We start from the raw sequence: 72,089 nt of genomic DNA on the forward strand, positions 1-72,089 counted from the left end.
TCTAAATTTAAAAAATATTTCTCCATTATCATATTAAGAAACCCATTAAGCATACCATTAAATCTTGCCTATGAAAACCGACCACAAATTTTTCACTCTAAATATATTTAATAAGATTAAATAATGACCAGAACAGTAAAAAAAAAACAAAAACAAAACTACCTAGCCAGAAATCAATTACAGACATGGTTCATTATGTACACCTTGATTATTATGAAAGTGTTATAAGAGACAAATAGAACACAAAGAGGGATATGAAAACGAGAATTTAATTATTTTGACTTTATTTTACTACTGCATTATAAATACAAAGTGTTTGTAAAGGGCTATCTGATCATTAGCATGAAGGTGATATATATTTTCTCCAGAGCTGATAAATTCTAGTTAATAATTAATAAAATAACTGAAAATAATGAAGGAGCTGGAAATCTCAGAAACCATTGACACTTTGAAAATCTTGTTTACCAGAAATAGCACTAGATCTAATGAAAACAATTTGTTATTTACATAATCCAGAAGTGACGTATAACAACATGCAATTGTGAGTCAAGTAAGAAAAATTGTTACTTTAATCCAAAACATTCCACAAATCAATCAACACAACAAATTATCAGTGTGATAATATATTCAACACATTTGACATTTACATTAATTGGAGGTAATGAAGAAAATATTTTTTGTTGTTTGTTGGATGAAGTTAAATGGGCTGGAAATACATATGAATAAAACATCATTATTACTCTCACTGTACACCTGTTCAAATTTCTATTGACAATTTGATATTTTTATTAGAACCCACACGGAAAGGCGACAAGTACAAACAACAATTTTTTACACTCACAGGATAAAAGTAAACAAGCAGTGTTTTGTGCCCAGCTCTCTTAAACCACGGCACTATGACAAGTGCTTAACTAGCCCCCGAACACTGCCACTTAGTCATGACTTCTGGTTTTATAAATTATTTACAGTTTGCTAGGTATGAGGCTGGTGGAAAATGCCTTTCTTAGCTGCTTGATTGACAGTATAATTATACTGTGTTTTTGTTTTAAGCACTGTTATGCAGAATCATAATGCCATAAAAAGTAAATAGGAATTTTATGAGCTTTTAACTTTGACAAGGTCATGCTGAAGCGTACCAAAGAGATGTCATGAAAAGCCATAGCCGTTATTAGCTGTGTCCTGTAAGTGCCACTGCACCTCAAAGCTCCGTTTGGGTTATAACATGTATTCGCTATTCTCTACCTCAGCACAGGAAGTAAGGGGATGATGGAAACCACACAAGCAGTGGGCACATTTAGTCTTTTAAAGTTTCCTTCACTTTTCTTCTTAAGTGCAGCCTGGTTAACGAGCTGAATTTTTAAAGATAATAAAATGATATACAAAGCTATATGAATAGTTTTGTGTTTGATCTTAATTTCGGTCATGTCTTATAATATATAGGAGGGCTTATTCTCTTTTTCTCCTACCTCTTGCCTTTGATATTTTTCTCCTTTTAATATTTACGCATGCTAACCAAGACAGAGGTGGTGATGGCGGTAATGGTGAATGGTATTAATCATTGTTATAAAGCGAGTGTCGCTGGGGCTATGGCTATCAGCCTTGAGTTCTCATGTGGTACCCCAATTTTGCCTCAGAATAAATGCCTCCTTTTAAAAACTGCACTGGGATCTTTAGAATAAATAGAACAGATTGGGTTTTAAGGTCTTTCCCAAAAGGCCTGTGTTCCATGCCAAACTCAATTTATCTAACTTGGCAGAAAGAGAGTGCAGCACCAACCCATTTGGGATTTGAACCCTTGGTTCTAGCTGATTGCTGATCCAAAAGTTGTTCTTCATGTAGAATGGGGACTGAAGTTTAGCTTGGAGGAGGTCTTTTATAAAATTATCTACTTTTTCTCAGCAATTTTGGCTTTGATCTTGTTGTCTTTAACCTCCTAATATTGTGACATGTCCCAAGTCTTCAGAATCAGTTCCTTTTTTCATTGCTCTAACAGAATAAATACATTAGTATTTGTCTTGTGCATCCTGTTCCAGCTTTGGTGCTCCGACAACATATTTTTTTTTTCATTTCTCTCAAGTCATTTATTCTTTGTGCTCAGTCTTCATGACTGCTATAAGAAAATGAGAAAGGAGCACCGCATGATGATGGTGGCATTGGCAGGGCACAAATGTCACTTCAGACTTTCTTGTCAACCCTTATTCCAAATGCTGCCCATCTTGGCTGAGAATGAGTGATTGCTCAGCAGTGATTCCTTTGATCCATCATATAGGAGTAAATTGTTCTGAATAATGACCTATTCCATCTTTCCTACTTGGAATATATAAGATGCCTAGAAAAATACTATTTCAACTCAGCTGTTTACCATAAATGCAAGGTGGAAGTCTTAGCGTCTTGGGCCCCTTAAATGTGAAACATGCTTATGATTCAGATTTAAGCTTCTGACAATTATCTGGGTCCATTTGCTTTCAAAATTCTGCTGGAAAGTGAAGTTGTAGAGTAATTGCTATGGAAATTGCATGAGCAATCATTATATATATGTTTGTGTTGTGTAGGGACAGAGTAGGTAAGGGGAGAATTTCCATTTTGCCATATTTCAGTTTGAAAACAGAAACAGAATTTTTTTTTGTGGTGCAGCAGCTTAAGACACAGTATAATAATCTGATTGCTTTAGTTGTAAAACTGAATTTTCCCCTCCTCATATGCTTGAGTGGACTGATTTAAGTTCCTTATCTCTGCAGCAGAAAGAAGAGGAGACAAATTGCTATCTTCTCTCATGTGGTACTACCAGGAGCATTCAAGTCTCATCTGGTATTACTAACTTATCTGGGAAAATGTTTACAAAGGAATCCCTTGGATACAGTGCCAAACTCCTACAGAAAGATAAAAGGTTTCTAGCTTTGTGATTTTACCTGTCCCAAGAGCTATGGTGTCAGTTTTTAGACATCTCCCTTGATACCAGGGCAGGTTCAACTCTCTTGCTTTATATAAAATATTATGTACGTACACACACACACACACACACACACATCGTCATATGTCATTATATGTATTGTATGTATCTTGTGGTTGGACATAAGTATATATAATTCACACTTGCTGATGTTGTATTATATAAGATGGATTATTTTTAAAGTTTCTAATGTTATCGTTTCTGAAAAGTTGTCAATTATTCAAAATGTACCTATAGTGTAAAAATATGTTCCAAAATTTCTGATTTTCAAGGAGAGGGACATCTCTAAAATAATAATCTTCATTCCTCTCTTGTATCTAAAGAGAGCATATACATTTATCCTGTAGAATACTACACATTACTTAAATTACTTACTTTTCTCCTAGTGAATAAATGTGAACAGGAAAATTCTGTCAACGAAGTATTATCAAATATTTTAAGTATATATTGAATGTGGGAAATGTAGTATTTAGTTCACACCTGGACAAATCAGTACATTTTTTAGGTCAGGATCATAAATCTGTTTTTTCTACATATTTTTATTATTATTTTTTAAATTATTAAGTTAACTTAAAGCTCTTTAGTCAAAAAAATCAGTCATTTTTTGGTTAACTGATTCAGTCTTCAGTAAATGTAACAAAGATTATAAAGAACAATTCATAAGTCACTTTGACAAGAGTTAAGTACTCACCATCTGCATTTTAGGTTTTATCTCTAAGTTCCCTTGATACATTCCCTTCCCAGCGGGTTTTGACTAATTCAAATTTGTTTTCAAAAAAGAAAATAAAATCACTGACTCTGGATATACTGCAATGTCATCAAACTCTTCCATGTCAAGTATAGTCCATACATTCTATATAAATATATCTTTTGTGTGAAAACCGGAATACCCTCACTTAACAAGATTGTTAATTTAATCAACATATACCTACTGAACACTTACTTTGCCAGATCTCTATATGAATACCATAGAGAAAGATAAGTATGATTCCTCCCTCATGAAGTTTTAATAATGTACCACAAATAACAATGAGCATTTCAAACTTCTAATGAAACATAATTCAATATCTTCCATAAAATTCTGATGTTATATAGTAACAGAGATGCTCAGACTTTTAAAAATACATTTCAAAATCAACTAGTGTTCTCTGAGAGATACAGAAGCCTGGGTCTCTAATCCAGAGCTTCTAATTAGGGTAGTTCTGGGGCAAATCCTGAGCATCTACACTTTTAATAAGCCCTCCAGGTAATCTTTACATAAAACAGAGTTTGCAAATTAGTGGTCCAAAATGCAATTTTTAATCTTATTTTTTTTTGTTTGTTTTGATCCCATGTATGTTAAGAAGGTCAATGTATCATGTAAATATTAAACATAATATGTAAATTAGTAAATTAATAAAGAGGATGATAAAATATTTGACTAAAAGCCTACAGTCTGGGATTGTAGCTAATTTTCTGATTATTATAGTCTCTTATTGGCACTCAATATTTTTTTAACAATTATTATCATTATCTTAGCTTTTAGATGGTATATCAGAGATGTTTTTAGAAAAGAATTTATTAGCTCATATGCTTGAGAAGTTACATGGTAGTAATATTGACTTCAGGTATAGTTCAATCTAGAGGTTTATATTATCTCTTCATGTGCTAACTCTATGTTCAGATTCATTTTCAATTCCATCAGTCATCTCTGTACCAGTTTCACGTTATGTTCTTAAACTATATCACACAGAAAAGGACTTCCTTTTACCTTCCGAATTAACTAAAATTTCTGTTATTTTACTCTAATAAAATTAACGTAGGTAATATGCCCATTTTATTTTATTTTTTAAATTTTTTTAATGTTTATTTATTTTTGACAGAGAGACAGAGCATGAGTGGGGGAGGGGCAGAGAGAGAGGGAGACACAGAATCTGAAACAGGCTCCAGGCTCTGAGCTGTCAGCACAGAGCCCGACGTGGGGCTCGAACTCACGGAGTGTGAGATCATGACCTAAGCTGAAGTCAGATGCTCAACCGACTGAGCCACCTAGGTGTCCCGATAATATGCCCATTTTAAAACCAATGTATGAGAAAGAGAGATGAGGCTGTACTGATCAACTTATACCAATCAGGGTCCATATGGAGCCAGAGTTGTGGCCCAGTACACTACAAACCAAGGCTGTACACAATAGAGCAGTGATACAATGGATTCTGGGAACACATCCTCAAAGTCCAATACTGAAGAATATGGTATGAGATAGAAATTTAAATCATCTCTCTGAAGTATAAGATAGTCTCAACTCTAAATTTGCCAAGATGTGTCTATTCTTTCTCTTGTATAATTTTTCTTCAAATTGTATAAATTAAGCAAAAACTATCACAAAGTTAGGAAGAATAAATAAGGTGTTCCAATTTCTCTCTTATAAGCTGTGAGCCGTGTAGTTTCATTGTGGGATCCTAAAGTGGCAGGGCAAGTGGATAGTAAATGCTATTATATTTACTGGAAAAGAACATGCATAATCATAAGATAAGTCTACTTGTCTTATAACCCAAAATGCAGGTAACAACATTATTAGTTTTTTAAAAGTAAGCATGAGGAACAGAGAAGAGAATTTAACTATTTGCAGTCCACACAGTAGCACAGAATGTGATGCTAATTTAAAGGAAATAATGATGTGGGGCGCCTGGGTGGCTCAGTCGGTTGAGCGTCCGGCTTCGGCTCAGGTCATGATCTCGCGGTTCGTGGGTTCGAGCCCCGCGTCAGGCTCTGTGCTGACGGCTCAGAGCCTGGAGCCTGTTTCAGATTCTGTGTCTCCTTCTCTCTGTGACCCTCCCCCGTTCATGCTCTGTCTCTCTCTGTCTCAAAAATAAATAAACATTAAAAAAAAAAAAAAATAAGGAAATAATGATGAGATCCAAGCTAGAGGCAGTTTGATGATGAGCCATACAGAGGTGATTAGTGTATGTTTAAGAACAATATGTCAGGAACATTCTATGAATTTCACTTTACTGCCTTTGGTTTCTGTAAGAGACAGTGTGAGGTGTGAGAATGCAGGCAAACCCAGGGTTTAATATATTTCTGTCCATACAGTGCTACTCCATGCAGATGCTCAGGGGATTAGAGAGAATATTGTACCTATGTTCTACTTAAGGGAAAGAAAGCAAGAATCCAGAAGAAAGCAATTCCAGTCTGTGTGGATCACTGCAGTGTTTTAGATAAGGTAGAAACTCGTCAGCATGATGGTTCAGGGCTTAGGTTTTAGAGTTGGCTCTCACACCAACAACTGAACTCCTAATCTGTATACTAATAGAATTTACACCCAATTATTGCTACAAGAGACAAGGTAATGCTCATGTTGTAGTTGTTATCAGACCAAATTTTAAAAAGCAATAATTACTTTAAACTAATTTTAATATCGGGACTGCCTCCATCTGGTTAGTGTATCATTTCTACTATCAAAAGTAGGATAGCATCTATAGTGAATGTCACGCTAGGGTGGGCCTGCCAAAAGTTCCTTGTTCACCCCTGACCCCACTCCTCAATCTCAATCAGGTTTTAAACAATTGTTATGGCGCTGAGTGTTATATGAAAGGATTAATGCCCGCCGCCCCTCAGAGGACACAAAAACCCTCAGACCTACTACAACCAGACAGGTACAGTAAATGAATCATCCTGTTTACACTGTGGTAACTGGGAGAATGTGTGCACCATCTAAAGGTAGACAAGCTTTAGCAAGTCCTATCTGCCTTTGCCATTTTGAGAATGTGGGCCCAGCCAGAATTGCTAGATCTTCCAATTTTTCAAGACAAGCTAGAGATTCGTTTTTACATGTGCAATGCCCCCTATTTCAATAAATTAATAAGATAAGAGGCTATATAATTCAAGTAACAAAAGTGTGTCAGCCAGATGTGGGTTGTGGGAATCCAGGTTCCTCTGTCTGACCTTTGGGAACCACACAATAGTAGGATAAGATCTATCTCATCACTTATGATTCTAAAGCTCAACCTGCTCCTCTGGACTTGCAAGTTTTTGGTCATCAGAATAGTCGTGTCTTTCAATAACTTTCCAATTTATAACTCCTAATTGTTGTCTGACAATAAGAGTCACAAACTCAAACACTTCCAGAAGCAAGGTATTTAAAGCTAATATTTCAAGTGGATTGGACATAAAAAGCCAGGGAGAGACTGTGAGGCATGCGGCAGTGTGCAACTCCCCTTAGAAGAGAGTGATAAATTTATCTTTCAGGTCAGAACACTATGAAAATGGAAAAGGGTGCTGTTAATAATTACACTAGATTAATAGGTGCAAAAGGGGACAAAGTAGAATATATGGCCATCTCTAAGAGGTAATGAATGCTCAGATTTCAGCAATGCTCACATTGGATCTTCAAGAACTTGTGATTCGTGAGGAGAAGATACACATGGGCATTTAGTGGTATATCTCCTAATTTTTAAACCTATTGATAATTTAATTTTAATTCTTATTTAAAACAAAAAACAAATCCACCACTGAGCCATATATGTCAACCAGATCCTGCCCTCTGCAGACTTACTATATGGCTTTGTATTAGATCTTCCTCTTTTTCTAAGTATGTATCTCTGGTCAATTGTTTTCTTTGTCTCTTGTCTGTTTTGATGCCATAATTTAACTCTGGTACATATGAACATGACTTATAACCATTCCACTTCTTAAATTCCATCCTTGGAGATGGAAAGCCTTCCACCGTTTCTCAGTTTCACTTTGTGGATCCACTTATGGGCTCCTGCTTAGGGCAAGTCATACTCCTACCCATTCCAAATGAGGCACCCTCAGCCTCTCACCTTTACAATCCTAGACCTAAGGTCTCATTATCAATGACAGGTCCTTAGGAAAGAAGCTGTTCACAACTGGTATTTCTATTCTCTGGCAGAAAGTTACCTTTGTCAAATTTACTAACGATATGACTATTGGCAAAAAGGAATTACAGTCCTATATCAGTAAACATAAAATTGGTAAACAATTTCATCAATAAATATGGCCCTCATAAATCTACCACAGATCTCAAAGCTGCATATAAAATGTACTGGCAATGGTAATATAAGATTAGTGAAATTTTCATAATTGTGCTATTTTGTTAGGAAATTAAGGAATTTTCAAAGTGAAACTCTCTAAATGTTATATTTAATACATGCATACTTAAAAAAAAAAAAAACCCTCAGCAAATGAATAAATGCATCAGGGAAAGCAATACATCTTCCAGAGTTAAATTTGTGCTTCTATGATGTACAGTGATTTCACTTGCATGTACATATTTAATAGGTGTGTAATCTTCTAGTTTGAATGAGAGTCATCATATATGCAGGCACCAAGAATTGGCAAAGAAAATAAACATTAAATTGAGTTTAAATGTTCTTCAAAATTGATTATAGCAAATTACCCAAACTAAAGCTATATTTAGAAATAAACCTAGGAAATCTTGTTTTGGCAGATGATATAGGTCTCCTGACTAAGATGTACAAATTCATCCCAAGGGGTTAGAAGCACTCTTCTAAGCCAAGGGGCAGAGCTATGCAGACTCTTTTTGATTCAATGTCACAGTCAAAGATATACACCAATAAATTTTGCATTTTGATCTAAAAGCTCGGTTTCAAGTAAGTGACATTTTCCACAATTCCAAAGCTAATCAACATATTTTTATGACTATGTACCTGATCATAATTGGACACAATGAAATCTTTCCTTGGTAAGCATAGTTTTAAATATTTGAACTTCAAATAGTTTGATTTCTCTTTATACTTCTTATATCCCCTCACCACACTTCTGTTCTACATATATTCATAGAAAATGTCAGTATTTCCTGAGTCAATTTATTTTGTTTTCTAGATCTAATTGGTCTTCAAGTGGCCTTGAGTTTGCAGTTTTAATATATAGTATGTATTTTAAATATATTTAGAATTAATTTCATTCTTATATTTTATGTCAATATATAAAATTCCTTTCAGAGAGAGAGAAAGAGAGATAGAGACTGTTAAGAGACAGTGTTCTAGATTCTGTGAACAGAAAAGTAAATATAAATAGTTCTATCCCTTAAGTAGTCATGACCTGGCAAGACAAGGTACATGGAATTAATTGTAAGTTAATAACACAATAACCACCACTTCCACCATTATCAGCAAAATTTGTTAGCAAAATTTCTAACAATATCTAATTGCTGCTAACTGACTACTATGTGGCATTATTCTGTTCAACAAATAACCTAAATCATAGATTCATTATTTAGAGATGAGGAAACTGAGTATTAGGATTTCAAAAAGTTATTTATTAGTAAATAAAAGATTAGTAATTTGAGTCCAGAAATATAAGTTTAAATTCTTGGTACTTAGATGCTATGGAACTTAGACAAAGGATAAACTAATTATGAATGCTAGGAGGAAAAAAATATATAGAAAGAATTTTTTTATTTATTTTATAATATTTATTAGATATTTAATATTAGATTAGTAATATGCTAAATGTTAAAAAGTTCACAGTCTGGTAGAGAAGACAGCCTCGAAAAATGATTAATGGGGAGATAAGGGCAGCAATAGACATATGGAATGGGGGCAACAGGGAGCCAGGCACCTGCTTGGGTAGGTGAGGAACGGCTTCACAAGGAAAAGACAAGTCTTACTGAGACCTGAAGAACAAGAAGGAATTGCCAGATGGCCAGAGTGAAGTTCATTTGTGGCTCAGCATGCAAAAAAGCAAGGAGGCTTAAAATATCATTGCATGTATGGGAATGTTGAAGCTGGAGATGCAGTGGAAGTGATGAGAGTCTCGTGAATCTAGTCAGGCCATGGCAACATAGCCTTTGGGTAAGAAGCACAACAACATGTCACCCTTATTATTAGTCTTTTCTACTAAGGACTCTAAAATTTTACCCTATTCAGTATGTGGAGCCATGGAGAAATTAAACCGGGAAGGTAATGTAACTTGGTGTGTGATTTTAAAGTAGGCAGGAGTGCAAAGAATGAGTAGGCTTTTCCTAAGTACTAGAGGAAGGAGAAGGCACAACATAATGACATCATATGGTTGATGTCCTTAAGGGAAAATGATAATGCAAAGTGGGAAAGGCAGGGCTGCAATCAAAAGGTTGATTAGGGTAGATTTTAAAGGGCCTTCAATCCCATGGTGAAGAGCTCTTTTGTTCCACAAAAGAAGGGGGACAAGGAGTAATCTGGATTTTAGAAAGGTAAATCTAGTGGAAATCAAGAAGGATGATCGTCCACAGACAGCCCAGGAAGTAAGTTTTGTGATGGTCTATGTATGAGTGGGGAAAGAAGCTGGAAATGAAGTAGCAAACAGAAAGGAAAAATGGACAGTGAATTTATAAGAATCCTATGTAAGAACAGCATGACTTGGTAAGGAAAAAGATGTACATACTGAGAGGGCAGAATTAAAGATTGTTCTGAGGTTTGCTGATGTGTTCTTGTCATGGATTGTCTTGTGTTATAATGTCTGTAATGTGTAGATGATCTTTCTTCTCAAATAACATATATATGTGTGTGTGTGTGTGTGTGTGTGTGTGTGTGTGTGTAGTACCAGGCAGTTCCATGATCACGAGGAAAAGGAACAAAAAAATTAGTTATTGGTTATAAGGTTAGAATGGAATCAGTAGCATCGTTCACTTGATAGTGAATTGGCAAATCCTTGCCTGTGGCTCCTTGTATTTGTTCCCAAACAAGTTGGGTTCCAGAGTCTGCAGAAAGCTAAATCCAGAAGTATAATTCATATCTCTACAGGTTGAGGGAGATGCAGAATTTTAGGCAAGGCACTGCATGATCAGAAGGTTTTGAAGGGAAGAAAGGTAACTACTATCGACTGAGCTTCTGTTTCTATGTTAGGTACTGTGGCAACAATACTAAGACATAGATGTTATTATTCCCATTTTACACACTTGGGACACTAATATTCTTATGGTGACTTGTCTCAAATCACAGAGCTAATAAGTGGATAAGCTGGGTCTGTCTGTTTAACTGCAAAGCCAAAACAAATTCTTCTGTCTCATACTTGTTCCCTGGAGTAGTCCACAAGGCCCACTTCAAATGCTTAGTGTGTGCTCACACACACAAACACAAGTACCTGGCAGCTGATATTCTAAATGCCTCCTAATTGATAAAGCGGTTCTATTTCTCTGTCCATAGAGACTAAAGAGATATTCTCTCAGCAAAGGATAAAAACAGAAATGCGTTGTTCTGCTAAGCTTCTCTCTACCCTAGTAACCTTTACTCCCTTGGCCCCCTGCCCTCTATGACACAAACAATGTTCTAAATGAAGGAATCACTGTCAGATATGACTTTCACTGCTGATCGAAGGCCACCATACTGTTAACTTCTTCATGTCTTTGCTTGCAGTTGGAGGAGCAATTGTAAAACATGATTGGATTCTTCTAGGCCATGTAAGGAACCAAGGGGCCATTTGAACGACAGCCTGCCAGTCCCATAGCAACTCTGTCTGACCTAATCAATCAATCAATTAGAGGCATTAGGTCAGAATGTGACACCCTTTGTCACCTTACTATTGGAGTTCCAGTCTCTGAAATACTTTTTAGAGCTTCCTTCTGGAAGTCTGATAAAGATGGTACAGGAAATGGTGCAACCAGAATGATAGAAAGTGGGACAGTGAACATCTGCTGAAAAAAGCACAAGGTGGGATTCATTTCTGTTGAGTCTATAATCCTCCTACAAGGACTACCCTTTACCTTAAGACAAATTCATTTGGTTTTGCAATGCTGATGTGTTTCTTACAAAGTCATAACAAAAAGTTAAAACTGGTTTAATACTAAGATTTACAATTAACTTCCTAGTAGCCAGGCCTTGCACATTCACTTAAAAAAGACTATTATTATTATTATTATTATTATTATTATTCCTTTATTACTTTAAACTTGGTAGAAAATTATTTTTTCAAGTTTTTAAGTTTATTTATTTTGAGAAAGAGACAGAGGGAGCGAGCAGGGGAGGGCAGAGACAGAGAGGGAGACAGAGAAAATTCTAAGCAGGCTCCACACTGTCAGCACAGAGCCCACTGCGGGACTCGAACTCACAAACCACAAGTTCATAACCTGAGCCGAAACCAAGAGCCTGTTGCTCAACTGACTGAGCCACCAGGTGCCCCTAAACTTGGCACACAATTAATAAATATTTTCTGATTAATTCATAAGGACTCTGAGTATCATACTAATAATTATATGGTTTTCCTATATTCCTTATGTATTTTATTTTATACAGTTGTGCTTTCTTATCCCTGGGTTGGATGTAGCATGATTTATTAAGCACTTTATTGTAGCTTTTTGATAAACTATAAACTGTCTCACATAAAAGATGAGCTTTATTTTTTAAAGACACAGACTTATTTGTACTTGATTGTGAAGGAATCCTAAGTCACCAAGAGTCATGATGCTGAGAGCCCAGGATGAGGTGGTTTATTTTGCTCTCATTAAAGATTCTCTGGATGGCTTGCTTACAGGGTGAGGCTTTCTTTTCCAACATCAAAAATAACTCTTAGTTTCCACTGTACTATTTCACCCCCAAAAAACACTGAAGAAAAAAGAATGCATACGTTTTTGGAATAGATTTCAGAAGAACATGTGGTTAGGGATCGACTGATATCACAGTTTATACTTTTAATTTTTAATAATAACCTCACATAGTTTGAAGTATAACAAATCCAACCATCCCACAAATGTTTGGTCAAAGTCTACAAAGACACTTTGCTGAATGGTTGAAGATGTAAAGACGCGGAAAATATGTTCTAATTTCAAGGACTAACTAGAATGTAATCCTTTCTCACATTTATCTCAAACATACAGAAAATGAAGAAGAAAGCAGAATATTTCACACACTATTAGAAAAACACCAAATGTGAGTCAATACAACACACACACACACACACACACACACCCCAAATCCAGGTATTTTACCTACATTTCACCATTAACCTTGAATCCCCTGAAACTAATAAATGTTTTAAACTCTTGACACTTCCCGCTGCCCCCATTTATACCTTTGTTTAAAGGTAGAAAGGGAAAAATAGGTATAAAGATGCCTTAGATCTCTGGGCAACAAGAAAGAGAAATATATAAATATTAGATATATAAATATATATATATATAGATAGATATATAGAGAGATAGATATAAATATATAAATACATATTAGAAATATATAAATAAGGACTGAAAAATCAGAATTCAGTCTTAGAAATAACTGGACCCTTAACACATGTCTGTTCAACCACTCAGTTAACACATTAATCCTAAAGTAGATTAATCAAGGCAAAGGTAAGTATGGAGAAAAAAGATAAGGTATAAAGCAGGTATGCATGCATGGTATATGTGTTTAAGTTGAAATAAAATAATGTGGTTTATCTAGCTATACTTTTTTTTAAAGATACACTATTTTTTTTTCCCAAGAAGGTGGAATTTATGGTTATGCTAATAACATGAGTTCATCTCAAATAGTATGGTAGGATCATGCTCATTTCCTACATGGTAGTAGTTGTGGGGATAAGGGCAGGTAAGGCAAAATAGCTAGTAATAAAATATCAATGTTTTGAAGTCCAGCAGATTTGGAACTAAATTCCAACCCTATTACTTTCCAGGCCTCTGACCTTAGAAAGTCATTTGACTTCTCTGAACTTATGTGCTGTCATCTGTAAAATGAGAAAAATGATCTTCTCACAAGATTTATGAGTCAATATGTGTTAAACTTAGGACAGTGTCTGGAAGATAGTAAGAGCTCAGTAAATGATGGAAGCAGGGTAGTAAGACTAGTGGTAATAATATGGGTCATTGGAATTGTGGATTGTTAAACTGATTTGTGATAATGACTAATGACATAAGAATTGATTTCAGTTTCTACAGGACTTTTTATGGATTTACATTAAATTCAGAAAGATGCTGGCAAGTGGGGGAAAACAACCTATTTCAAATCATTCTAGGAAAAAAAATCATTGTTGATATTGTCACTTTGCCCCACATTACCTCCTTCCTTCTACGTCTTTCTGGTCATTGTCCCCACGTACTGACTCAGCTCCATTTCTGGTCTTCCTGAGAATCCCTGCCTTGGAAATCCTATGGATCAAATATGTTTCATTGAACAATGCCTCTTCATAGTTTTGTGGTTCTCAACAATCTGGGGTTAATACCACCCAATTTTAGAATACAATCGAGAGCAGATATCACTGTGGCTGTTAGGCTGTACCTGATTTGAAGATGCCATTTCTTTGTCTGTACATTTATTTTTAAACATAGAAGTAATTCTCAAAACATTAAAATTTGCAGTTTTTATTGGAAAAGGAAACCAAAATATCTTACCCCTGAGTCCCTAAGAATAATAATTGGCTGGGCCTGAGTAAGGGTATAGGAGATACCATGGACCAGCATCCATTCCCTCCTCTCTCTTTCCTGATAGAACTATATTGGTTCAGATGTACAAATGCACATAACTTTTTTTAATGTTTACTTATTTGAGAGAGAGAGAGAGAGAGAGAGAGAGAGAGAGAGAGAGAGAATCCCAAGTAGGCTTCATACTGTCAGCACAGAGCCCGACACATGACTATGAGATCATGACCTGAGCCAAAATCAAGAGTTGGATATTCAACAGACTGAGCTACCCAGACACCCCACAACTGCACATGACTTTTTTAACTCCAGGAAAAGTGACTCTCTCACAATTTCTGAATTTTCCTTTTTTTTTACCCATAAATGTGTTTCTTCAAGGATCTGTGACCAAATATGGACTAATGAGATCTTAGGAGTCATTTTCTGGGACTTCTGGAAAAGTTTATTTCTCCTAAATCTTCTGTGAACTTCCCAAACCATCCCTGTCCTTTCTTTTGGATGCTATGTATTCATGATTATGAGGCTTGGAATGGCTGAAGCTATCTTGTTACCATCTTGAAGATAAAGCCCTACAAAAGGAAAATAAAGCTATGGGTATTGGATGAAGAAAAAGAAAAGAGTCCTGAAAATAAATCAATTCAAAATCCCACATTACCTCTGGACTTCCTGTATGCAAGCCAATAGTTCCTTTACTTCATCCATTCTTTGTTAATTGAAATGTAACTAGCATGTTACATTGGTATCAGGTGTACAACATAATGATTCAACAATTCTTGTACACTACTCGGTGCTTGGGAGGATAAATGCAGATCCCAGCTTTCACCAAACAACACTGTTACAATCTTATTGACTATATTCACTATGCTGTACTTTTCATCCTGATGACTTATTTATTTTATAACTTGAATTTCCGTTTATCTATTTCACCCAACTACTCACCCACCTCCCCTGTGGCAACCACCAGAGTATGGTTTTTGTGTCTTGTTTCTTTGTCTGTTTGTCTCTTTTGTTTCTTAGATCCCAAACACGAGTTAAATCATATGGTATTTAACTTTCTCTGACTTATTTCACCTAACATTATGCCCTCTAGGTCCATCCATGTTGCTGCAAAAGCCAAGATCTCATTTTTTTTTATGGCTAAGTAATATTCACATCACATCTTCTTGAGATGTATCACATCTTCTTTATTCATTCATATATCAATGAACACAAGTTATTTCCGTATCTTTACTACTGTAAATAATGCTGGAACAAATGCAGGGATATATATATCTTTTTGAATTAGTGTTTTTATTTTCTTTGTGTAAATAACCAGTAATGGAATTAGTTGATTACTATGGTATTTCTATTTTTAATTGTTTGAGGAACCTACAGACTGTTTGCCATAGTGGCTGCACTAATTTACATTCCCACCAGCAGTGCACAAGGGTTCTCTTTTCTCTATACCCTTGCTAACACTCGTTATGTCTTGTTTTGGTTTTTTGTTTGTTTTTTGTTTTGTTTTGTTGGGTTTGTGGGGTTTTTTATTCTCCCTATTCTTACAGGTGCAAGGTGCTATCTCATTGTGGTAAAGACTCCACCAAAAACTGCTAGAACTAATAAAGTAATTCAATAAAGTCAAAGGATAAAAAAATAATATACAGAAATATGTTGCATTTCTTTTTTTTTTAATGTTTATTTATCTTTGAGAGACAGAGAATAAGTGGAAGAGGGGAAAAGAGAGAGGGAGACATAGAATCTGGACCAGGATCCAGGCTCTGACCTGTCAGCACAGAGTCTGGTGCAGGGCTTGCACTCATGAACCATGAGATCATGACCTGAGCCAAGGTGGGACGCTTAACTGACTGAGCCACTCAGGAGCCCCAAAATATATTGCATTTCTAGATACAAATAATTAAATATCAAAAAGAGAAATTAAGAAAACAATCTCATTTAAAATGGGACAAAAAATAATAAAATACCTAGTAGTAAATGTAACCAGGGAGATTAAACACCTGAACTATGAAAACTATAAAACACTGATGAAAGAAATTGAAGACAACACAAATGGAAAGACATTCCATGCTCATGGACTGGAAGAAATAATATTATTAAAATGTCCAATGAAATAAAATAAAATGTCCATATTACCCAAAGCAATTTATAGGTTTAATGCACTTTCTATCAAAATACCAACAGCATTTATCACAGGACAGAACAAATAATCCTAAAATTTATATGGAACCACAAAAGACCCAAAGCAATCTTGAGAAAGAACAAAAATCTAGAAGTAACACAACCCCATATTTCAAGATATACTACAAAGCTGTACTAATCAAAACATATTGGTACCGGCACAAAAATAGACACATAAATTAATGGAACAGAAAAGAGAACCCAGAAATAAACCTACACTTACATGTCAGTTAATCTTTAAGAAAGAAGGCAAAAATATACAACAAGGAGAAGACAGTCTCTTCAATAAATGGTGCTGGGAAAGCTAGACAGCTACATGCAAGAATGAAAATGAAGTATTTTCTTATACCATACACAAAAAAATAAGTACCAAATGGATTACAGACCTAAATGTGAGACCTGAAACCATAAAACTCCTGGAAGAAAACATAGGCAGTAATCTCTCTGACATTGGCCATAGATACATTTTTCTAGATACATTTCCTAAGGCAATGGAAACAAAAGCAAAAAAAAATTATTGACACTACATCAAAACAAAACAAAACAAAACAAAACAAAAACTTCTGCACAAAGAAATCATGAACAAAATGAGAAGGCAATCTATTGAACAGGAGAAGATGCTTGTGAATGATATATCTGATAAGGGGTTAATGTCCAAAATGTATAAAGAACTTATACAACTCAACACCAAAAAACAAATAATCTACTTAAAAACGGACAGAACTTGAACAGACATGTTTTTCCTGAAGAAGGCCTACAGATAGATGGTCAACAGATATGAAAAGATGCTTAATATCACTAATCATATTACCCATTTTGAGTGGTTGCTGCCAGTCTCTGAATTAACAAAAGTGACTAAGGGAGTGGATGTATCCTGTGCATGGCTACATCTCCATAGCGACATCACTTCATATATGTGCTCTGGCCTGCTTACTGCTATTAATTACTTATCAAGCCCAGGTCAGCATTTAAATTTGTGCTTCTTATTACAGACATGTATTGAAACAAATCCTGACCAGAAAAATATCAGGGTTCATGGTATTTTAGGAGTCAGAGTGAAATGTGCTAACTGGTGACTTCTTTTAAAATAGGTGTGATGGAAAAAGATTATCCCAGGAAATACTTCCTACTTTTCTAGGTATATACAATGTTTCTTCTCAGGAAAAGTATAAAATAGCACTTCTAGACAAGGGCTCTGAGATCAAACCGCTTAGATATAAATCCCAATCCTTCAGCTTACCATCTGTTTAACTTGCAGTAAATGGCAACTTTTTAAACCCTCAATTTCTTATGTGAAATAGTGGAATAGTAACTGTACTAAAATTATTGGACAGTTGTAAGAAGAAAGACAGTATACGTAAAGAAGTCGACTTCCTAATTCACATGGAACATGCAACACATTAGTTTTTAAAAACACAAAAAATGACAAATTGACACAAGACAATCAATTAAATGGTTTGTAGCCAACACATCTCAACAAGCAAATGGCTCTTTAAGATTCAATTTAAATCGGGGCACCTAGGTGGCTCAATTGGGTTAAGCTTCGACTTTGGCTCAGGTTATGATCTCACTGTTTATGAGTTCAAGGCCCACATCAGGCTCTGTTCTGACAGCTCAGAGCCTAGAGCCTGCTTTGGATTCTGTGTCTCCCTCTCTCTCTGCCCCTCTGCAGATTATGCTCTGTCTCTGTCAAAAATAAATATTATTTTTTTTAATATTCAATTTAAATAATGGTGTATAGAACAAATAGCTACTGAAATGTAAGTGCATATTTTTCTTTAGATTTTTTAACCTAATGCCTTTGACCAACATTATTAGAACTAACTTTTTGTATGAAAAAAAAAGAAAACACAGAGCATTTATATATCTTCATCTTTGTGTGCAAGTATTATATTTATTATGTTGCAGAAACAGCCATTTATGAGCTCGTCTGCTATGCATCAGAATATATATTCAAGATTTTTATCTGAGATTGGATACCTTGGACAGGTCTTGTATGTATTATATATTTCCTAGAGTGGCATTTCTTTTTTTTTTTTTAACGTTTATTTATTTCTGAGACAGAGAGAGACAGAGCATGAACGGGGGAGGGGCAGAGAGAGAGGGAGACACAGAATCGGAAGCAGGGTCCAGGCTCTGAGCCATCAGCCCAGAGCCCGACGCGGGGCTCGAATTCACCGCGAGATGGTGACCTAAGCTGAAGTCGGACACTTAACCGACTGAGCTACCCAGGCGCCCCCCTAGAATTACATTTCAACTAGAATAAATAAACACATAAAAATTAAACATATATGGGATTTTGATTCAAGTAATTAAAAAGAATGATATTCTTTCCAAAAGGCAGGTAATAAATTGTTAGTCACCACTAATCCACTGAACTTTGTTGCTGTGATCATTCAAGACTTAGCATAGGGAATTTTGCATACTTTTACTCAATAAAATTTCTTCAGACATTAAATTAATGTACAGACCTTGAGCAGAATATAAATTAAATTAACCTTTTTTGACACTGCTGCATTTGTTCTCAAAGTTTTAACAAAGAAGAGATGTGGATTGAGTCAGACCGAAGGAGCACTTCTAGGGGCACCTGGGTTGTTCAATCAGCTAAGCGTCTGACTTTGGCTGAGGTAGCGATCTCATGGTTTGTGGGTTCAAGCCCTGTGTCGGGGCTCTGGACTGACAGTTCGGAGCCGGTAGCCTGCTTCAGATTTTGGGTCTCCCTCTCTCTCTGCCCCTCTCCTGCTTGTGCGTTGTCTCTCTCTCTCTCTCTCTCTCTCAAAAATAAACATTAATTTTTTTTTAAAAAAGAATCATTTATAAAGAGCACTTCTGTACATTTCTACTGTTTACTCGTACATGAAGTATATACATTTTAGCAGATTCAGTTTAAAGTGTAAATCAGAGATCTAGGAATTATAATTTAATCTCTAGTTCTGTTAGAAATGTATGATATAAACAATCATATCTGGCTCTTTTAAGATAGTTTCTTGCATAAATATAGAGATAATGCTCATGACGTCTTAACCACCAGATAAAATGATACAGTAGATGGGATTATGCTATTAAAAAAAGGAATTAGAGGAAGACAAATTACGATGACTAAAAATTAGCTGTTAATAAGTCATTATTTTGTCTAAAGCACTTGGTTATTTTTTATTTAGGTATAATTTACACAGAATAAATTCATAAACCTTAAGAATACAGCTCAATCAGTTTTAACCAATATATACATTTAGTAAACTACATGCCACTCAAGATATACAGCAGTCCTGTCATCCTAATAAGATACCTCATGCTCTTTCCCAGTCAGTCTCCTCCACTTACTCAAACCAACCACTGTTTTTTGTTAATTTTTAATTTTTTAATTTTTTTAAAGTTTACAGAGGTAAAACTGATATACAAAGAATGGCTCATAATGTGCATGATTTGATGTTTGAACATACGCAACTGCCCATAAGACCATCACCACAATCAAAGGAGGAGACATATCCTACACTTCCCAGAGTTTCCTTGTGTCCCTTTTTGTTTTGTTTTGTTTTGTTTTGTTTTGTAATAAGAACATTTAACCTAAGATATACTCTCTCAACAATTTTGAAAGTACAAAATACCATATTGTTTAGCTACAGGCACTATCATGTAGAGCAGATATCTAGAATTTATTCATTTAATATAACTAAAACTTTATAGCTGTTGAAAGTAACTACCCACCCTCATTTGGCCCCTGGAAACTACCACTGTATTCTCTGCTTCAGTGGGTTTGGTTATATCAGGTACTTCACATAAGTGGAATCATGTAGTATTTGTCCTTCTGTGACAAATGTCATCTAGGTTCATCCATGTTGTCACAAGTGGCAGTATTTACTTCTTTTTTAAGGCTAACATTCCCTTTTATGTATTACTACACTTCTTTTATCCATTCATCTGTGAATAAACAGTTGTTTTTATACCTTAGCTATTATGCCTAATATTGCAATGTAGATGGTGGTATCGATATCTCTTCAAGGTCCTGATTTCAATTTTTTTGGATATATATCCAGAAGTGATATTTCTGGATCCTGTGGTAAAGTTTTATTTTAAATTTTTAGATGTGTCTCCACACTGTTTTTCATAGGTGTTGCACTATTTTATATTCCCACCAAGAGTATACAAGCATACACAATGTACATGTCTTCACATTTTTTGCCAACACTTATTGTTTTTTTTTATAATAGCCATACTACCAACTGTGAAGTGATATCTCATTATAACTTAGACTTGCACTTCCCTGACTAATTATTAATTATTTTGAGCATCTTTTTATATACCTGCTGGCCATTTGCCTTCTTTGGAGAACGTCTGTTCAAATCTTTTGCCTATCCAGGGAAGTTAGGCAAGAAAAAGAAATAAAAGGAAACCAAATAAAAAAGGAAGAAATAAATTTATATTTGTTTTAAAATGACATAATCCTATATATAGAAAAACATAAAGAGTCTACACACACACACGCACACACATGCACTCACACAAGCCTGTTAGAACTAATAAATTCAGTAAAGGTAGAGGATACAAAATCAGAATACAAAATTCAATTTTGTTTCTAACATTAACAATGAACCATCTTAAAATAATATTAATAAAATAATCTGTTTTATGATAGCATAAAAAATAATAAAATACTTAGTAATAAACTTAACCAAGGAGGTAAAACACTATACATTAAAAACCATAAGACCATGAAAGAAAGGAGACACAAATAAATCAAAAGACATCCCATGTTCATATATTAGAAGAATTAATATTGCTAAAATGTCCATACTACAGAAAGCAACCTACAGACTCAATGTTATTCTCATCAAAATCCCAATGGCATAGTTTACATAAATTTTTAAAATCCTGGGGTGCCTGGATGGCTCAATTGATTAAGCATCCAACTTTGGCTCAGGTCATGATCTCATGGTTTGTGGGTTTGAGCCCCACGTTGGGCTCAGTGCTGACAGCTCAGAGCTTGGAGCCTGCTTCGGATTCTGTGTCTCCCTCTCTCTCGGTCCCTCCCATGCTCATGCTCTGTCTCTGTTTCTCAGTAATAAATAATGTTAAAAAATTTTTTTTTAATTCTAAAATTTATGTGTAAGCACAAATGTTCCAGAATAACCAAGGTAATCTTAAGAAGGAAGAACAAAGCATTGCACTTTCTGATTTCAAGACATATTACAAAGCTACAGTGATTAAAGTAGTATGGTAATGACATAAAGACAGACATACAGATGAATGGAATAGGATAGAAGGCCCAGAAGTAACTCAACACATTATGATCAACAGATCTTTGACAAAGATGCCAAGAACACAGAATGGAGAAATGCTGGTCTTGTCAACAAGTGATTTGGAAAACTGGATATCCACATACTTAAAAAAAAGGAATTTTCCCCTACCTTACACTATATACAAAAATCAATTCAAAATGGATAGAAGATCTAAATTTATGACCTTAAACTGTAAAATTCCTCAAAGGAAACAGGGGAAAAAGCTTCATTTGTCTTTACAGGGATTTCTTTGATACGACACCAAAACACAGGCAACTAATGCAAACATAGACAAGCAGGGCTAAATCAAAATAAACAGCTCTTGAATAGAGGAGGGAACAATCGACAGAATAAAAAGGTAAATTATGGAATGGGAGACACTGTTTAGAAATCATGCATCTGCTAAGAGATATATGTGAAATTTTAATATGAAAAATAAAGAAGAAACTCCTACAACTCAATAATAAAAACAAGAAACAGATAAAGTAACCATTCTTGTGATTTCCATTACCAGAGATTTGCTCTGCTTGTGTTATAACTTTGTAGTAATGGAAACATAAAATACATAGCATTTTAGGTCTGAATTCCTTCACATAATGTTTCGGAAGTTAACCCATATAATCTGTTCCTTTTTTATTCCCAAGTAGTATTTCATTGTATAAAAATACTATAGTTAGACAGAAGTATTGTTTACAAATTTTGGCTTTCATGAGTAAAGCTACTACGAATATCTTTGTACAAGATTTTGTTGACATGTGTTTTCATTTCTCTTGGATAAGGTACTAGGAGTACCATGCTAGTTTTTAATAATCTAATTTGAACATAGACCCCAAGAGTCATGGGTATTTTAGTACCCACTTAGAGAAATTTAAATATTATTTTCTAAAACCCTTCATTCCACATTGAAGATAGCTTCTTCTGCCAAAGGGGAACATATGTCAAAGGACATGAGTATAAGCTTCATTCAGTAGCAGCTTTCCTTCCTCTGAGCTCCCTCCACATGAGGAAAACAATGGGAAAGGGCCTGTAGGTCATGACCAGCACATTGAATGGATAGTACACTCCAAACATGAGCAGAATATAGACCTGACAGAGTTGATTAAAATATATCTTCAGAGCCAAGGGTGAAAATGGTATGTGTTTGTATGTATGTGTTTATGTATGTACATAATTTCCCATTTATTTACTTCTATAATTCCTCAAATTAATGGAAATTAAACCATGGAAACAAATTTGATGCTCTCCCTTAAATACCATTATTGAATTTCAGTCTATAAAAAACACAGTAACACAAGTTATCCATGATATAAAAGTACCATCACTTTTATTCCTACTTTGGCTTAAAAATAGACAAAAAATACGCAACTGGACTTTTCCCTAATCATTTTATTCAGCAACTTTTCAAGTGGTCTGTGATATCCAGTTAACAATTCTGGAAAATAATGTCTTTCTCAGCTTCATTTTCCAGATCACGGGTTTGACTGTGCAACTTGTTGGCAGAGTATATTATTTTTGTTTCTCCAATTAGCACTTTTCTTATTAATTTTCAAGTTAACATCACATTGTCAAATGTTAAGTATAAGGTATATACTTTTATTTACCCCAGGAGATAGAGCATTTTCATTTTGTGCATCACAATGTTTACAGGGGATATGATTTCATACCAAGTATTTCTGACTAACTTGGTCCTGATAGCTAGGACTTTCCTACTGCTATTAATGAACAACAAGAAGATCAACATACAGCACAAGACAGGGGTCTCTCATTTTGAAGACAGTGCAGACTGTCTGTTATAGGTAACATTTATGCAAACGAAGTGTTCCAATAGATGCTCAAACTAAGCTGGGAGGACAACCTGGAAGATGATGACAATGAACACATAATAATTTTGGTTAAGTACAGGAATGGAGAAAAAGGACGAGTGTCCAAATACTTAGTATACCAAAAGGCTTTCCTATAAGGAGATAAACCATAGATTTGAATCCCCCATGACTGCTGGCAGAATATGAAATAGTGCTCTTGACCTTGTGGAGTAAGAAAGAAACCAGAAATCTGTCAGACGAATGTACAGTCAGCAAATATCAACTTCTCTCACTACTGCATGGAAAGGGACACAAAGGTGAGAGGAAGGTCTTGCATCCTTTAATTAATAATAAAGAACTTTAATTTTTACTCAACTGACCTTCAGATCTAATGCATTTTTATGGTTAACGTGATCCTATTAGTAAACATATCCTCCCATTACTAAATGTTTAGCAGCTGACTTTTCAGGCTTACTATAATAAGACACAGAATGTACATTACTTTGGCATAGGAGGGGACAGTTGCAACACACAGTACTACTGGGGCACCTGGGTGGCTCAGTTGGTTAAGTGACCAACTTCAGCTCAGGTCATGATCTCACGGTCTGTGAGTTCAAGACCCACGTCAGGCTCTGTGCTGACAGTTCAGAGTCTGGAGCCTGCTTCAGATTCTGTGTCTCCCATTCTCTCTGTCCCTCCCCAGCTCATTCTCTCTCTCTCTCTCTCTCTCTCTGTCTCTCTCTGTCTCTCAAAAATAAACATTAATTTAAAAAAAAACAGTACTACTAAAATTAAGTGATAACATATGGACATATGAAATATAAGTTACTAAGATGCAGGATACTGAGCCACAATTTGGAGAAAACATGATTTGGAAATACATAATATAATTACGCAATGAATAATTTATATTAGAAATTTCTAAACTTCTTTTTATTTTCTAAGTGAAGGCTGATAATGGACCCCACCTCATTTCTTCTGCCTCATTTTGCCGTTCAAGACTGAGCCAACTGATACTCACACCCATCGTTCAGTCCCATACAGTAAATGACTGGACTGGACTGTTCCAGTCTTGACTGGAACAAAGCATACATCAGAAGTTGAGGCAACATTATCAGGAGGATTTCAAAATCAAATCTCATCCATCAGGCCCAGGACTTGAGCTCTCTTAAGTTCATTTCAGGCAAATCAAATATTTTTGGATCTTAACTTTTGCTAAAGTTTCAACAGCAAGATTTAACTCATTCATTTCCTGAAATCTCTCCATACTGTGTCCCACTTTTATAAACTAGCTTTCTGGAAACATGGAAGGATGTAAACAAACCTAGGCTCTGAATCTACTCTCTACCCCAGAGGAGGATGTAGCCTTGCCATTACTGTTTGTTTGTTTGTTTGTTTGTTTGTCTTTAAAGAATGATGTACTGAAACAGACCCAAGCTGGCCCCTGATTTTGTTAAATTTTCAGAAATTTCATGAAATTTTTCTTGAACAAAGCCATCATTAATAATTGAGCTATATAAATGTACAATAAAGTTGATTCTATGAAAAACAAAGATAGTAAATACTCAAAACTTCGCACTTCTGTATTAGTGTCTGAGACTGGCCATAACAAATTACCACAAAGTTACCATAATTTCTGGAGGCTAGCAGCCTAAAGTCAAGTTATTCTCATGCTCACTGTGAAAGTTCAGGGGAAGACTCCTTCCTTGCTTTTTCTAAATTCTAGTGGCCATTGGTAACTTGTGTTCCTTGGTTTGTGGGTGCATAAGTAGTCTCTGCCTCCATCATCACAGGGCCTTCTTCTCTGTGTTCCCTCTATGTCTTCATGTTTGTCTCTCCTCATAGGAACATGAGTCATCAGATTTTAGGGCCCATCCTAATTTAGCATGGCCTTGTTTTAAATGCAAACACCCTACTTCCAAAAAAGGGTACATCCATAGGAACCAGGGATTTTAGAACTTCAACATATCTTTCCTTGGGGACACAATTCAACCCACAACTTCCTAATTACAACATTTTACTGGTATATTACTGGGCTTAAAATGTACATGTTTACTTGGTAGCATACACTATAATAAATTGGTAAACACTACAAATCAGGGCTTGATTTAACATTTCTTTACTGCAAATGTTTTCTCTACAGGGCTAGACAGTAAATACCTAACCTTTGTACACACTATACATTCTTTGTAGCAACTATTTAACTCTGCTATTATACTGTGAAAGCAGATATAGGCAATATATGAACAAATAGGTTTGATAGTGTTACAAGCAAACTTTATTTATAAAGTAGGAAGTGGGCCAGATTTATCCTGTGGGCGATAGTTGGCTGAACCCTAACTTAGACTTAAGAAAGTAATTATAAGATATTAATAATGCAGACAAATTTCAAAGTATGTCACATCTGTGGCTATTACCTTATTAATAGCACACAAAAAAACTGAGGAAATATTACCTTAGTGTTTGAAAACTAATATTCAATTCTGTAAAGAAATTGCCTACATCATTAGTGACTGAATGAAGTTCCAAAATACATGTTTTTTGTCTTACTCGTTAATGTAAGTAAGAATGAAAACCAATACTCGAGTCAGAGCTACTACATTAATCAATTGATTACAACCATTTGATAGAACAGTTAGGTAGTTATAAGTTAGTTAAAGAGTTTGGCAAAAATCAGGGGAAGAATTTTCAAGAATCAATTGGCCATGTGGAATTTACAATAATGAGTATTGCATTTTTTTTTGTTTTTGGTAAATTGGGCCCTACATATTATTAAAACTTATAATAAACTTATATAGGCATATATATGCATACCTTTTTTTTTTCTGGAGAGCCAGCTGTTAAACTTTTGCCAATATACCACTATCCAAACACCTAAGGTTTGTAAATACTCCTGCAAATGGCAGTATATATATTGGAAATGTAAGCCCTGATAGCATGGTGATGTAACTAAAAATATACAGAGAATAGAGTAGTAAAAAACTTTACTACTTCCTAAGATTGGTCATAACTATACTACTCATAGTTCCATTAGCATAAATGTACATGATTAAGAAACTAGAGCCCCATAGAAAGCTACACAAAAGAATAAATCTGCATTGCTTTACTGATTAAAATTAGGACTCCCGTTAGATTGCTTATCTCTTTCTGCAGATTTTTATAAGACATACTACACTACCCAAGAGAAATGACTTAAAGTGTAGTGACTATCTGAATCATACCTTAACTTGCGACATCTTTGGTATACAATGACTTGGACCTCTTGAAACCGGATCCTCTTTCTTTATCTGCTGTTCACTGGGTATCGATTCATTTGTATAGTTAGCCTTTCTAAGTTTCATTTCCTCTTTAAAGATTATTGACCTACCACCGCACTGTCAATGCTCTGAGAATTAAAGGAGGTGAAACACAAAAAGTGCTCTTCACAAAAAATGAGCACCAAATAAATGCATGTTACACTCATTGCTCCCACTAATTCTGCTATTAGTAATACAATTATTAATTTTTACAGTGGGTCTTAATTTTCTGAGAATGCAGGTAGCCTTTGTCAGACTCCAGAGATGGATATAAATGATGTCTATAAAATAAAATATATATAACTCAATTTCTGTTCATTTTTTCCTAAAGTAATTTTTAGTGTATGAGCAAAAGGGCTGGCCCTTATCGTTTGATGGCATAAAATACCTCATGGCAGAAAATGTTTTGGTCTCAAATAATTGCATCTATGAATTCAGGCAGCTACTCCAGCTAATGCCAGTGGATGGAAATGCATGTTGAATTCTATCTAATGTCGAACACTGCACGTAAAATCAAGCCATCAACTAAGAAGTGGTTATGGCATGATCATTTCTATATTGTGTGACATGTTCCTGTTGTACTGTCAACAAACATAAACTTTAATCTCCACAAAGAGAGTTTCTGTAAACTGTATGTCACACTAATGCTTTTATTTTGCATGCCACTTTTCCCCAGAGAAATTCCTTTTACCTTGATTTCTTTAGCACAATTGTAATTCATTTTTGACTGACATGCTGACAAATCTATCCAATTTCTTTATATTATTGTACAGCCATTGATTATTTCAACATATTTTTGCTCTCTCTTTTTCCTTTTTAAAATAAATACTTTTCCTATTTTCTGCACAGATAGCTTTGAAAGTATGTTCAAGTTCAAGGGGGAAGTACATGTCCTCAATATTAGGCTTGCCATGTCTAATTTGAAATTCTGTGCCTTGACTTTGGACAGCAGATTGAAATCATTTCCTCATCACCAAAAATGTCCTTTAGAATTTAAAATCTATCAGATTCAATATAGCGTGGTTTAAAAAACTGCTGTGGCCTGTCTGTCTATACATAATAAATGAGCAAAATATTGAGATAACAATGGAGTTTTAAATTCAATTTTATGTCAAATTAGGCCAATCCCAAAATGGTGAAATAGGAATTGATATTTTACTAGACATTTGGATAACATGCTACTCCCTTTCTATTCCCTTCCCTAACACGCTATTCCCTTTCTCCAAATACCTTTTCCCCCTCCTGAAGACATTCCGCACCATGTTCCTCAAGGCCACATTATAGTTCTCTGTTCATCTTGACTTCTGATTAATTTATTAGCATCGTTCTCTATACCACTTGCCTGTCTGCAGGCATTCATATTATAACCCATCAATGCTTAGCTTCCCTTCCTTTTTAAATGGGATCATAAAGAGTAGGGAGACATGGGTACTTTTAGAAATGCTTTCCATTTGGAACAATAGGTCTGTCTCTTTCTTGTTACCCTTGAAGGCAAGGACCTTAGTCACCTAAGTCTCTGCACAGTTCTATGCACATAATTTCTACAAAATGTATATTTGTTGGCTGACAAAATTAATAAAATCTCATGAAGATGTTGATTTATACTCTGGTTTCTTATGTTCTATCACACTGATTAAAAGAATGTTCTTGAGAAGATCAACTTGGTTCCTATTTTACAAAGACCCTATATTTGTCCCTACATTTTCTCCTAAAATTGATTCTTTTGTTGAAGTGTTACCCATTGTGATTATAAGCCTCCATATAGGTCATCCGTAGATGATCATTTTTAATACTGAAAAAGTGAGAGCTCTTATTCAGGCCATCACTTCACCAGTGCATTAAAACTCCCAAGTCAGTATTTATTTAAAATAAAATGAAAGTAAAATAATTTAAATAGCCCTTGTTTTATACACATATTAAAGTCAGGTTTGATAAAACAAAGATACTTTTATAGTAAGTCTCACAAATTAAATTTTTAAAAAATTGCCTGGATTTGACTCATTCTATTCTGGTATTTTTATTTTATTTTATTTTATTTTTTATTATTTTTTTTTAATATATGAAATTTACTGTCAAATTGGTTTCCATACAACACCCAGTGCTCATCCCAAAAGGTGCCCTCCTCAATACCCATCACCCACCCTGCCCTCCCTCCCACCCCCCATCAACCCTCAGTTTGTTCTCAGTTTTTAACAGTCTCTAATGCTTTGGCTCTCTCCCACTCTAACCTCTTTTTTTTTTTTTTTTCCTTCCCCTCCCCCATGGGTTTCTGTTATGTTTCTCAGGATCCACATAAGAGTGAAACCATATGGTATCTGTCTTTCTCTGTATGGCTTATTTCACTTAGCATCACACTCTCCAGTTCCATCCATGTTGCTACAAAAGGCCATATTTCATTTTTTCTCATTGCCACGTAGTATTCCATTGTGTATATAAACCACAATTTCTTTATCCATTCATCAGTTGATGGACATTTAGGCTCTTTCCATAATTTGGCTATTGTTGAGAGTGCCGCTATAAACATTGGGGTACAGGTGCCCCTATGCATCAGTACTCCTGTATCCCTTGGATAAATTCTTAGCAGTGCTATTGCTGGGTCATAGGGTAGGTCTATTTTTAATTTTCTGAGGAACCTCCATACTGTTTTCCAGAGCGGCTGCACCAATTTGCATTCCCACCAACAGTGCAAGAGGGTTCCTGTTTCTCCACATCCTCTCCAGCATCTATAGTCTCCTGATTTCTTCATTTTGGCCACTCTGACTGGCGTGAGGTGGTATCTGAGTGTGGTTTTGATTTGTATTTCCCTGATAAGGAGCGACGTTGAACATCTTTTCATGTGCCTGTTGGCCATCCGGATGTCTTCTTTAGAGAAGTGTCTATTCATGTTTTCTGCCCATTTCTTCACTGGGTTATTTGTTTTTCGGGTGTGGAGTTTGATGAGCTCTTTATAGATTTTGGATACTAGCCCTTTGTCCGATGTGTCATTTGCAAATATCTTTTCCCATTCCGTTGGTTGCCTTTTAGTTTTGTTGGTTGTTTCCTTTGCTGTGCAGAAGCTTTTTATCTTCATAAGGTCCCAGTAATTCACTTTTGCTTTTAATTCCCTTGCCTTTGGGGATGTGCCGAGTAAGAGATTGCTACGGCTGAGGTCAGAGAGGTCTTTTCCTGCTTTCTCCTCTAAGGTTTTGATGGTTTCCTGTCTCACATTCAGGTCCTTTATCCATTTTGAGTTTATTTTTGTGAATGGTGTGAGAAAGTGGTCTAGTTTCAGCCTTCTGCATGTTGCTGTCCAGTTCTCCCAGCACCATTTGTTAAAGAGACTGTCTTTTTTCCATTGGATGTTCTTTCCTGCTTTGTCAAAGATGAGTTGGCCATACGTTTGTGGGTCTAGTTCTGGGGTTTCTATTCTATTCCATTGGTCTATGTGTCTGTTTTTATGCCAATTATTCTGGTATTTTTAAATTGAGATCATTTCTCACTTATTGTGAATTTGATATCAACTCATGAGAAAAGTGATATGCTGTCTATTACATTTATAATTTTAGAGCCCTGAAAAATAGACATATTTTCGTTGAGTTCAAAAATAAAATGGTTTATTGATTTCAACTATCCAGAGATGTTTTTGATTGTCAGGTACTCACAATTTGGTGGTAGATGTGTTGCTCCTTTTCTATGCATTTGAAATCTTAGATCAAAACTACAAAGTATCATGAAAAGGCAATAAACCACAATGGACAATTGTGCTGATGACCATTCTATGGCTGAAGAAATAAAGTATTACAGCACTAAGCTATAACTTCTAACATGATGCTTAGTTACATCTAGGCGTAACAATGTCTTTTATGTTTTTTTTTTCCTTGTGTGGCAGAAAGGGAAACAAATACAAACATTCTAGATTTAGTAGTCACATATGCTGCTCTCTTCCTCTTCATTTTCCCTTCCTTAATAAAACTTAAGATCAAGAGTTAAAGTTATATTAACAACTTTCTGGCAATCCAACAAATTCTAATTTTCTTTTTTACTCAGATTCCTTTAATTAAAAAAAAATAGTCATTGAATTATTAGCTCATCTTTTTGTTACTGTCATTTTGTTTTATCTTTCAGGGCTGACTTCTCTTGAAAACCAACAACTTTTAGCTAAGATGATAGAGGTACTACAAAACAGATATTTTATTTTGGCTGGAATCCACTAATGTTGCAAATTATTTTCCAAATTAGGGCATAGGTAAGCTTGCCATTCATATTTTACAATATCATAAGGTAGCATCATATTTGTTGAGTCTTTAATGTCTTATGACTCTACGGTAAACTAATGGAGATTCTCTTCTCGGAAACTGAGTGGGGAAGTCATTCCTGTAGAGTATACCATTTCCAGACAATGTTCTCTTAATTTTTTAATGTAACTATTATCGTGATTTATAATTGCATTGAACGTTCTCTGTAATATTTTTCAGTATATGTTCATTGTTATTAGGGAAATTCTTAACTCTTTGGATAGGAGCATTCATGAACCTATTTAATAATGTAATACTTTCTTGAAAGAGGGTGCAAGCCTAACTTTTTTTAATGGATCAGATTTATACCTGCAAATATTGAAAAGCCTCCTATGTCTAAATAACTCTAACTCAGAGGGGTGTCAATTTGAGAGCAGCTTTTCATCACTTGGCTTAAGAAGAAATACAAAGTACCTATTAATTTTATATGTCATAATTTTTAACTGTTTTCTATTTTAGAATATCCACAGTTAATGTCTGCAGTGTGACTTAAAAACATTGTAAAAAGTTCAAGTTCTTTCTTTTATAATTGTAATTAGATTAAAAATTCTGCTAATTGGTGGATTCTAACAGAGTAGTCAGAAAGCCAAAATAAGTCAGTCAGAAATGACTGAGCAGAGGAGAGCAGGTCAAAATGTGTTTTCTATACTTACTGCACTGGCTTGACTTAATAGTGACTAGTAGACTTTTTTTTTTTTTTTTTTTCTTTAAATGAGAAAAATGTGTTGAAGCTGCACTGGAGCACTAGCATTTCAAAATCTTTTCTACTGAGAATTCAAGAGAAGTGGGATCACTATTGGGCTATGTCTATCGTATCTATTACCCTTGATACTGGAGGGAGGTTGCTATAAATATGTTTCAGTCTTGTATTGCGAAGCATGAGCATAGGTGAATAGTGGCGCTCCAGCATATGAGTTATATATGCCTCTTGATAATGTATTAACACAGTAATTGCAAGACAGAATTTTAATAAATTCTTCCCCTTATTCTTTATCAAATGTCTCAAAATCAGGTTTGATTATAGTCAAGTTTTGGACATCATTTCCCATTTATCCAAATAGTTAAGGAGAAAAGAACAATCTAATGCTAGGAAATACATTTACAAAAGTTAAATGTTAGTTTGGAATTAAATATTAATTTCCTTATCTTTTTAATTTATTACATACTGGAGGTATCTAATAAAAAAGTTTAATTAGAAATTACAATCTGCCTCTCTTACCAATATTTATTCAATATATACAAAATAAATTAAAAAATAACATGAAAGTCAACAATGGGGGGGAAGTCTACTGAATTACTTATAGAATAATACAAAGAAAAAGTAGAGGGATCAAACTAAATAACTGTCATTGGGCAGAGAGTTGTTATAATTTGGGGGCAACATAATTATGCATTTTTTAAATGAAACATGTGAGAGTTATCCTTATGGTAATAGAAATTCAAAAGATGGGGCAATGAATCCAGGTGAACTAATCAAACACATCAATTATTAAGGAACCTTTCAGACACTAGTTTACATTCATTTTGTTATAGGAAAGTGATAACAGGGCAAACAAGTTTTTTCAAGATGTTTAGTGCTAGAAGCAATACCAGAAATTTTGATGGTTGAACACAATTTCTAATTTTACCACAAGTCAGCAATGTATTCATTTCAGCTAAGTGTGAAATAACAACACACTACTTGTGCCCACAACCTAGCAAAAAGTCATTTTGGCAAAGCAAAAATGTCTACAGGAGATGAAAAATTATCTTTTGATGAAAGAATATAAAAAAAAAATCCAGTACACAGCAGCAAGTTTTTGTTTTTGTTTTTAAAGACAGAGTGAGAATTAATCATGGAATTTTGAAAGGCAGGAGGAAGGAAAGTAGAAAGAGAGGTAGGAGGCAGGAAAGGAAAGAAAACATCAGCATGAGCTATGATGTATGTCATAACTTCTGAAGGCTTAGTTACCCTCTCAAATTTGCTATGAGATTGATAGATTTGTAGGATGGGCTCTGTCTTCAGTTGCTAATTTGGGGGTCATACTAAAAAAAAACTATGATATATACTAATTAGATATTTTATAAAACTGCTATGAAATTCAGAAGATAGATTAAAACACCAGGAAATTTATATTCTAGTAAACTATTAATTGTCTTTAGACAATAGGATGCAAATTTTCAGGTTCAACACATGAATTTGAACTATAAAAATATACTTAAAAAAAACCTCTTCCTCTCATCTCTGGCCCCTAAAGTTTCTGAATTGAGATTGTCGATGCACTTAGTGTTTACTCCAGGTTAATTATGTGTGGTGGCCATGCCTCATTTTGGCATTGCATGCTACATAATTTATAATACATTACTTAATTTACAATCTGGCTAGATTGTTTTGTTCTGTAGGGAGGCTCAAATGGAACATATTTCATTATCTTAGCTCCTAGAAGAACACTGTGGAGAATGAAATGGGCTTAAATTGGCATTCCTCACATTATGCTAGGTTTCAGAAAGACAGAGTCCAGTTGCTTTTAGCTAAATCAGACAAATGGTCTTCCCAAAATCCACCAGTATAAAACCCCTGGCCTACACATAGATATCATTATATACAAAGGCTGCCTTCATTGCTGGTAAAAAAATGAACATTTTTTAGTGATGCAAATTAATAAGTCACAATCATTGCTACAAATACAGAATTAAAAAAAATTATCTGCAAAATGCCACAAGTTGAAATATTCAGGTCTAACATTCATTTCTGTATTCCTCATGTTTCAAATTCTCTCCTACATAGCATGCTTCTAGGATCTATGTCTTCTTCAGATGTTTCATGATTTTCCTTTACAGAAACACCAAAGGGAAAAGAGAACAACCACCTGTGGCTCCCTGTATGTGGCCATGCCTTTTCTGACTCTCCTTAGTGTGTAAGTTGAGGTTTCTCCTGTGTGGGTCCCCTTAGCAGGGATTCAAAACTTTCTTCAAATTTCACCACACATGATGGTGGCTGTTGACATACATAATCTGTAAGTAGAACTGTCACATAGTAAAGGCAAGCTATGGCTTTGTGTTTTATGGGGTAAAGAGAGAGAGAGAGAGAAAAACACATGTATCATCTGAAGAGCTGCTTCCAGTATTCATCAGAGAAGGCCTCATTTTGCTTGGAGAACATGAATAAATGCACAGAATGATAACAATCACATCAAACTTGATATTTGGAAATAGAATATGAAACTCTGAGAACCCTAGGGCTGATGGTGAGAGGAAGGAAAAACCACTCCATATGGTTGAAAGGCCTGAAGAAAAGTGTGTGTGTGTGTGTGTGTGTGTGTGTGTGTGTGTGTCTATATGCACTTTTTTTTTTAAGAGGGAGAAGGCACATGAGAGAGTGAAAGGAAGAGAAAAGAGGAGCAGAGAGAGAGAGAAGACAGGGGAGACTACAGAACTTTTATGGCAAGGGTGCCAACCATGAAGCCCTTTAGGGCAACAAAAAAGTTTTTGGAGAACTTTAAAGTCTAACATGATAATAATTTGTTATGTAGGACCTAATGTGATACTTCTCTTATTAGCAACACTGGTCTAAAGATGACTGTGCTTGTATGAGTGGGCTGATTTGTGGAAATGAGTTTCATGTCTGTGTCAACATGGTAAAGAACACAGACCGAATGAAGACATATCCTGAAAACCTTGATCTTGTTGGAGATTTGCAGAAATTACATTGAGGAATTTGGTATTTCGGAGAATGTGGAATTGCAGTTAGGGTCATATCACTTCTTTCTGGCATGCAGTGTAAAGCATGCATTTCCAAGAAGTCCACCTGGCATCTCACCTATGGTGTACAATTCCTTACTTGCAGGGCTCAGTGGATTGAGTGAAATGAGGTATGGAGGAGATATAAGGGGATGATAGGGACTGAGGGGACTCTGCTGTTTCCAACTCTGCTGTTTCTGCGGCTCTTTAGTTTCACAGTATGTGGGCCATGTGAGAACATGGGCTCAGTGTTCCTAGAGTTACCTTTTGTTTTTCAAGAGAAGACCCAATTCTAAATATTTAGGTAAAATATCTACACCCTTTTTATCCAATAATGTCTTTGAGTCACACTGATGTGAGGGCTACCAGTTTGCAAACCCTGCATACATATTCGCCGAAATCTCGCTCCTTTATGAAACCAATTAATACTGGTGATGTTAGTTCTTTTTCAGCTTATAAAAATACAAACCCAAATATTCATCTATCCCCTCCCAAATGGATGGCTCACATTTAACAGTCCAAGACTGAATTCCAAATATCACATCCACATTTCATGAAGCAATGGGAAGAAACTTGCCAATGTCAGAGACAGTGTGGTATTCTCTACATTGTACCTAGAACTTTCTTCTCGCCAAGGGCAAAATAATGAAGCAGCCATCTCTTGAGGAAGAATTCCATAAGCTATCACTCGATATTCCAAATATAGACCACTGGCTTAAGCTCAGTCACATGGGTAAACGTGCCTTGGAAATGTAGTCCTTTTCTGACTGCTCACTTCCATCTAAAAATTCTATTCACTTGAAATAAGAGTGGAGAATAAATTAGGAGATGTCCAGGACAAACAGACAGCCAACCTCTATTAGCTGGTGCAAGAGGGAAACTATAATATCAACACTTTCCCATCTCTGTCACATACACTAAGACTTCTCATTATAAGGAAAGCAATCTACTTGGTTAAAATGTTGATAATTTCATTCAGTCTCAGTTAACATGCTGGTGACATGACAGAGCAATAAAGTTCAAAGACATTTTTTTGAACGTGTGCAGATATTTCAAAAAATAATGTTTTGAATTGTTAATGTTTAATTTAAAAACATCTCAAAAACAGAGAAAAGCAAAATAATCAATGTTATAGACACTCAGGTCCCCACCAGCTAGATTTAACTGATATCAGCATACTGCCATATAAGTTCTCTCTTTCTTAAAACACATTTTTATAGAAAATCACAATATGCAAAGCCCATGTGGAACTGAATTATCTGAAAATGAAGGAAGGCTCAGAATTCCACCCTTTGTACAACTCCCATTATCCCCAAACCTTTAGTGTTCTGCTGAATATTGAATCGGCAAGATTTAACAAGGCACTGACAATCAAAGATAAATGAGTACCATTATCAGATTTAGACTTCTGAATATACAACTAGGAAAAATTAATCTACAATACAACCATACTTTTCTTCCTTCCCTCCCTCTCTCCTTTCTTCCCTTCCCTGCCCTTTCTCTCCCCTGCTTTCTCTTTTTTTTCCATTTCTTTCTTCCTTTTTCTCTTTTCTTCCTCTTTCCTTTCAAAGGAGATCTTGGTTTTATTGTTATTTATTATACATGAAAATGCTATTTGTTCTGACTTTGTTACTCATTTACATTCTGAATAACTTCAGGAAATTTCTCAAGACATTTTGTTCTAATTCTCTACTTGAAGAAAATGATTTTTTGCAGATCTATTACACACTAGAAGTGAAGTAAATCATATAAGTCATCGGTAAGAAGTCCATGGCTTTTGATTTTACATGATTATTTATAACACAACAAATGCTTTATCCTTTCATAAAGTCAAATACATTTAAACTTCATAGAAAAACAACTAAGTGGTACTAAAAAGACTAAACAGATACTAACAGAAACATGATTATGTTATAATCAACTCCAGTCTGTGACCTTCTGCACTTGGACTTCAACATGGGTCACATTTGGAAGCCTAGCTTAGTACTGCCCTGCGATTTTAAGCACTATCTATGCCATACCAGACTAACAGAGAACAAAACAAAACAAAGAAGCTACACAGAGAGATGAGACTCACAATTCTAAAATGGGAATTCATCCAGAGATTCTTTTGCCACTTTGGCCATGATACACTTAACAATGTGGAACAGTAAGATGGCTGGCATGCAGAAAGCAGGGTCTCAAAATGTCAGGGATAAGTGGCATATTTCTGTGTAGCATAGTTATAGCAAACATCTCATTTCCCCTGAAAAACTCAATTTGTCTAATTTATCTGAGACACGAGCCCCTGAGAGTTCCTGAACAAGTTTTACACAATGTATTCTTTACACTTCAAAAGTAAGAAATAAATATGATATGACTTACCCTGACCTCCCTTCCAGTAATTTCTGCCTTCATGCACTCATTTCTAAAGAAAAAAATAAAAAAAAGGCAAGAAGCACTTACCGTTAGTGTGCCTAGTAGTTATATAATTTAATCCAGAATATAATTCAGAAATTAAACTACTGAAAGGCAGCTTTGCTTTTTTATTTTTGACAAGTTGATGAAACTGTTTTTATATAAAAAAAACCTTATTGAGGTATGATTGACATACAAAATGCTATATTTGTTTAATGTGTACAACTTGATGAGTTTGAAGAGAAGCATGTACCTGTGAAGTCATCACCAAAATCTATATCATAAGCTCATCTATCACTTCTAAAGTTGCTTGTGAAAATTGTTTTAACATTTTCTATCATTAACTATCCACTTTACTTGTTATAAGCCAAAGTACATCAGTACACATCTGTTCAGGAAACCCAGATTGCTCCCTTTTTCTTTCAGAATTCATCTGTCTTTAAACTTTTTAGTTAAATGTAGCTCTCTGATCTACACTTCACTTTGGAATTAAAAAAAATTCTTTAACTACATTGGAAAGAGAATACATGAACAATTTGTCCCTTTCCTGTTATTTACTTAGGTCAACACTCCTCTCCCATTTACGCTTAGTTTTGTAATTATCTCATCTCTGAATATGTCTGCATTAATTTAGAAGAAACAATCAGGCAGTCAAATTCAATATGCATTAAGAAAAATGAGATTATGAGAATTTCACACGTTAACTATATATTCTGAATTTTCAAAATCAAGGGATGAGGTGGATACAAAAGAGAAATAATGCATAAATGCTCAGATTGTGAAAAGTTAATTTTCAAAATTTAAGCTTTTATATTTGATAAGTGGCTTGTATTAATTTTAAATATCAAAATTAAGCAGAAAAAATGATTGCTACCTAGTGCAGTTTGATATAAGCCTGAGAAACAAGTAAAGATCAAGATTGGTTAAAAACTGGAGAGTCACCTCTTTTTCTAATTTCAATTTTATTTAAGCCAAAGTAGAGCACCCCCATGGGTCCCCACTGTTGTTGGAATACCAAGTTATGGCTGGCATAGACACACTAGCTCTTGAGCCATTGGGCGCAACTGGAAATAAAATAGTATAATAAGAAGTTGGCACAACCACGTCCTTCTATCATATGGTGACAGGGAAAAGTAATGAAACCCACACCAACAACTATACTTAAGACGAAAATGCATTTACACAAAATATTTTATTTTTTTAAGGTTTTCATTTACAGCAGCTGTTACCTGAGTGGTGCCAACAGTCCAGATCCTCACTGAGGAAAATGAGAATTCACCTCCTGTTTCTTGGGAATTTCAGTTTTCTAATCATTTTGAAATGGTGGGTGACAAGCATAGTCACCTCCCCACTCTGTAATACACCAGCAGCCCATCTTAGAAACAGGCTCTGAGGAACCGAACATCTCTACCCTCCATGGTAATGGATTTCATTTTGTACTTCCCCCACCACTCTGGCCAGGGTTCTTTTAAGGTGACTTGGCTCTGAACTTTTAGAAAGATGTGTTGTTTTACATTAACACCAGAAGCTCTATACATCAAGGAAAAAACTTCAAGTGATGGGAGCTTCAAACAGATTTCTAATCTTTACAGTCCTTCAGTACTTGTATTTTAAGAATGAAGGCATAATTTATTGGGGATGAAACCGAATTGCTCAGCTCTCTGCTAATAGGATCCTCAGGGCAAAAAGGGTAGAGAAAGCATCATCATAAAAAACAGAAAGCTTCACAATATTTTAAAATTTAAGCTAGAAACAATAAATTAATAATTATGTTTGCCATGATTATTGCCCATTAATGATAAATTGTTCTCATTGAGTAAATGGCACGATGAACTCAAGTGGCCCAGAGGATTAATAAAAGACTGCTTATATTGGCCTATGAAGCATTGGTGATTGTTTCTATTTTGTTAAGAAAGCCATCAAGCCTTTTGCAGGGACCCTCTTGTCCTTAAGCTTTTCTCTTCCTAGATTCAAGTCAATTGTGAAGATCTTTCTGTGTTTGCTACAAAACTGTAGTGGAGTCCCCATCTGGTAAAGTGAAACACTTTTTTTTTTTGTAGCCCAATCATGAAGATTTATTTTTCAATCAGGCCACATAATCACAGAAATGCTTAAACACCTTATACTGTCATTGTGGAGGGACGGAACAGCATTCTACAAAAGAATCATCACTGAAGCAATGGAGAGCCATCTGCCTAATTAGCCAGTGACGAAGATCGCCTTTGGTAAGCACAATATTAAAACTGTTTTCGGTTCTTCAAAGTGTGCTGTCCCATCATCTTCCCTTGAAAATAATGAAAGGGAAGATACAATAACAGAGCACTAAAGTGGATGACATGTAGCAAGGGCTCCAGGCAAGCATTGTGTTTCCTCCTGTGAAAAGTACCACCATTTATTATCACTCATTAAAATTTAATTTCATATGCCATCTTTAAAAGGTCATTTTTTAAATTGGAATTTTGTAGGCAACATTACTGACTGGTTAACTACTGTGAAAAAACAAACCTTCATAGATTTATTGTTTTAAGCTATTATTAAAGAGGCACCTTAAAAAAAAACAAATTATTTCCCTCTCACAGACAAGATTATTCCACTTTCTCAGTAATTTCGTTTACATAGTATTTTCAGTTGGTTTTTGCACTAGAAGCACCTTGGAAACCTAATTAGCAAAGAACAATCATTAGCATCTAAAAGGTTTAAACCTATAACTTAAATATGACAAATTTAAACCAAGACGAAGATGGTTAAGATAGAAAAAGCACTAAAATGGAAAGTGGAGTTTAACATGTCCTTTATTTGCATTTACTGCAATTAAAATCTATTTTTCTTCTACTGGACTTTATTTTATTACAGACTATGATTATTTTGACTCCTGATATAAAATGGTTTTATGTAAAGTTGTAATAAGTGTTAATATGTATAATACCAATATAAGATAATATCTTTATTCTCCAAAAGGAAAGCATAACAAGTTTTTATGGAGCACCAACAACTGCAAACATGTATATACATTTTATTATTTAACCCTGTAAGAACACATCAGGATAGGCACTGGGCCCATTTTGGAGTCAAGGAAACTGATACACAGGAAAGATAAGTGGCATGCTAAAACCACACAAGACAGTGGTAGAATGGGAAAATTGGAATACTAATCCAGGTTTCCCTGATTCCAATGGATTTCCTATAACCTAGGCTATCGCCTGAATAAATAGATAGTATGTCTACCTGCAACAGAACAGGGGTCAGCAAACTTGCCTTGAAGAGTGTAACAGTAAATATATTCTGCTTTGTAGGGCATATGATCTCTTTAAAACTTTTTTTTTTTAACTTTTTTTATTTATTTTTGAGACAGAGAGAGACAGAGCATGAACGGAAGAGGGGCAGAGAGAGAGGGCGACACAGAATCGGAAGCAGGCTCCAGGCTCTGAGCCATCAGCCCAGAGCCCGACGCCGGGCTCGAACCCACGGTCCGTGGGATCGTGACCTGAGCTGAAGTCGGACACTTAACCGACTGAGCCACCCAGGCGCCCCCTTTTTTTTTTAAACTTTTTTTTTTGATCTCTTTAACAACTATTCAGTGTCGCTGTTGCAGCATGAAGCAACTTTAGACAAATAATAAAGAAATGAGCTAGCTATATTCCAATAAAACTTTATTAATGCTTATGTATTTATTTTTGAGAGAGAGAATGTGTGTGCACACCAGCAGGGAAGGGAGAGAGAAAGAGGAAGAGAGAGAGAATCCCAAGCAGGCTCATGCTCTCAGCACAGAGCCCTACATGGGGGTTGATCTCACAAATGGTGAGACCATGACCAGAGCTGTAATCAAGAGCCAGACCCTCAACCTATTGAGCCGCCCAGGCACGTCTCCAATAAAACATGATGTACAAAACTGGTGAGTGAGCCAAATTTAGTCACAGTTTTCCCTGTACTTGAATGTAAACTATGTGAAGACATACACTGTATTTTGTTCAACATTATGTAATACAATATACAAAAAAAGTAATGATTAATTAATGATGATGTTTAAAATAATGCTAGCTAATAATTGTATGGAGTTTGTTATGTGTTAGTCACTTCTGCATGTAATAACTCATTATATAAATTAGTTACTGTTTTTACCCATTTCAGGAGATAAAGAAACTGAGAAATGATTAATTTATTTGTCACAGCAACTCAGCAAGTAAATGGGGGATCTGAGGTTCAGACTATAAAAGTCCAAAATACACAATAAGTTAGTTAAATGAATAAATGATTAAATGAATGAATAAAGGAAAGATTGAATGAATCAATATATACAGTTAGTCCTGGGTATTTTAAGACAGAATCATTTATCTTGCTCATCCACACACTATCTCTCTTCCAAAATGTCTAAGTTACAAAGCCAAATTTGAGACTGAGTGACAGAGAGAGAGAGAGAGAAAGAAAAAAAAAAAAGGAAATGAAAATCTGCTATTGGGTATATGTTTCTTTATCTGAATTAAACTAGTTGTCTCACTCTTAAATAAGAATAAACTTTATAAGTAGGTAGGGATTTTTAGTTTTAACTGGAAAGTCCATGTTTTCCATGAAGGAATGAAGAGAAGTAAAAAATAAAGGAAAGAAGAAGGAAAGGATAAAGAGAGAAAAGGACAGAGTTAGGAATCAATCTGAGAGAAGTAGCAAAAGGAGATGGAAACTAGAAAAAAAATATCTAGTAAGAAGAATACTTGTAAGGAATACCTTTTATTCAACAGATATTTACTAAGGGCCTAATATGTATTAGGCTCTGAGTTGCACCCTGGTTGATATAATCATTTAAAAAAGAAAGGAACACTATCAAGGATACTGCACTCATAAGGCTTACAGTATATTAAGGAGATAACATGAAATAACATTCATATAAAAGCAGAATTATGACTCAAGGTAACTGCTACAAAGAATTGCATAAATGCTCTGAGAGCATACCAGTGGGATTGAGGGGTCTGGGAAGGTCTCTGAGCAAAGGACATTTAAATTAAGAGTGGTAGATCAGGGGCACCTGGGTGTCTCAGTTCGTTAAGTGTTTGACTCTCGGTTTTGGCTCAGGCCATGATCTTTCTGTTTGTGAGTTACAGCCCCATGTTGAGCCCTGGCCTGACAGTGAGGAGCCTGCTTGGGATTCTATCTGTCCCTCTCTGTGCCCCTCCCCCACTCATGCTATCTCTTTCTCTCTCTGTGTCTCTCTCTTTCTCTCTCTCTGTCTCTCTCAAATAAATAAACAAACTTAAAAAAAAAAAAAGACCTGCAGATAAATAGGAATTCTCTGTAATAAAGAGTGGGGAGAACAGCATTTCAGGAAGATGACTAAAAGGGGTAAAGTTTCAGAGACAACAATGATGATGAATCAGACAAGGGAATGAACAGTGTAGCTGAGGATGCATGGATAGGGTGGAGATAGATGTTGGCATGAATTTGTGGGTCAGTTATAGCAGACGAGAGAGAGAAAACATCAGGTGTTGAAGTGAGAAGGTGAGAATTCAGGAGTAGAATTTTGGACATTTCAAGTTAGAGATACCTGAGAGCTATTCAAGTAGAGTTCCCCAGAAGACAATGAATCCATAAACCTATCTGTTAGATGAGAGGCATGGATGCATGATAGGAAGTAGTGAATATTAGCATTTGAATCATATGTGTGTAAGATCACTCAGGGAAAGACAGTAGAGGAAGAAGAGTAGAACTTTAATGTTTAGGAGTGAGACAAAGACAGTACCTTGTAAAGGAGACTGAAAAGGAGTGTTCAGGGAGGAAGGCACAAAGCCACAGAATGTCAGTAGTTTGGAAGCCAAAAGAAAAGAACCTTCAAGAAGGAAGCACATCAATTGTGTGAAATGTAGTGAGTGGTTAAGTAAGGTGGGGACTGAGAAGTGTTCTTTCGATTTCGAACATGGATATTACTGATGTCCTTAGCAAGGCTGTTTGTGAGTCATGGGTATAAAATAAGACAAGAGTAGTAAGGTAATTATGACAGTAAAAGTGTGACAGCCTTTATAGACAACCTTTTTTAAAAGCTTCATGGCAGATTAGAACAAACAGTATCTGGAGAGGAATGAAAAGACAGGAGTGGTGTCTTAATTATTCATGTTTGAATGCTGATCAGAGTATTCAGTAAGAAGGAGAGGTGAGAAAAGAGGAATAAGAGTGGCTCTGTGGAAAGATGCAAAGGAAAAGAAAGCAAAAGCAAAGTACATTTGAGAAAGTAACAGCATGAGACTTAAAAAAAAAAAAAAGAACAAGTGAGTAAAACTGAGAATGGACAGGGGCACCTGGGTGGATCAGTCGGTTGAGCAGCCGACTTCGGCTCAGGTCATGATCTCGCGGTCCGTGAGTCCGAGCCCCGCGTCGGGCTCTGTGCTGACAGTTCAGAGCCTGGAGCCTGCTTCCGATTCTGTGTCTCCCTCTCTCTCTGACCCTCCCCCGTTCATGCTCTGTCTCTCTCTGTCTCAAAAATAAAATAAACGTTTAAAAAAAAAAAAAAAAAACTTAGAATGGACAGGGAAATCTAAAATCCAAATACCTCATGGCTTACCCTCCAAGAGATTCTCCAGGAAGCCTACAAGTTGGTACCACATGATAATTTAAGAGTAGTATAGATTACACACTCTCACTTTCTCCCACTACTTATGGGTGCAGTCAATTAAGCTTAGCAACATTACACAGTAGTAGCAGAGCTATTGCGTTTCCCATCCTGTGGGGCTGTCAGTGCGTAGAGTCATTTTCCAACTGTCAGGGCAGAGGATTCGGTCTCTGGATAGTGATTACAATCCTTTGAATGTTTATGTAGAAACTCTTACTACCCAGAAGAGAAACTATTACAACAAGCGCTATCAGCAAATGATACACTGCTTCCTTTTGCATTCCTAACACAAGCATGACTAAGCTACCAAATAAATCAGAGAAGCATAGATATTCCCTAGGAATTATTTTCTTGAATTTAAATAGTAATTGATTGGTAGGGACCAGGTCTCTACTTCTATCTTTTTTTCTGTTTGTTTAATTTTAATCAAATTAAGGCTTTAATCAAAGCCCTGGGTTTTACTATTTACTAATTTATTCAAAAAATTATAAAGCACTTACTATTTATCAAAAAACTAGAAATAGTGAAATGAACAAGATTGCTCCAGCTTTCATGGAGCTTATGCCCTAGTGAAGGAGACAAGGTTTATATTTATTTTGTAGCTGTATTTTGTTGTTGTTGTTGTTGTCGTTGCAGATGATTTGAAACAGCAATATTGAGACTTGAGAGGAAGACAGAGTAAATACTCTTCATCTAATTTTAAAGGTAAGCTGAAAGGACTTGGGGAAGATATTAAAAAAGATAATGGCAAAGCATAATGGTTCTCAAGGTGTGGTCCCCCACCAGCATCAACTAGGTACTTGCTAGAAATACAAATTTGTTGGCCCCAATCCAGACTTGGTAAATAGAAAACAGACAAGCAAACAACTCTGGGGTAGGGGCTAACGATCTGTTTACCAAGATCTCCAGGTATCTCTGAGACACACTCAAGAATGGGAAACACTGTGTAAGAGAAAGATACTGAATTGAATTAAAAGACTGGGCTTTGAGTAACATGACTTTGGGAAGATTACTTAACTATTTGCCCTCAATTTTCTAGAAATAAATCCTATCTTGCTTGTGGCTATAAATAAATCTATGCCAGGGGTCATAAACACAAGTCTCTTCAGAGATCGAGCAGGCAGCAGAGTGAATGAAGATGGACAAACATAAGAGAAAACAATAGCATAAGTAAGCTGATAAATAGCATCTAGGTGTTAGGAGAAAAGAGTAGTAGGAACTGTATCAAACTTGTATAAACAAAACTCTTTTAGAAAAATTTCTCAAGAAAATAGAAACCCAAATTTGGATGTGTACATAGTAAATTATTAAATATGAACAAACACCATAATTTAAAATTCTATGTGTGTAAAAAATAAAATAGAAACGGATGGATGCAGGGAGGCAGAAAGAACAAGAGAGACAGGGAAAAAGAGGTTGATTTTGAGGCTGGAGGGCTAAATATTGTGTGAAGACTATCAGAATGAACTATGCTATGTTTTAGAGGTCCACACAAGAAAAGCAATATCTCTCGGGTCGAAGGTAAGAAAGGTAAGGGTTGTGTGGGAAAAGGATTGATTAGATGGCAAGATATAAACAGTAGACTTCCATAATGGACTCCTGCCATGATGATCTTGATCAAGGTCATATAGCTGGTAATTAGTGGAATCATATGTCTGACTGTCAATTAAGATATCCAATTAAGACTGTGAAGAAATGGTAGACAGTCGAAGTTTCAGTGCTCTTGAATTGACCTGCTTGGTCCCAAGTGTCAAAGAGACAGAGTTGACCAGGTAAGGCCAGGTCTGGAACTCTGGTTAAAAGAGAGGTTTCACAATTTAACCGGGCAAATGTTACATATTAAAATGACAAGGGACATTTTAAATACTGGATAAATACAATATACAGGTATAGGAAGATAAGATTAAAAAGAAGGAAATGTGCTTATTGTAAATCTAGGTAAGAGGACAGTATTTAATCAGGAAGGCAAAATTAACTAGCAAAAAAGGCCCAATGAAGTCCAGGGTCATTTCTTCTTGCCCTTTAAAAATATACAGCCTAATAACTTTCTTCTTTGGCCAACCAAGACAATAAGCGCCAGTAAGTGAAGAAGGGAGACACACAGGCAATTCTCATCCTTCTCCTAGGAAGTGGACAAGATAACAGACAAAATCATGGCTATAACCCTCTACTTCTTTTTTTAGTGGAAACATAACAATATGACAGAGAATACGGAGAATTTTAAGGGGATCTTTTACTATGAGAACTTGAATTCTCAATTGGAATATAAATGAGTTCTTGAAAACTACTTAGGAAGCTCCCATAAACAATATCTCCAATGAAATAAATGCCTTGTTTAAGAGCAAGAAAGAGTGTGTTCCTTTCCATTTACCTCCCTAAAACACAAACTATACAATGACACGAGATACAGTTCAAAGCAAAATTGGCAAATCTGCAAATACCACCTACTTACACATGCTTCAAGATATCATTACCTGTGTCAATTGTAACAAATTTTATAAACATTATTACACAATGAACTCATCCAAGATAAGAATGACCACTTTTCTGAAAGAAAGGTTTATTAGTAGGGAAAATTTTTTTATATCCAGTTAAGGTTCTGTTCTATTCTACTTGACTTATTTCATAGCCTTATTTAGGGTACAGATAGGAGGAGACAGTTTCTACTAAAATAACTCCCCATGACTGTGTTTTAAATCATATCTCAATTACAGGTTACCATCAGCAGGCATCATGTGGGGAATGCCTCAGTGAATTTGCAAAGGTCCTTTTTCCTTGGTACATCTTCCATTTTTCTCTGTAGGAGGCAGACTTCTGCTTATACTTCAAGATCCAGCACAAGTACACCTGTTCTGTGGAGCCTTTCTGGACTACTAGTGACAAAGCTGATTGCTTTCTTCCAGCTTCCATAGCGGTCTGTTTTGATATTTTTTCATCATTATAACTTATTTATAGGGGTATCTTCTTTAGACTATGAGTTTCTCAACAGTTGTGCCCTTGCCCCATCAATCTCCTAATCTTTGGTATGTATCAGAACATCTGGCCTGTAAAATACTCACTAAATAAGCACAGATTTGAAAGAATGAGTAGATGCATGCATGAAAGTAGGATATGAAAGGCAGTATCCATTTCATAAGGTCAAGGCCATCTTCCCTATGTCATGTGAATGATTTGGGCAGGTGGTAGTAATTTCCAATTGAGCTTTTTAGCTCATGGACCAGTCTACATTAGGTATATCCCAAATCGCTAAAATTCCCATGGTTTATGTATGCAAAGAGAAACAGAGACAGGAAGTGTGTGAATTATTTCTACATAATAATGGAAAAGCAGTCAAGTCAGAAGATTCATTCTGCTTCCTAGTATGCCTTGGATTTCTACAATCATAATCAGATTTTTCAGAAACAAATATGATAGCTTTTTTATTATTTATTTTTTTAAGTTTTTTTTTTTTTTATTTTAAGAGAGACAGAGACAGTGTGAATGGGGGAGGGACAGAGAGAGAGGAGAGAGAAAATCTCAAGTAGGCCCCACACTGCCAGCATAGAGCCTGATGAGGGGCTTGAACCCAGGAAGCTGTGAAATCACGACCTGAGCTGAAACCAAGAGTTGGACACTTAACTGACTGAGCCACTCAGGTGCCTCTTTATGTATGTATGTATGTGTGTATTTTTCACAGCTTTTAAAAAAATGATCCTATGAATTCTAGCCCTTAAATTTGTATCTGCTTTTCCACTAGGAGTACAAGAACAGATTTAATGTATTCTTGTCCTGAGAAGTAAGGAAAGTGATGGGATACTATGGTCTTACATTCACCATATTTTGATAAATCTAATTCTATTTTACAGCAACTCTACCTTTGATGGGCAAGGATGGGAAACTGAGGAACTCTTTCTCTTATGAAAGTTATTGATCCTGTTTTTATACTTATCAAAATTCATTTTTAAGATCATACACATTGTTCCTTCTGTTAAACTTGGTATAAAGTACATTTTGTTAAGATAATGTTCATATTTTTCTCCTGTCTGTGTGTATACATAAGTGTACGCGTATTTATATGTATATAAAACAGTAAATGCCTGAGAGACTAGAAAATGACCCACAATTTGGGCCAAGGGGTGAGAAATTGCAAGTGTATGTCATTTCGTGTAAGGGAAAATAAAGAAAATTGTTTGAAAAACACAGAAAAGTTGCAGGGAAATGTTCAGCTATTGTACAAGGATAGCTACTTCATTGGACATTTTTCCCTATTACTTTTATCTTCAGATAGAAGATGAAGTGTTTTGTTTATGTACAAGTTTATGTCTCAGCTTTGATCTCTGATCCTCATTTGGACCCAGCCATTGACACAGCTATACAGATGCTCTTGGGCAGACTCAAGGAGGGATGCAGCATACCGAACTCAGTACCTGCAAGGGAGTACAGAGCCTGGATGTGAACAATCCATTTCTGTCTCTCAAAGACTGAAACACTGGTATAATTCCTCCTGCACTCTTCTGCATCACTCATTCCATAAGCTTAAGAAGCTTTAAGAGAAACATATACAAGATAATGCTTTTTGTATGAAGTAAAAGGAAATCTTTATTTTCCCTGGTTTAATTTTCTAGATTTACTACCTTTCTATTTTTTATAAATATCTTTCAGTTTTTACTGTTCAAGGCCAGTCACATTTACTTCATGTTTCATTTTCTGATATCTAAATTCTCTCTGGTGCTTCCTCTAATGACAAGCACAGTCTTCTACTGGTATACAATTTTGTTTGTGTGGCTAATTTCTTAATCCTCCTGTCCATACCCTCTTTCTTTATTGCAAAGTATCACTTGAGTCTAAGTGAGTTTTATTTATTTATTTTTTTAAGCCTTCACCTTTCCTGCTGCTCGATTTCCAGCTGAAGTTATAATCTTCTGTTTGGGATACGACAGTTGATTATTCTAGAAATGGCTGTAATATTATCTGCATTTGTTGGAATGGCAGAAGAAAACTGTGATTAGATAAAAATTGGCTTGGATTTTGCCTCAAAATTCTACTACATTAATTTAAGGGCTTAATCAAAATTTTGCTGTTGGTGTTTCTAAATGTTTTTCTCTATCACTTGCTTGGTTAGTACAAATGTGATAGACTGAATAATTGACTCCATTATTTACCAAAATCCATGCCCTTTTTCATAGAACTTTGCAGTTATTCCTACTGGAGATGGAGTGTACAACTTCTACTACGACTTGATTTAGCCAATAAGGCTTGTGATGTGCTTATCCTCCTTCCTGCCATCTTTGTAAAAAGAGCCTGCCACATCAAACATGCTGGCCCAAGAAAGATGAGAGAGAGATACAGAAACGTGTTTGAATTGAACCACTACCCCGGGGCCCACGGCAGCTGAGAAAGTCAACTCTGTGCCTACCTACACACAACAAACCAGGAATAAATGGTTATCTTAAATTATTGAGCTTTGGGAATTTTTATTATGTTAATGGCTGACTAATACAACTACCCACTTTTATGACTCTGAGGAAAAAATACATTATTACCTTCAGTCATATCATCAATTAACATTCATATAGTACTCATTGTGCACAGAAATATGCATTCTGAGAGCCATATAAGATATAGAGATTTTAGACATTGTTCTGGAAGGTTCAGGGGGAAGGGCATGACATTCATCCCATTCACTACTTTAATACCATTTACTGAGAGCTTCCTCTGTGCCAGAAACACTGTGCCTGGAAGAAAAAAATAAACAAGATGGACACCTGACCTCAATAAACATGAGGCCTAGTGGGAGGAGACAGATTTTCAAACAAAGGAGTGCTTTATGAAATTATACACATTTACTGAATTTGAATTGTACATAGTGCATCAACTGAAGTCCAGCATATTGTGTCATCATGCTTGGGTCAGAATCTAGGCTCAACCTCTGTCTTACCTTATAGACCTCAGTTACCTCATTTTTAAAAGGAAGTGAACTAGCCATTAGGCCCCTGCCTAATATGTAACATAAACTCAATTCTAGTTATTATTATCACTATTATCATTATTATCAATATGAGCAGTATCTTTAATATTATTCTTTATTAACAGTCAACATTTTCCTGAGCAGAGCTTGCCTAGAGACATGGAAGGTGCTGTGCCAAAGGCTAAGAAAGACTTGAAGAGTAATGAAGCAAACTTCCACTCTCAAGGAGCTCACCAGGAAAATCCCCAAGAAAAGGCCAGTAGTTATAGTGAGTAAAAAATATACTCACTAGAAGAATCACGTAATATATACCTTGTCAAGTCAAAGAAATTAACATAAATTATTTTATGTTCATATAAGCAGTCAGACCTAACCAGTTAAGAGTTTTCACCTGTATTATGAATTTGTTCAACCTTGCTGAGGATAACCCTACGTAAACTTTTGAGTGTTACAATTAAAATCAAATAGTAAGAATTTGTATTTCTTCCTTGATAAATTGACTCAGTCTAACCTGCATTCTCAGAAACAAGGCCTCAGACAATAAATCCCTATATAATTCTATTCAAGTTGTATAAACAGGTCTATAGCCACAACTCTGCCATTAGCAAAGAAAAAAAATATAAAATATAATCTGGATTCCTGAGCTGGTCTTACTTACCACACTTCTAATTCAGACTAAGAGGCCATAAAACAGCCTTTACATTGATCCAAATTTCCAGATTAACCACAATATCTAATTTCTATCCAAAATATACAGGCAGAAAAAAAAATAAGCTTGTTATTAAAGTTTAGTATAAAAGATAAAAATAATCCTAAAAAGATAACACGTTGATGAAGGCTATATGTGACTGGAACAAAGGGAAAGCCAGTTTCCTGGATTTGGCCTAGGTCATAGATACGGTGGTTGATGGAAGGTGCAGAGTTGGGATGGGAAATAGGTAATGGCTTGGTTTTAATTAATTGATTAATTAACCAATATATACATATAAATAAAAGATTCAGATATTTTCCCTTCCAAAACGATACATTTTGTTGATTATAAAACTTTAAAAATGCGCAAACACATACACAGACACACACACACACACACACACACACACACACACATACACACACCATTCACAAAACAATAAGAGATATCTTTATAAAAATAGGCAAAGGGTTAACAAATGTAGTTCATGGTAAAGAAAATATAAAGAGTTAACACATAAAAATATGTTTGACCTTCCCAGTAACTACAGAACTTAAAATAAAATTAAAATGATATTAAACCAGTTTACACTTATTTGATTACATTTTAAAATATTACATATTAACAATAGTTGATAAGCAAATGAGGAAGATGTTCTTTCATATACACAATTTTGTTGTGAAGGATTCTAGAGGGCAACTTGACACTATCAAATTTTAAAAGGTGCTTACCCTTAGCTTAGATATTCTATTTGTATTATCTGTCTTAGAGAAATATTTGTACAACTGCATAAAGAGGAGTATATAAGGCTGTTCATCTCACCTATCCTTTCAGTAGAGAAAAAATGAAAAAAAAATCGTAATCAATACAGAAATGATTAAACACACTATTTTACCAATACTGAAGAAATTGAAAAGAATGAGTGAGACTTCTATGTATGGGGATGGAAATGTCTCACATCATTGCATGAAAATAGTAGGTTTCTGAACAATATGAAAGATGTGGCATCATTTGTTTGGAAAATGCACACATGAAATATATTATGCTATGTGAAGATATATACGTATAAATGTATGGAAAATAGTCTTGAAAGATACTCACAAAACAGTGGTTATGTCTCAGAAAGGGACTGACATTGCAGACAACTAAAGGGAGACTTCTATATTAATCCACACTATTTTAATTTTTACAAAAAATTCCTCATAGTTTACTATGTAATTACAAATAAATAGAATTTTCACTTCTGAGCAAGATGGAATAACAAGGAATAACAATCTTTACTGAAACAACCAAAAATGGACAAAATATGGGAAACAAAATGTTTTAAGACACTAGAAATCAGGCAATCAAGGTGAGTAATCGTTGAGAGATGGTAAACAAATGAGGTGAGGCTTGTGACTAATGTCTTAAACTTTAAGACTGCTCTAACCAAATATTATAGACTGGGAAGTTTATAAACAACAGAAATTTATTTTTCACGGTTTTGGAGGCTAAAAGTCCAAGATCAGGATGCCAGCCATGGTCAGGTGAAGATCCTATTCTGTTTAGCAGATTTTTCATTATACTCTCACATGGCGGAAGGGACAAGAGAACTCTCTTGAGCCTTTTGTATGAGACACTAATCAGATTCATGAAGGCTGTGTCCTCATGACCTAATCACCTCTCAAAGGCCCACTTCCTAATACTATCAATTTGGGCATTAAGATTTTAACATAAATTTTGGAGGATACCAACATCCTCAAAAGCCTAAGTCTGTTAACTTGAGAGAATTTCTGGGATGCAGTAGAAGGAGTGGGAATCCAGTAAATGCTCAGAGGACTTTCTAACTTGGATAGAGAGCTAAGATTCTAGGAGAGGCAAGATGGTGACTTGGATTCACAAGACAGTGTAACAGACAGAGGTCAACACAATGAAAACTCCAGAAATCTACAGAGTTCCTTTCAAGTATTCAGCTGAGTACTGATCAGTGAATTCAGGAGAGGAAACTACTTGAGGCTGTAGAAAGAACCATCTGAAAGGAATCATCACACAGGACTAGGAGTAGTGCTGTTTCCATAATTCATGGGGCATCAAGTAGAGCAAAAAGAATGATCTTGCCACAGTAGTGCAGAATAATTACCACAAGGATGAGCACTGCTGTGGTCTATCTAAAGAATCTTTAAAACCGGGGCACCTGGGTGGCTCAGTCCTTTAAGCATCCAACTTCAGTTCATGTCATTGTCTGGCAGTTCATGAGTTTGAGCCCCACATAGGGCTGTGTGCTGACAGCTCATAGACTGAAGCCTGCTTCAGATTCCATGTCTCATTCTCTCTCTTTGCCCCTCCTAGCTTGTGTTCTCTATATCTCAAAACTAAATAAATAAACATTTTTCAAATCACTTTATGAAGCCATCATTACTTTGATATCAAAACTGGACAAAGGCACTACAAGAAAAGACAACTACAGACCCATATCACTAATAATTATAGGTGAAAAAATTATTAATAGAATTTTATAATATCAAATCCAAAAATTTTTACAAGGATCTATTCCAGAAAAACAAGCCTGATAAAAAGGACCGTACTATATATAAAATCTCACTAGATGTAGAAAAAGCATTTGACAAAATCCAACATCCATTCTTAATAATAACTCTTACTGGGGCGCCTGGGTGGCTCAGTCGGTTAAGTGTCCGACTTCGGCTCAGGTCATGATCTCGCGGTCCATGGGTTCGAGCCCCACATCGGGCTCTGTGCTGACAGCTCAGAGTCTGGATCCTGTTTCAGATTCTGTGTCTCCCTCTTTCTCTGACCCTCCCCTGTTCATGCTCTCTCTCTCTCTGTCTCAAAAATAAATAAATGTTAAAAAAAATTAAAAAATAATAATAACTCTTACTAAATCAGAAATAGCAGGAAATTTCCTCAACCTGGAAAAGTATTTCTATGAAAAACACATAGTTAATACAATAGTAATGATGGAAGACTGAATGCTTCCAACCTAAGATCAGTAACAAGACAAAGGTGTCCAATCTCACCATCTCCATTAAATATTTCACTAGAAGCTCTAGGCAGAATTATGAAACAGAAAAAAAATTAAGTAAAGACAATTTTTATTTTCATATATGGTAATTTATTTGAAAATTTGATAGAAAAAAGTTAAAGAATGTATAAGTGATTTTGGCAATATTTCAGGATACAAAATCAATATCTTTAAAAAACCACAGTGCTATGCACCAGCAAAAATAAAAACTGAAATAAAAAATACATTTGCATTACCATAAAAACATGAAATTCTTATGGGTAAATCTGACAAAAGAAACAAAAGATTTGCACAGAGAAAACTAAAAACTATATTGCTATAAGAAATGAAAGAAGAACTAAATAATGAGAATGATATTTATGTTCATCTTTTGAAGATTCAATATTGTTAAGATGTCAATTATTCCCTTTTTGACCTATAGATTCAACACATACCAAACAAAATGTCATCAGGATTTTCTCACAGAAACTTACAACTTATTCCAAAATTCACTGGGAAAGGCAAAGGACCTAGAATAACCAAAACAACTTAAAAAAAGAAAAGAAAAAGAATTGTAGTGCTAACATTCTTTGATTTCAAGATTTAGTACAGAACAAAACACCCAACAATCTATGTTTTATACTATATATAAAAAATAAGTCAAAAAGTATTATAAACATAAATGTAAAATCTAAAACTATAAATTTGTTAAAGAGAAAATTTTCTGTGGGCGCCTGTGTGTCTCAGTCGGTTTACCATCTGACTCTTGGTTTCTGCTCAGGTCATTATCTCATTGTTCGTGAGTTCGAGTCCTGCATCAGGCTCTGGGCTGACGGCATGGAATCTGCTTGGGATTCTCTGTCTCCCTCTTTCTCTTTACCCCTCCCCTGCTTGCACTTTCTCTCTCTAAAAATAAATAAATAAACATTTAAAAAAATTTTTTCTGGATGCAGCTTAGGCAAAGGTCTCCTGAGTATGATATCAACAGCAAAAAATAATATAAAAGTTAATTATACTTCACAAACAACAAAAAATTCTGTTCCTCAAAAGACACTGATAAGAGAATGCAAAGATAAATTTCATCTTGGAAGAAAATATGGCAAGTTATATTTTTGATAAATGACTTATATCTGGAATATATAGTTTTCAATACTCACTGGCCAAAAACCAAATAGCCCAATACTAAAATAGACAAAAAGATACACATAACACATAGAACACACACACACACACACACACACACACACACATATACCACATATGACAAAGAGGCATATGGAAATAGTAAATACCATTTCATTGCAGAAATGTAAAACTATAATGTGGTTGAGGTACAAACTTCCAGTTATAAAATAAATCAGTCATGAGGATGAGAAGTACAGCTCAGAGAATATAGTCATAATATTATAATACTGCATGGTGACAGATGTTAACTACACTTGTGGTGGGCACTGCATAGTGTATACATTGTAAACTTACTATATTGTACACCTAAAACTAATATAACATCATATGTCAACTATACTTTAATAATAAAATTTAATAAAAAAACTACCATATGACCCACTACGTACCTATTAGAATGGTTCATATAAACAAAAACTGACAAGACTTAGTACTGTGAGGATATGTGTGAATTACCATAGAAAATATTCACTTTATGCAGAGGAAGGCAGTAAAGGAAAAATAGAGGAATCACAGGAGGCACAAAAAATAATACCAATATTGTGGAAATCTTTCTATATAAATGGATGAGGTATTAGCTACCCTTTTCCTTTTGCATGCCTGTATCATATTCTTTTAATGTTGTTTCACACTTTAATTTACTACCAGTTATGATTTTTTAGATGGGATACATGTCATTGGAATGATAAATACTGCTATAACAAACATCCATACAGATGTGCCTTTGCAATTCTGAGCTTGGCTGTTTGTTTTAAAGCACCAGATGGCATACATTTTCTTCTCTCACAGAGCAGTGGCTAGCTATGGAAGAACAGTGTGGAGTGATCACAATATACAATTATGGTACTGTTCCATACTTTCAAAACCACTCAGGTTCCTTCCAAATATGAGCTAATCAAAAAAAAATTACTTGGGTAGCATTGGCAATATAGATGATCCTTCTGTTCAGGATTAAATTGTGGTAAAGTTCATGTAAGCCTCAGATGTGTTGTGTTAGAGAAAATTTCTTAGCCTCAACTACTATGCCTGGTGTTCATACAAGAGCTCTATGCAATAACACAAACCACCGCCAATATCATAAAAAAATGCTTTCAATACCGCCATTTATTCTGGGCTTATACACTTAATAGTGAAATATGAACTAAGCACTTCCTATCATCTCACTATGTCCTCAAGGTAGTAAATGAGAAAGACATTATTGTTACATTCTAATAGATCACCGAAGATCTGCCTAAGTTGTGTAAGGAATCTCGTCCAGTCATACAGGTAGCAAGGAAAGGGGTCATAGATTCAAATATAGACCTTTCTGACAGAAAAGTCACACTCTTAGTTACAACTTTACTGCTATACTTTACATAAAAAATAATGTGGTGGGGCGCCTGGCTGGCTTGGTTGGTTAAGCATTTGATTCTTGATTTCGGCTCAGGTCATGATCTTGCAATTCATGAGTTTGAGCCCCGTGTTGGGCTCCACACTGGCAATACAGAGCCTGCTTGGGATTCTCTCTTTCCCTCTTTCTCTGACCCTCTCCTGTGGTCTCTGTCTCAAAATAAATAAATAAACTTTTTTTTTAATGTGGAATTTCAATTTACAAAAGTAGAAAAATACTTTGTGTAAAGGGTACAATATTTACATGATGAAATATTCTGCACACATTGGAAACATATATTCATAATTCATTAATTCAAATAAAGCTAAACTGTAAAACATAATGATTCAAATTTTGTCCAAAACTGGGAGTGTGGGAGGAGACAGAAACAAGTCTGTATTGTTCCAAATCTTTATTTCATTTTACTTCTCCTGGGCACTTAGAAAGACTATATTTGTCAATTTATTTTGCAGTAAATTTGAGACCATGTGGCAGAAGTAATATAAACCACTTATATGCCTGGATCTTATAAACATCCTGCATGAGCCTTCTCTTAATCAACCACAGCAAACTTGTAGGCCATGTGTTTCAAATACTTTAGCTACACTATACTGGAGGCTCCAACAGACTGGGACTCAGAGTGACTCTGGGAAGCAGAAGGCCTGCCAACCTGCATTAGACATATGATGCGAATTAGAAACAGACCTTTGTTCTGTTCAGCCCTTGAAATTTGGGAATTTGTCACTGCCATGTAACCTAGACAATCTGACTAATAATTTCTCTGTGTTTGCAAACTATACAAAACTCTCAGGGAAGTATGTAACCATATTTTTCTCTTTTGAGAGTATGTTGTTTCTTCTTTGTCTTTTCTCTGTATTTTATACTTTCCTTTTAAAAATACCTATTTATGGAGTTCCTGGGTGGGTCAGTCAGTTAAGCATCCAATTCGATCTCAGCTCAGGTCTTGATCTCAGGGACTTGAATTCAAGCCCCATGTTGGGCTCCATGCTAAGGATGAAGCCTAGTTAAAAAAAAGAGTCGGGGAGGGGGGCGCCTGGTTGGCTCAGATGGTTGGGCATCTGACTTCTGCCCAGGTCATGATCTCACGGTTCATGGGTTCCATCGGTTCGAGTCCTGCATCAGGCTCTGTGCTGACAGCTCAGAGCCTGCCTTGAATTCTGTGTCTCCCTCCCTCTCTGCCCCTTCCCTGCTCACACTCTGTCTCTCTCTGTCTCTCAAAAATAAATAATACTTTGAAAAAAACTTTTAAAAAAAGTTGTGGGGTGCCTGGGTGGTTAATTTGGTTAAGTGTCTGACTCTCCATTTCAGGTCAGGTCATGATCCCACCGTTCATGAGTTTGAGCCCTAAACTGGGCTCCATGCTGATGGTGTGGCACCTGCTTGGGATTCTCTTTCTCTTGCTCTCCCTTTGCCTCTCCCACACTCACTTTCCTTCTTTCTCTCTCTCTCTCTGTCTTTCCCCACACCCCCAAAATATAAATAAACTTTAAAGAACAAAAACAAAAAACTATTTATTATGTAACTAAATTATTTTTTAAAATTGCCTAGATATCTTTTCAGTTATTAATCAAGATGGACTCACTTGTTCAGACACACTTTCTTTATTGCTTTTTGGGAAATATTTCAAATTTATTTCTCTCTTGCAGCTTAGCATATGTTTTAATCTCAGCTCATTTGTCTTATATATTTGAAGTCTTTTAAAACTATACTAACCTTTTTTTCAAAGTCACCTCCACACCCAACATGGTGCTCAAACTCATGACTCCAAGATCAAGAGTCACATGTTCTCCAACTTAGCCAGTCAGGTGCCTGCTGACTCAGTTGGGAGAGCATACAGTTCTGGGTTTTGAGGTTCTAAGTTAGAGCCCTGTCTTGGATATAGAGATTACTTAAAAAATAAAATCTTTAAAAAAGTGAATAAACTCTACTAATCTTCATTTATATCTATGTTCTTGGAACAAATAATTTTCCACTAAATTCCATGCTACTTTACCGTTTTCCCTATATGTTTCAGAATATTTTTATTTCATATTTTGTTTGAAAACTCTGCATTTTTTCAGTGCTTTTAGGTCCATATAGAGCTTTTAGATTACAGGAAGAAACCTTTCTTAATTTTTGTGTTATTTCACCTAAGCCCAGGTATAGCTGTGACACTAAAAATATTCACAATTTATACCTATGAACATAGAAATGCGCATTATAATTCTCACATTCTATTTAATTAAGGAAGTCTGTAAGTACTATATATTTACATTCTAACCAAGAGGGACCAAATGAGGAGGGAGGAAGTGATGGTTGACAAGAAGGTGAGTCAATGTCAAATCAAACAGTGGCTTCCAAGAGACTCTCAGATTTGTACATTGATTATTGATATCTTTCTGAATCAATAAGCTGATCAATTGTGAGGACTTCTCAAAAAATAACCCTTAAATAATTTACCTCACTGGTCCACAAAGCAGCTGTTCCAATTGTTTCCTGTGGGTTTTTTTGTTTGTTTTTTGCTTGTTTATTTACATACATGTGTTCATATATCTGTGCTCATGGAAGGTGGCAAGATCAGGAAGGAAAGAAGCAAAAAGGAGGAAAGGAGCTCACAAACAACCAGATCAAGAAGTCACGTGCCAGCTGGATTTCTTTTCTCAAGAGCAGCCACAGAAAAAAACAACTCATCTGATATAATCCTGCATTCAACGAAAAGAAACACCAGCTGAAAAACATCATCAAAACTCAAACAGCAGCAGAAATTATGGCCTCTTCCTTTACCTACATTACTCTGTTGCCATCAGAACACAAAACACTTTTGGGCAGAGTTCTTCAAAAAACCATTATTACCAAATTTGCAAAAATTCCCATTGTTTTGCAATTAGGAAATATAACGTGTTAGAGGAAACAACTAATGATGAACTCTTTCAAAAGTGGGCTGCCTTTTAAGCAAGAGCTATTTGAAGCCATGGGTCAGGAAGAGGGATGCCCAGTGCTGATCGACTTTTTAGTCATTTTTTTTTTTGAGAGAGAGAGAGAAAGAGAGAGAAGGAGCAACGGCAGGAAAGGGGCAGAGGGAGAAGGAGAAAGAGAATCTCAAGCAGGCTCCATGCTCAGCACAGAGCCTGATGTGGGGCTGGATCTCAGGACTGTGAGATCGTGACCTGAGACAAAATCAAGAGTCGGATGCTTAACCAAATGAGCTACTCAGATGCCCTGACTTTTTAGTAATATTTAACCGCAAGGTTTCTATGCCGAGTAAATATTCTTTGTTTCAAAATGGGCAGCTGTTCTCACCCTCAGAATCATTTGCACAGTTTTACGAAATTGAAAATCAACATGGAACATGTGGCATTTTATATCCCCTAGTCCCAGAATGCCATGGTCACTTTATTTGCAATATCCTCATTTTAAAACCTTTGATTATCTCTGTTCTGCACCTTCTCCATTTTTAATGTGTGCTCCTCTACAGGTAGCCATGCACATCACCAAAGCCCTTAAGTGGAATGCTAGAAATGACAAGACAGAAACAAAATGTCCTTTAAGATGTAGTTTGCAAACTCTTCCTTGTTTGCTGCCTACTGTCTGTTTTTAAATAATGCACAAATCAACTTCAGTACCATGGAAATAATCAACACAGGATCAAAACCTGGAGTTTCTAGTAGAGCACAAATCAAAAGCTGTAGGAATCCAACAGCTGGAGCCTGTCTCATTATTTCCCTGTTCTTTGATGTGCTTTTCAGGAAAGTATCTTAGAGAATTACTTGCAGATATGTCTATCTACAAATTCTACATTGCTTACATATTATAGTTTCCAACAGAGATAAATACTGTAACTGAGTTCTCATTTTCAAAATAGAACCCCCCTCTTTTTTTTATCTTCTATTATGCATACAATCTTGTAAATGGCAGTACTGAAAATCAGCTGCATCTAATAAGAGAATCAAGTTTGTTATTGACTCTGAGATGCTAGTTTCCATTAGATCATCCATCATAGCTTTATTATGTGATCAACTGCCTAATTAATTTTGTACTGGGGTATTTAGACAGAACACTGAATGTTTCACTGGGGTTTTGCTATAATCCTGCACCTGCGGCCTCAGAGATTTAGATATCCTCCTATCATAAGTTTATACTGTGCCTATAATCACTTCTGCTTCACTAGGATTCCAGCAATTCAGTCCAGTGAAATTCAGCAATATTAATTTCAGAAACACCAGAACATTTGCATTTGTGGTTATGTTTCTTTGGATTTTAATCAGATCAAAGTCACCGCAAGATATTAAGAGCGCTAGATACAATATTTTGTTCAGACAGTTTTAGTGGTTAAATCAGACACTGTTTTGATTTTCTGTGCTTATCTGTTAATATGAACAGATGCAATCATGCTATTGTATAATGACTCTTGATTGCCAGCAGTATTTGATTTTTCAACCATTCGGCAGTGATAATTAAAGATAACGGGATATCCTATACAGTAATAATTAAAGATAGCTTTGTGGGCTTTATCACATGAATACATGCCATAGAGGAAGAATTGGTTTCTGACATTCATTATTTGGTGAATATTTTTGGAAGTCCAAGTTTGAAATGTCTCAAAAAGAGACATTTAGGTGCAATAGATTTGGTTACATTTTAGCTGATATGAAAATGTTCACTTGTCCTGGGTGCCATACACTGAGGGTTTGTTCTGTATTTGTTCAGGAAAACACCAGCATGATTGTGCTGCTCATAAGATAGAAACATAGAAGAGTCAAATAATATGGAATCTTTTATTTCCCATATAAATAGGGACTCATAAAGGTACTCATAAAGAACCTTTGAATATATATTCAATTTGAGAAGAGGAAATAAAAGCTCTTAAAGCCCTGCCTTTAGCTACTCTGTGAAAACGAGGCAAGAATTTAAGATGCTGACAACCCTTTTGATAGGATATTATGAGTCCTAAGTGGCTGAGGCTGAAGCAAAAATTTTACTATTTTTTTTCAATTAATTTAAAGAAATGACCATGGATTATCAAAAAAGGCAATCTTTAAAGCAGGGTTGTCTGAGGGCCTTGCTGAGAACACCTGCCTCTTGGAATATATTGCTTATAAGCATAGGGATGCCACATAAACTACAGGATCCCCAATTAAATTTGAATTTGAGATTTAAAAAGTGAATTATTTAGTATAAGTATGTCCTATGAAATATTTGGAATATACTTATAACCTAAAAGGTTGTGTATCTAAAATTCATATTTAACTCTATGTCCTATATTTTTATTTACAAAATCTGGTAACCATATATAAACATCTATATTTTCTGACAAACACTCTCAGAGCACCTGCTGTGTTCTTCCAAGTGATATTTGATGGGTGGAGAAAGAGTTAGAATAACAGCTGACATGAAGCCTTAAAAAGAGCAAAATAAGTCCTCATAGCTGGCAATTAGCAGTAGCCAGGTAACTTCCTGGGCAGAGAACCAACTTTTCCTCTGGCCAAATCTACAATTGCTTTCCTCCCTCCTGCCACCCCTCAGTGCTTAAGCAGGCAACACTTGAAGATAATACTGTTGCATGAAGGAGGGAAACGGGGGATACATTATTTTAAGGGGCTTTAATCAAGTGTCTATTGCATTTGCCAGAAGAGAGAGTTCATAGTTTTTATCAGCTTCTTAAAGGATGGGTAACAAGTAAAGATCCTTTATTTGACCACAACTTTACCAATCTGGAAGAGAATATATATTTTGCAATGCTCTTCCCACTCCACACCCATGCTAATTAGGTTCTTGACCCAAGGGACATCTTTTCCCTTGAATTAAAGGAACGGAAAAGATTAAGCATCTCTACATTCAGTCCCCTAAGTTCTCTGATAAGGCAAACTAAAACCACACCAAAGATGTAAGGGTAATACATTTGTTAATAGGCATAATGCTCTACTATAAAGAACTTACCAGTCAACAGAATGGAAATTTTATAGGCCCTTTTCTCTCAAATCTCCATGCCAAGAACTTGAAAATTACCTCCGAGTGGTTCTAAAGAACCTGAATCAGAATACTAAAGTAATTAGCCTTGCACTTATCTGCTATATGAACTTCAAGAAATTGCTTACCCACTCTACGCTATAGTCACCAGTTCTATAAAATGAGTATATTAGCAAACCAGCAAAACAAACATGGGGGCTCTAAGTGAACAACATATGATATGAGGCAGTTAGAATTTGTAGCATTGTTCCTGGCCCATAGTATGTATTTAATTAAAATTAACTCTTTTCTTTATTTCTTGATGATTAAGAGATTCCAATTTGAAAAAAAAAAATCTTTAGAAAGTAATTTTGTAAAGATTTGACAAAGATTGTTATCCTTCAAATAGGACAGATTGAAAGTGGATTTGAGAAAGCCAAAAGTGCAAAATACCCCAAATCTTTGCCTCGTAAAGATGTTCAGCATAAGGAAAATTGTGTTCAATACTGTATTTCTGAATATTCAAATTTTGTCATGACAGGTTTATGACATAATGGGCATATACTTTATAACTAAAATTTGCACAGATTCCAATTGAGTCAGCTGTGCTATAATGCTTGTGGTTTTTTTAAATTTTTTAAAATTTAATGTTTGTTTATTTTTGAGAAAGACAGAGAGAGAGAGAGAACACAAGAGGCGGAGGGGCAGAGAGAGAGGGAGACACAGAATCTGAAACAGGATTCAGGCTCCGAGCTGACAGCATAAAGCCTGACACAGGGCTTGAACCCACGAACCATGAGATCATGACCTGAGCTGAAGTCAGACACTTAACTGACTGGGCCACTCAGGTGCCCCTATAACTCTTGTTTTAAATACATAAATTTGGCCCAATGCAATTGTTATACTAGGTAATAATGAGTGTAATGTGAATTGTGTTTACCTACATGCTATTTCATTTGGGTGACATGCTAAGTGAACACCGAAAAACTGCACCTAGATGACCCATGTTGCACTGGAATACAGAAGATACACACCCAAACATCTACCAGTTACCATAGCTCATTGCCTGTGTTGTGAGACGCACCCATCCCTATATAGCATTATAGCTTTCCTTGTGAGATAACCCTCCTTTCAAATAAACTGAAGTTTTCTGATAGCCACTTCTACAAGCAGGTTTTTTCAAGTATCACACTTCTTGTAGTCTTTATGTATTCCTTAACCATTTAATATATGTAAAACTGTGCTACCATTTTTATTTGGTTCCTATTTTTTAATGTTAATCACAATCATACTTATAAAATGATGTCAATAATAAAGTTATTGAGTGCTGTACCCTAACCACATTTACCCTATAAGTTCCCTATTTTACTGGGTGGTTTTGCACAGCAGAGTAATTTTTAGAAATGTATATGTTGCATTACAGCAGAACTGACTGTACAGTGAAAGCACACATTTCCCATTTTGAACTAACTTTATGCTTACAAAAAAAAGATAAATTCATTATTTTGTTTCTGATGTGTAATTTGTAGCATAAGCATTTAATTTATTGTCAAGTATATAACTTATACGTTGATTTAAGATTGGAGGATAAAAGGGTAGAGCAGAAGGTTAGTTTAAATTCCTTCCCTGTTACTGGTTTAACACCTCATTTTTATTAATTACCCAAATCTCGCCTAACATACACAGTAGGCTGCCGTCTAAATGTCTCTATGGATACTTGAGAAGTTGAACCAAATGTAGGTAAGTATTTATAATCAGTAAACTCATGGTTGACAATTTCACTTTCTTCTTTCAAACAGGAACAACAACTTAAACCATTTAATTTCAATAATACGATTTAACAATTTCTAAAGCGACTTCAGTTTTAACACTCATTTTCTTCATCATTTAATCACATATATACTTATTCTACTTTCAGACGGAAACAGTTCCTATCTTAGTGCTGTTATACATCAATGCTGATGGGCTCATGGTATTAAGCAGATGCTGCCATTTTCAATGTGGCATTCGAACGCTTGTCACTAAATCCCAGACTGCATGATTAATTTTGATCATGGTTCAGGATCCAGCTTAGCCAGCATCCCAGTTAGTCCACTGGTATTTCATCTGAGAAGTGATAACAAATAAAATAAAAAGCACTTGCATATAGGAGCTTTATTCTGTTTAAGAAGTGAAGTGTGTCATGTATCCAAAAAGGCCAGTTAAAGCATTTCTTTGGTTTCTTGAAGCTACTGACTGTATACTACAATGTGCCTGTTTTTAAAAATCATATATGTCCTCCTGTTATTCTTACCCATCAGGCCTGAGAAATGTCTGTGTATACTTTCCTATAAGAAAGTACATAGATAATGGTGGTTTAGGTGTCCTGTTCTTCGTTTTGGTCCTGTGTCTTAGGAAGAGATCAGTTCCTTTAAGGAAAAGAACTCTAGAAGCATTTGTGCTGACATTGTGCTAATACCTTTTTATTCCAACTTACACATAACAGGGTGAAACAATTTTATGACTCCATGTGTGCCCTATTGGGGTGACAGTATAAGACTTGATTAGCTCATCAGAGATCAAACTCTTTAGCAAGTTACCGACAGATGCAGTTTTAAATCTAGGAAGTAGGTCAGGTTTATTACCTACATCAATCCTTTTATATAGTAGGACAGAGACATAAAGGGGAAGAAAGAGCATTTGTGTGCAAGAACAAGTTGACAGATACAATACAAAAATAAGTCTTATCCTTCAGAACATCACTCATTTTTTTAATTGAACACATCTCAAGTCAGGCACTGTGCACATGCCAGGCTGCCCAGTGTAAATGTGATTGTGTCGCTTCTCATGATTATAAAGACAATTTCGCAGGACACATGGTTGGAAACCTTAAACGTCATTCTTTTTATGCTAATATAGTCCTGATAACTAAGTAAATACCAGTGTGAAATGGATTTTTAATATGGCCTGTGATTTATAATACACATATATTTGCCAGCTGAAAGGTAGGAACATCACAGTAATATGTAAACCAAAATCATTCTTAGAAGTTCCCACAGGTTTTGATGCCTGTCTAAAATTCTCAAGTGAGTATTTCTGTTAGATCATCACTTCCAGATTCAATCTCCCTCTCTCAGACCCTTTTAGCACTTTGTTTTCCACTGCTGTTAGTGAAAACAAATTTAGTCCCCAAATAAAACTTAGCAAAATTAACAACAACAACAACAACAACAACAACAAAATCCTCTAACTTTCATTTTTAAAGTATATTTGCTTGGATTTTGGAAGAAAGACAATTACAACTCAGTCTCTGTCCCTTACTGGTTAAATAATTGGTGGTAAAAATAAAATATATAGTGATTATTTCCATCAAAAATCATGAATTTGCTATTTATTTTGATAAATTGTGTGACACAACCACAAAACCTTTTTTTTCTCAATCCCCTTTTGCATTTAATTTATGATAAACCCCTAAAAATATTAAAAAAAAATAATAAAATAAATTGTTCCAGATTAAAACACCTGATATCTAAATGTGCTAATCATTAGAGTTTTAAAGAACTAAAATAATAAGCAGAGCTAAAACTGAGATCCATGGAGAATCACATTTCATAACTAAAACATATGCTAATATGCTTTCTTGGCCAATCATGTCATTTCTATGGATATATCATAAGGGGCACCTGAGTGGCTCAGTTGGTTAAGCATCTGATTTTGGCTCAGGTCATGGCTTCACAGTTCATGAGTTTGAGCACCATTTCAGGCTCCATGCTGACAGCACAGAGCCTGCTTGAGATTCTCTTTCTCTCCCTCTCTCTCTACCCCTCCCCCACGTGCACTCTCTCTCTCTCTTTCTCTCTCTCTGTCTCTCAAAATAAATAAAAACAAATCAGAGCACACCCACATACTCCAATTAATGTTTCCATAATAGCCAACTTGGTGGATCCAGAAAGCCAGAATATGCTAACAACTTCACATATATAGCATATGAGTTGGGCCCATATTTTAACATGTTACTCTTTCCAAATACTGACACATGTTTCTAATTCAAAATGACAGGTATAGTTTGAATGTAATGCTATAAAAATCTGGGGGAAAAAGATAGCAAAAATGGCATTGCATATTCATACTTGTAATTGTAAATACTTTTTCTTTTTAGGTGTATGGGTTGTATTATGTTAGCCCATACTTACAAAAGCTTGTGTATTTTTTGTTCTGACCAAATGAGTCCCATCAAGGTCATGAACTTGAGAAGACATCTGTTAAAAAGTACTGACATGCCCCATTACAAACAAATCAAAAGACATTTTCAAAGCACTAAATAAAGCTATTTATTTGGTTAGACAATATTTCTGAAATAAATTAATAAATTCCTTTGAGTCGATCAAAATCTCAATATTTCATCCATCTAGTCCACAAACAATTTCATGGTCTGTCAAATCCCAGTTGCCAGATTATAATCTTTGTTAGGTATCATCATTTAGAAGAATGGCAGGCAGACAATAGGGAGAAAGGAATTATTAGAAGAAAAACATTTGTAGGGATTGGGGTAGATTTTAGCCCAGAGAAATACCTTTCAGGATAACATATGTTCTTAATTTAAGTTTGTGTCTCCTTCTGACTTGTTGTTTTTCTTAAGTAATATTTAATTGGTTTCTAAGGCAATTGATAAATTCTCTTCCACCACTACTATTGCCTGGTATTTATGCCCCTTTGGTTTCTGGTAGATATGGAAAGATGTAGTTTCATTTTACTCACTATGTCAAATGTATAGAGTTGAGATAGCTCTATTCAGCTTTCTAGAGCTTAGCATCTTGTTACTTAGGCTTTACCTTTGTGCCCAATAGTTTGCATATTTTTAGGCCAATGGCTGATGGAAACTGGAGCCTACTAATACAATCTCTTAAAAATTTTTTTCTTGAAACAAAATTACATAAGGCACTTAATAAAATGCTTATTCCTGGGCTCCGACACTGCCCTACTGAACCAGATACTTAGGGTCAGAAATCTGCAATGTTAACAATTTTTTGAGTTGATTCTTATGTCTACTGCTGTTTGGAGATGATCACTTTCAACATTTTCACAGCTCAATAACATCTCCACTACAGTCTAACAAGCAAAACCCAAATGGAGAGAATAAAGCATCATTCTATTTGTTAGTCACACTTTAGTGGAAGCAAGATAAAATACCAACTAAATGAGGTTTTGGAATTGTGCCTGGCTTTTATTAATTCCTGCCATTTTCCCCTACTATCATGAAAAATGAAAATGTGATGACCTGAACTTTGGGTCCATTATATAAACTGAATTTCTGAAGCCATTTGTGGAAAACTATTTCATAACTAGTGAAATAGAGACACATTATATGTATTCATGCATTCATTTATGCATTTACTCTTGTATCAATCACATATTAATTGTACACGGATGACATATTATGAATACATCAATTATTATTTTAAATTCTGGGCAAAAAAAGATAAACTAAAGATGATCTCTTCCTCCAGGAAGAAAAACATGTGACCAGTAATTTAGAAAACAAATGACTATAATTGATGTATGGACAAAGTGAGGTATAGACAGAATAAGCAGGAATGATGTATTAAGTCAGTTTTTGTGGGCCATAAACAATCAATGGAATATCTTTGAGGCATGAGATTTAGGCAAAGAGATTATTATGAGCAAAAGCATGAAGGTAGGAGGTATGGAAGTAGGGTAGTTTCAGGAAACAGGTTAGTGTGGTTTACTGAGAAACTACATGAGAAATCATGTTAGAAAGTGAGGAGGGAATGATCAGTTCTGCAGTGTTTTTGTGTCCATGTTTGAGATGGGTTTAGCACCTTCATTCACATAAGAGCTGACATTAAAGCTGTCTAGAAAGATGAATAGGATTTTACCACCAAACATTGAAAGCATACTCTGACAGTAGAAACAGCTTAAGAAAAGGCATAAGAACATTAGATTGTCCCCTGTCACTGGGGAACAATGTAGTTTCATAGCCTTAGAATAATAATGCATGTGGTAGGGATGACATTATATAAAGTTGGAAGATAAGATTAAAGTTACATTACAGAAAGCTACAAATTATGAGCTAAGGTGTTTAAACGTTATCCTCAATGGAATGGAATGGAATAGAATGGAATGGATGAAATGAAAGGTCTGTTGTAAAATTATAATTATAGTAGCAGTATAAAAAATGAATTGAACCAAATAAGGAATTTACACTTTCAGAAATGACATATTACTTTGGAGAAGTCCTCCACTGAAGTAAAAAAACTACACATGTATTTATAATATTTAACATCTGTGTGTATATTTGAAAACTGCTCAAGCAAATGAAAGGCCTAATAAAATAATAAAGAATTACTGGGCCAGGAAGATAAAGGTTCAGGGAGGTTAGGTTGGAATTTGAGGCCACGTTTTTTTTTTTCTAACTTGTTTGCTGATCATTGTTTTTGCAGCCTTGTTGGGTTAAGTGGATGGATGGATATTAATATCTAAGCTGCCAGGTAAAGGAAACCTAAGGAATCTCCCTTGTTTTGAGGAGGATACTGAAATACTACATCTTGGGAATAGGTTTAAAAGAGAAATAGGCAGGGATACCTGGGTAGTTCAGTTGGTTGAGCATCCGACTCTTGGTTTCGGCTCAGGTCATGATCTCACAGTTTTGTGGGTTCGAGCCCCACATCTGGCTCTGTGTTGGCAGTGTGGAGTCTGCTTGGGATTCTCTCTTTCTCTCTCTCTCCCCCCCCCACCTTTCTGCACCTCCCTCTGCTTGTGCCATCTTATTCTGTCTCAAAATAAATTAATAAACTTAATAAAAAATTGACCGCTTCAGGGACTTGTAACTCATCTCCAAATAAGCTAAAGCCAACATTTCCCAGGTTAGGAAGAAAATCTATATCCTATCTGAAAGAAGATAATATCAGAGACCTCAAATTATTTCTACAAATAATTTTATAAAAACAATGCCCAATAAAATAAAAAAAAATAACCAGGTACATGATCCAAAATTACATGATCCAAATCAGCAGAAATATTAAAAAATAAAAGCAGATCTACTTATGGTCCAGATACTAGAGTAGCCACTCAGAATTTAAAAGTAACCACTCTATATGTTCAAACAGAATAAAAGACTATTAGCAGAATATTGACATAGATAGAAATTTAAAAAAATAGTGGAAATTTTAGAACATAAAAATAAAATAATTGAAATTAAGAACTCAGCAGATGGGATTAGCACAGGCTAAACATAAGTGACAAAAGAATTAGTGAAATGAATGATAACTCAGAATAATGAATGAAGCAGAGAGACAAAGAAGGAAAGTACAAAGAGGAGAACAACAACCATGAAATTTACAGTAAGAACATCTAGAAAAATAAGAACGAGAAAAAGACAGCCATCATATTTGAGCAGATAATAGCTTTGAACCTTCCAAAAATAATGAAAATTATCAACCAAAGACATAGGAAATTAGACTTGAACTGGCATTTCACAAAAGAGGATATAAAAGTGGGAATAAACTTAAAAAAAAAAGGTACTCAACCTCTTATTAATTAGGGAGGTGCAAATTAAAATCGCAATGAAAAAACACTTCACAAGCATAAAAATAGCTAAAATTAAAAATACTATATGCAAGTGTCAAATAAGCATACCAATGAAAACTCTCATTCAGTGATGGTTGGAGTATAACTTGCTAAAATATCTTTAGAAAATATGTTATCTCCTAAAGTTGAACATACATGCAACATACATATAACCCATAGTTATATAGTTTTAACCCATAGTCATATGTTATATGGAAATCCACCCTTTAAAAATTTCCCAGTAGAAATGCAAGTACATGAGCTTAAAAGAAACATGTATGTGGATGTTGATAGTACTATGATTTAGAGTCAATAGGGTAAACAGCTCCAACACCCATTAATATAATGATAGATAAATTTCAGCATATCCATGATGTAATACTATACTGCACCTGAATTGATTGAGATACAGCTTCCCACAACAACACAGATGTATCTCACAATGATAACCTTAAGTGAAAGAAGTCAAGCACAGTAAAAGACTTTCCATATATTTCTGTTAGTACAAAACCCCCCCAAAAAATAGGCAAAAATAAGTTATGATTACATGAAAAAACATGGTACAACCAAAGGAGTGATTACAATAAATGTCAGGATGATGTCTCCCTTGGAGATGAGGAAGAAGAAGGTAGAAAGAGCTTCCAGGGTACAGCTCATGACCTGTTTGTTGATCTGAGTGATAGTCACATGGATGTTGGTTTTATAATAATTCATTGTTTTGTTTTTTCTGTGGGTTTTTTCTGCATATTTCATACACATGCATTTTTTTAAACGTATTGGTGAGAGGCTTCGAGATCAGATGTATGCTTTAATTTTAAAAACTTTCCTTTCAGATGCCTGGGTGGCTCAGTTGGTTAAGTGTCTGACTCCATTTCAGCTCGGGTCATGATCTAATGATTCGTAAGTTTGAGCCCCACATTGGACTCTGTGCTGACAGTGAAGAACCTGTTTGGGAATCTCTCTCTCTCTCTCTCTCTCTCTCTCTCTCTCTCTGCTCCTCTCCCACTCAGGCTGCCTCTGTCTCTCTCAAAATAAATAATCTTAAAATAAATAAATAAATGAATAAATATCTTTTCAACATTCCAACACAGTCAGTTATAAGCTCAATTTAAAATTGTTTCAAATAATCAAAATAAATTTACTTTTGCTTATTAGCAGTTGTTAATTTAAGTGATAAATATCCTCTTAGAGAATTTGTTAAAGTTTCTTGCTGTTTTTTTTCATTTTCACTAGCATTGCTTTTCCTAAATGAATTTTCCTTACCCCAGATAAAACTTGTACCTAATATGTTAGATCTGGATTTCCCTTCATTGACTGGCCTTGGACTTTAACTAGTAATCCCAAGTAGTTTTCTTGCTGTAAAGGTCAGCATTTCACAAACCTGTCTTAAAACGTATAAGTAAAGAATAATTTAGATATTCTATTTCATTTTTGACTACACAAATGTCATTTTTTTAATTGATCCTAAAATGTTTTTTATTATGTCTTCCTTCTGCTCAGAAACTTCCAACATTTCACCATGGCTTAAAGAATAAAAATACATAGTTACAGGGGTGCCTGGGTGGCTCAGTAGGTTGAGCGTCTGACTTCAGCCCAGGTCATGATCTCCTGGTTGGTGAGTTCGAGCCCCGCGTCGGGCTCTGTGCTGACAGCTCAGAGCCTGGAGCCTGTTTCAGATTCTGTGTCTCCCTCTGTCTCTGACCCTCCCCTATTCATGCTCTCTCTCTGTCTCAAAAATAAATAAACACTAAAAAAAATTAAAAAGTACATAGTTACTCAATTATAGAGCTAAACAGAATCTTCAGATAACCCAGCCCATTTCCATGACCTCAGAGATAAGTGAAACTCACAGATATCATGGTATAACGCCATAGATGTCATGGACACAGTCTAGAAATTGGGTTTTCCCTTTTCTCTGTTCTTTTGTACTATATCACAGTAAATTACAGAGTCTAGAATTTAAGGTCTCCCAAATTCAAGGTCCACACTAATTGTTTTCAATGCCCCAAGCCCCCCAATACATGCTATTCCCTTATAACATAATCAGATATATTTGCTATATTCTTAATGTCTTTGGCCAAGTAATTATTTCTTTAGCTTATCTGGTTGAATGAAGGTTTTGATATCATAGTATCAGTTCATGTTCTTAGACTACAACCCAAAGAATTACTTTTGCTTAAACATGAATGTATTATAAAGAAATAGAATAGCTTCCAAAATGAAGGAATCCATTACAACCAGATCTTAGTAAGTACAGGTTACATACAGGGCAGCTTCAGTAATGTGAGGAAGAAGAAACTAATAGGAATTATTTAATTTTCTATATAGGGATGAATCAGAGACAACCATTTTCCCTCTCTTATACATCCCTTCTAAATATAGATGTAAGAGAATAATTTCTTGGTGTAATTTGGGTCACATGTTTATCCACCCTTCGCTCTGGAAGGTGAGTTATCTCCACTGACAATTCTACAAAACTGCACACAAGTGGGAATGAGGAAAGGATGTAATTGCCTAAAGGAAAATCAAATTGAAGAACTCCTACAAGAAGGAAGCAA

General features: G+C 35.3%; 1 long non-coding RNA gene across 2 annotated transcripts; it reads left to right on the forward strand.

The window, feature by feature from the left end:
• Positions 1–33,938: 33,938 nt before the first annotated feature.
• LOC122231714 lies at positions 33,939–49,269 on the forward strand. 2 transcript variants are annotated; one of them, XR_006208944.1, is made up of 5 exons: positions 33,939–34,017; positions 39,298–39,462; positions 44,466–44,534; positions 46,544–46,743; positions 48,995–49,269. It is a non-coding gene; the product is annotated as an uncharacterized LOC122231714 (long non-coding RNA). The 2 variants fall into 2 exon arrangements; XR_006208945.1 differs by having other exon boundaries at positions 46,633–46,743.
• The last annotated feature ends 22,820 nt before the right edge of the window (positions 49,270–72,089 follow it).

Source organism: Panthera tigris, chromosome A1, assembly GCF_018350195.1.
Source record: "Panthera tigris isolate Pti1 chromosome A1, P.tigris_Pti1_mat1.1, whole genome shotgun sequence".
NCBI lineage: Eukaryota > Metazoa > Chordata > Mammalia > Carnivora > Felidae > Panthera > Panthera tigris.